Below are 72,089 nucleotides of genomic sequence, written 5' to 3' on the forward strand. Positions count from 1 at the left end.
CTCCCTTGGGTCACAATGGTTCCCAGCTTCTCTTAACCTCTGTGGTGTCACAATGCATCCCATGCCCTTTAAGGCCACTTGGTGTTACAATGAATCATTTGAGTCTTGGCCTCTATGTTGTCATAATATTTCCATGATTAATTGTGCCCCATGCTTTCACAATTCATCCCTGGCCCTATTACAACCCCTGGTGTCACAGGGGATCGTTAGATTGTTAGCCTCCCTTGGGTCACAATGGGTCCTTGCTTCTCTTAACCTCTGTGGTGTCACAATGCATTCCAAGCCCTTTTAGGCCACTTGGTGTCACAATGAATCATTTGATTCTTGGCCTTCATGGTGTCATAATAGATCCTTGCTTCTATAGGTCCCCATGCTGTCACAGTTCATCCGTGGTCCTTTTGCACCCCCTGGTGTCAAAAGGGAATCTTAGATAGTTAGCCTGCATTGGGTCACAATGGTTCCTTGCTTCTCTTAACCTCTGTGGTGGCACAATGCATCCCATGCCCTTTTAGGCCACTTCGTGTTACAATGAATCATTTGAGTCTTGGCCTCTATGGTGTCAAAATGTTTCCATGTTTTTCTTGGGCCCCATGCTTTCACAATTCATCCCTGGCCCTATTACAACCCCTGGTGTCACAATGGATCATTAGATTGTTAGCCTCCCTTGGGTCACAATGGTTCCTTGCTTCTCTTAACCCCTGTGGTGTCACAATGCATCCCATGCCCTTTTAGGCCACTTGGTGTTACAATGAATCATTTGAGTCTTGGCCTCTATGGTGTCAAAAGGTTTCCATGTTTTTTTGGGCTCCATGCTTTCACAATTCATCCCTGGCCCTATTACAACCCCTGGTGTCACAATGGATCATTAGATTGTTAGCCTCCCTTGGGTCACAATGGTTCCTTGCTTCTCTTAACCTCTGTGGTGTCACAATGCATTCCAAGCCCTTTTAGGCCACTTGATGTCACGATGAATCATTTGATTCTTGGCCTTCATGGTGTCATAATAGATCCTTGCTTCTATAGGTCCCCATGCTGTCACAGTTCATCTGTGGTCCTTTTGCGTGCCCTGGTGTCAAAAGGGAATCTTAGATAGTTAGCCTGCATTGGGTCACAATGGTTCCTTGCTTCTCTTAACCTCTGTGGTGTCACAATGCATCCCATGCCCTTTTAGTCCACTTGGTGTTACAATGAATCATTTGAGTCTTGGCCTCTATGGTGTCATAATGTTTCCATGTTTTTCTTGGTCCCCATGCTTTCACAATTCATCCCTGGCCCTATTACAACCCCTGGTGTCACAATGGATCATTAGATTCTTAGCCTCCCTTGGGTCACAATGGTTCCTTGCTTCTCTTAACCTCTGTGGTGTCACAATGCATTCCAAGCCCTTTTAGGCCACTTGATGTCACAATGAATCATTTGATTCTTGGCCTTCATGGTGTCATAATAGATCCTTGCTTCTATAGGTCCCCATGCTGTCACAGTTCATCCGTGGTCCTTTTGCGCCCCCTGGTGTCAAAAGGGATTCTTAGATTGTTAGCCTGCATTGGGTCACAATGGTTCCTTGCTTCTCTTAACCTCTGTGGTGTCACAATGCATCCCATGCCCTTTTAGGCCACTTGATGTCACAATGAATCATTTGATTCTTGGCCTTCATGGTGTCATAATAGATCCTTGCTTCTATAGGTCCCCATGCTTTCACAGTTCATCCGTGGTCCTTTTGCGCCCCCTGGTGTCAAAAGGGATTCTTAGATTGTTAGCCTGCATTGGGTCACAATGGTTCCCAGCTTCTCTTAACCTCTGTGGTGTCACAATGCATCCCATGCCCTTTTAGGCCACTTGGTGTTACAATGAATCATTTGAGTCTTGGCCTCTATGGTGTCATAATGTTTCCATGTTTTTCTTGGTCCCCATGCTTTCACAATTCATCCCTGGCACTATTACAAACCCTGGTGTCACAATGGATCATTAGATTGTTAGCCTCCCTTGGGTCACAATGGTTCCTTGCTTCTCTTATCCTCTGTGGTGTCACAATGCATTCCAAGCCCTTTTAGGCCACTCCATGTCACAATGAATCATTTGATTCTTGGCCTTCATGGTGTCATAATAGATCCTTGCTTCTATAGGTCCCCATGCTGTCACAGTTCATCCGTGGTCCTTTTGCGCCCCCTGGTGTCAAAAGGGATTCTTAGATTGTTAGCCTGCATTGGGTCACAATGGTTCCTTGCTTCTCTTAACCTCTGTGGTGTCACAATGCATCCCATGCCCTTTTAGGCCACTTGATGTCACAATGAATCATTTGATTCTTGGCCTTCATGGTGTCATAATAGATCCTTGCTTCTATAGGCCCCCATGCTGTCACAGTTCATCCGTGGTCCTTTTGCGCCCCCTGGTGTCAAAAGGGATTCTTAGATTGTTAGCCTCCCTTGGGTCACAATGGTTCCTTGCTTCTCTTAACCTCTGTGGTGTCACAATGCATTCCAAGCCCTTTTAGGCCACTTGATGTCACAATGAATCATTTGATCCTTGGCCTTCATGGTGTCATAATAGATCCTTGCTTCTATAGGTCCCCATGCTGTCACAGTTCATCCGTGGTCCTTTTGAGCCCCCTGGTGTCAAAAGGGATTGTTAGATTGTTAGCCTGCATTGGGTCACAATTGTTCCTTGCTTCTCTTAACCTCTGTGGTGTCACAATGCATCCCATGCCCTTTTAGGCCACTTGGTGTTACAATGAATCATTTGAGTCTTGGCCTCTATGGTGTCATAATATTTCCATGATTTATTGTGCCCCATGCTTTCACAATTCATCCCTGGCCCTATTACAACCCCTGGTGTCACAATGGATCATTAGATTGTTAGCCTCCATTGGGTCACAATGGTTCCTTGCTTCTCTTAACCTCTGTGGTGTCACAATGCATTCCAAGCCCTTTTAGGCCACTTGATGTCACAATGAATCATTTGATTCTTGGCCTTCATGGTGTCATAATAGATCCTTGCTTCTATAGGTCCCCATGCTGTCACAGTTCATCCGTGGTCCTTTTGCGCCCCCTGGTGTCAAAAGGGATTCTTAGATTGTTAGCCTGCATTGGGTCACAATGGTTCCTTGCTTCTCTTAACCTCTGTGGTGTCACAATGCATCCCATGCCCTTTTAGGCCACTTGGTGTTACAATGAATCATTTGAGTCTTGGCCTCTATGGTGTCAAAATGTTTCCATGTTTTTCTTGGGCCCCATGCTTTCACAATTCATCCCTGGCCCTATTACAATCCCTGTTGTCACAATGGATCATTAAATTGTTAGCATCCCTTGGGTCACAATGGTTCCTTGCTTCTCTTATCCTGTGTGGTGTCACAATGCATCCCATGCCCTTTAAGGCCACTTGGTGTTACAATGAATCATTTGAGTCTTGGCCTCTATGGTGTCATAATATTTCCATGATTAATTGTGCCCCATTCTTTCACAATTCATCCCTGGCCCTATTACAACCCCTGGTGTCACAATGGATCATTAGATTGTTAGCCTCCCTTGGGTCACAATGGTTCCTTGCTTCTCTTAACCTCTGTGGTGTCACAATGCATTCCAAGCCCTTTTAGGCCACTTGATGTCACAATGAATCATTTGATTCTTGGCCTTCATGGTGTCATAATAGATCCTTGCTTCTATAGGTCCCCATGCTTTCACAGTTCATCCGTGGTCCTTTTGCGCCCCCTGGTGTCAAAAGGGATTCTTAGATTGTTAGCCTCCCTTGGGTCACAATGGTTCCCAGCTTCTCTTAACCTCTGTGGTGTCACAATGCATCCCATGCCCTTTAAGGCCACTTGGTGTTACAATGAATCATTTGAGTCTTGGCCTCTATGTTGTCATAATATTTCCATGATTAATTGTGCCCCATGCTTTCACAATTCATCCCTGGCCCTATTACAACCCCTGGTGTCACAATGGATCATTAGATTGTTAGCCTCCCTTGGGTCACAATGGTTCCTTGCTTCTCTTAACCTCTGTGGTGTCACAATGCATTCCAAGCCCTTTTAGGCCACTTGATGTCACAATGAATCATTTGATTCTTGGCCTTCATGGTGTCATAATAGATCCTTGCTTCTATAGGTCCCCATGCTGTCACAGTTCATCTGTGGTCCTTTTGCGTGCCCTGGTGTCAAAAGGGAATCTTAGATAGTTAGCCTGCATTGGGTCACAATGGTTCCTTGCTTCTCTTAACCTCTGTGGTGTCACAATGCATCCCAGGCCCTTTTAGTCCACTTGGTGTTACAATGAATCTTTTGAGTCTTGGCCTCTATGGTGTCATAATGTTTCCATGTTTTTCTTGGTCCCCATGCTTTCACAATTCATCCCTGGCCCTATTACAACCCCTGGTGTCACAATGGATCATTAGATTGTTAGCCTCCCTTGGGTCACAATGGTTCCTTGCTTCTCTTAACCTCTGTGGTGTCACAATGCATTCCAAGCCCTTTTAGGCCACTTGATGTCACAATGAATCATTTGATTCTTGGCCTTCATGGTGTCATAATAGATCCTTGCTTCTATAGGTCCCCATGCTGTCACAGTTCATCCGTGGTCCTTTTGCGCCCCCTGGTGTCAAAAGGGATTCTTCGATTGTTAGCCTGCATTGGGTCACAATGGTTCCTTGCTTCTCTTAACCTCTGTGGTGTCACAATGCATCCCATGCCCTTTTAGGCCACTTGATGTCACAATGAATCATTTGATCCTTGGCCTTCATGGTGTCATAATAGATCCTTGCTTCTATAGGTCCCCATGCTTTCACAGTTCATCCGTGGTCCTTTTGCGCCCCCTGGTGTCAAAAGGGATTCTTAGATTGTTAGCCTGCATTGGGTCACAATGGTTCCCAGCTTCTCTTAACCTCTGTGGTGTCACAATGCATCCCATGCCCTTTTAGGGCACTTGGTGTTACAATGAATCATTTGAGTCTTGGCCTCTATGGTGTCATAATGTTTCCATGTTTTTCTTGGGCCCCATGCTTTCACAATTCATCCCTGGCACTATTACAAACCCTGGTGTCACAATGGATCATTAGATTGTTAGCCTCCCTTGGGTCACAATGGTTCCTTGCTTCTCTTATCCTCTGTGGTGTCACAATGCATTCCAAGCCCTTTTAGGCCACTTCATGTCACAATGAATCATTTGATTCTTGGCCTTCATGGTGTCATAATAGATCCTTGCTTCTATAGGTCCCCATGCTGTCACAGTTCATCCGTGGTCCTTTTGCGCCCCCTGGTGTCAAAAGGGATTCTTAGATTGTTAGCCTGCATTGGGTCACAATGGTTCCTTGCTTCTCTTAACCTCTGTGGTGTCACAATGCATCCCATGCCCTTTTAGGCCACTTGATGTCACAATGAATCATTTGATTCTTGGCCTTCATGGTGTCATAATAGATCCTTGCTTCTATAGGTCCCCATGCTGTCACAGTTCATCCGTGGTCCTTTTGCGCCCCCTGGTGTCAAAAGGGATTCTTAGATTGTTAGCCTCCCTTGGGTCACAATGGTTCCTTGCTTCTCTTAACCTCTGTGGTGTCACAATGCATTCCAAGCCCTTTTAGGCCACTTGATGTCACAATGAATCATTTGATTCTTGGCCTTCATGGTGTCATAATAGATCCTTGCTTCTATAGGTCCCCATGCTGTCACAGTTCATCCGTGGTCCTTTTGCGCCCCCTGGTGTCAAAAGGGATTCTTAGATTGTTAGCCTGCATTGGGTCACAATGGTTCCTTGCTTCTCTTAACCTCTGTGGTGTCACAATGCATCCCATGCCCTTTTAGGCCACTTGGTGTTACAATGAATCATTTGAGTCTTGGCCTCTATGGTGTCAAAATGTTTCCATGTTTTTCTTGGGCCCCATGCTTTCACAATTCATCCCTGGCCCTATTACAATCCCTGTTGTCACAATGGATCATTAAATTGTTAGCATCCCTTGGGTCACAATGGTTCCTTGCTTCTCTTAACCTGTGTGGTGTCACAATGCATCCCATGCCCTTTAAGGCCACTTGGTGTTACAATGAATCATTTGAGTCTTGGCCTCTATGTTGTCATAATATTTCCATGATTAATTGTGCCCCATGCTTTCACAATTCATCCCTGGCCCTATTACAACCCCTGGTGTCACAGGGGATCGTTAGATTGTTAGCCTCCCTTGGGTCACAATGGGTCCTTGCTTCTCTTAACCTCTGTGGTGTCACAATGCATTCCAAGCCCTTTTAGGCCACTTGGTGTCACAATGAATCATTTGATTCTTGGCCTTCATGGTGTCATAATAGATCCTTGCTTCTATAGGTCCCCATGCTGTCACAGTTCATCGGTGGTCCTTTTGCGCCCCCTGGTGTCAAAAGGGATTCTTAGATTGTTAGCCTGCATTGGGTCACAATGGTTCCTTGCTTCTCTTAACCCCTATGGTGTCACAATGCATCCCATGCCCTTTTAGGCCACTTGGTGTTACAATGAATCATTTGAGTCTTGGCCTCTATGGTGTCAAAATGTTTCCATGTTTTATGTGGTCTCCATGCTTTCACAATTCATCCCTGGCCCTATTACAACCCCTGGTGACACAGGGGATCATTAGATTGTTAGCCTCCCTTGGGTCACAATGGTTCCTTGCTTCTCTTAACCTCTGTGGTGTCACAATGCATTCCAAGCCCTTTTAGGCCACTTGATGTCACAATGAATCATTTGATTCTTGGCCTTCATGGTGTCATAATAGATCCTTGCTTCTATAGGTCCCCATGCTGTCACAGTTCATCCGTGGTCCTTTTGCACCCCCTGGTGTCAAAAGGGAATCTTAGATAGTTAGCCTGCATTGGGTCACAATGGTTCCTTGCTTCTCTTAACCTCTGTGGTGTCACAATGCATCCCATGCCCTTTTAGGCCACTTGATGTCACAATGAATCATTTGATTCTTGGCCTTCATGGTGTCATAATAGATCCTTGCTTCTATAGGTCCCCATGCTGTCACAGTTCATCCGTGGTCCTTTTGCGTGCCCTGGTGTCAAAAGGGAATCTTAGATAGTTAGCCTGCATTGGGTCACAATGGTTCCTTGCTTCTCTTAACCTCTGTGGTGGCACAATGCATCCCATGCCCTTTTAGGCCACTTGGTGTTACAATGAATCATTTGAGTCTTGGCCTCTATGGTGTCAAAATGTTTCCATGTTTTTCTGGGGCCCCATGCTTTCACAATTCATCCCTGGCCCTATTACAACCCCTGGTGTCACAATGGATCATTAGATTGTTAGCCTCCCTTGGGTCACAATGGTTCCTTGCTTCTCTTAACCTCTGTGGTGTCACAATGCATCCCATGCCCTTTTAGGCCACTTGGTGTTACAATGAATCATTTGAGTCTTGGCCTCTATGGTGTCATAATAGATCCTTGCTTCTATAGGTCCCCATGCTGTCACAGTTCATCCGTGGTCCTTTTGCGCCCCCTGGTGTCAAAAGGGATTGTTAGATTGTTAGCCTGCATTGGGTCACAATTGTTCCTTGCTTCTCTTAACCTCTGTGGTGTCACAATGCATCCCATGCCCTTTTAGGCCACTTGGTGTTACAATGAATCATTTGAGTCTTGGCCTCTATGGTGTCAAAATGTTTCCATGTTTTTTTGGGCTCCATGCTTTCACAATTCATCCCTGGCCCTATTACAACCCCTGGTGTCACAATGGATCATTAGATTGTTAGCCTCCCTTGGATCACAATGGTTCCTTGTTTCTCTTAACCTCTGTGGTGTCACAATGCATTCCAAGCCCTTTTAGGCCACTTGATGTCACAATGAATCATTTGATTCTTGGCCTTCATGGTGTCATAATAGATCCTTGCTTCTATAGGTCCCCATGCTGTCACAGTTCATCTGTGGTCCTTTTGCATGCCCTGGTGTCAAAAGGGAATCTTAGATAGTTAGCCTGCATTGGGTCACAATGGTTCCTAGCTTGTCTTAACCTCTGTGGTGTCACAATGCATCCCATGCCCTTTTAGTCCACTTGGTGTTACAATGAATCATTTGAGTCTTGGCCTCTATGTTGTCATAATGTTTCCATGTTTTTCTTGGTCCCCATGCTTTCACAATTCATCCCTGGCCCTATTACAACCCCTGGTGTCACAATGGATCATTAGATTGTTAGCCTCCCTTGGGTCACAATGGTTCCTTGCTTCTCTTAACCTCTGTGGTGTCACAATGCATCCCATGCCCTTTTAGGCCACTTGATGTCACAATGAATCATTTGATTCTTGGCCTTCATGGTGTCATAATAGATCCTTGCTTCTATAGGTCCCCATGCTGTCACAGTTCATCCGTGGTCCTTTTGCACCCCCTGGTGTCAAAAGGGAATCTTAGATAGTTAGCCTGCATTGGGTCACAATGGTTCCTTGCTTCTCTTAACCTCTGTGGTGGCACAATGCATCCCATGCCCTTTTAGGCCACTTCGTGTTACAATGAATCATTTGAGTCTTGGCCTCTATGGTGTCAAAATGTTTCAATGTTTTTCTTGGGCCCCATGCTTTCACAATTCATCCCTGGCCCTATTACAACCCCTGGTGTCACAATGGATCATTAGATTGTTAGCCTCCCTTGGGTCACAATGGTTCCTTGCTTCTCTTAACCCCTGTGGTGTCACAATGCATCCCATGCCCTTTTAGGCCACTTGGTGTTACAATGAATCATTTGAGTCTTGGCCTCTATGGTGTCAAAAGGTTTCCATGTTTTTTTGGGCTCCATGCTTTCACAATTCATCCCTGGCCCTATTACAACCCCTGGTGTCACAATGGATCATTAGATTGTTAGCCTCCCTTGGGTCACAATGGTTCCTTGCTTCTCTTAACCTCTGTGGTGTCACAATGCATTCCAAGCCCTTTTAGGCCACTTGATGTCACGATGAATCATTTGATTCTTGGCCTTCATGGTGTCATAATAGATCCTTGCTTCTATAGGTCCCCATGCTGTCACAGTTCATCTGTGGTCCTTTTGCGTGCCCTGGTGTCAAAAGGGAATCTTAGATAGTTAGCCTGCATTGGGTCACAATGGTTCCTTGCTTCTCTTAACCTCTGTGGTGTCACAATGCATCCCATGCCCTTTTAGTCCACTTGGTGTTACAATGAATCATTTGAGTCTTGGCCTCTATGGTGTCATAATGTTTCCATGTTTTTCTTGGTCCCCATGCTTTCACAATTCATCCCTGGCCCTATTACAACCCCTGGTGTCACAATGGATCATTAGATTGTTAGCCTCCCTTGGGTCACAATGGTTCCTTGCTTCTCTTAACCTCTGTGGTGTCACAATGCATTCCAAGCCCTTTTAGGCCACTTGATGTCACAATGAATCATTTGATTCTTGGCCTTCATGGTGTCATAATAGATCCTTGCTTCTATAGGTCCCCATGCTGTCACAGTTCATCCGTGGTCCTTTTGCGCCCCCTGGTGTCAAAAGGGATTCTTAGATTGTTAGCCTGCATTGGGTCACAATGGTTCCTTGCTTCTCTTAACCTCTGTGGTGTCACAATGCATTCCAAGCCCTTTTAGGCCACTTGATGTCACAATGAATCATTTGATTCTTGGCCTTCATGGTGTCATAATAGATCCTTGCTTCTATAGGTCCCCATGCTGTCACAGTTCATCCGTGGTCCTTTTGCGCCCCCTGGTGTCAAAAGGGATTCTTAGATTGTTAGCCTGCATTGGGTCACAATGGTTCCTTGCTTCTCTTAACCTCTGTGGTGTCACAATGCATCCCATGCCCTTTTAGGCCACTTGGTGTTACAATGAATCATTTGAGTCTTGGCCTCTATGGTGTCAAAATGTTTCCATGTTTTTCTTGGGCCCCATGCTTTCACAATTCATCCCTGGCCCTATTACAATCCCTGTTGTCACAATGGATCATTAAATTGTTAGCATCCCTTGGGTCACAATGGTTCCTTGCTTCTCTTAACCTGTGTGGTGTCACAATGCATCCCATGCCCTTTAAGGCCACTTGGTGTTACAATGAATCATTTGAGTCTTGGCCTCTATGTTGTCATAATATTTCCATGATTAATTGTGCCCCATGCTTTCACAATTCATCCCTGGCCCTATTACAACCCCTGGTGTCACAGGGGATCGTTAGATTGTTAGCCTCCCTTGGGTCACAATGGGTCCTTGCTTCTCTTAACCTCTGTGGTGTCACAATGCATTCCAAGCCCTTTTAGGCCACTTGGTGTCACAATGAATCATTTGATTCTTGGCCTTCATGGTGTCATAATAGATCCTTGCTTCTATAGGTCCCCATGCTGTCACAGTTCATCGGTGGTCCTTTTGCGCCCCCTGGTGTCAAAAGGGATTCTTAGATTGTTAGCCTCCCTTGGGTCACAATGGTTCCTTGCTTCTCTTAACCCCTATGGTGTCACAATGCATCCCATGCCCTTTTAGGCCACTTGGTGTTACAATGAATCATTTGAGTCTTGGCCTCTATGGTGTCAAAATGTTTCCATGTTTTATGTGGTCTCCATGCTTTCACAATTCATCCCTGGCCCTATTACAACCCCTGGTGACACAGGGGATCATTAGATTGTTAGCCTCCCTTGGGTCACAATGGTTCCTTGCTTCTCTTAACCTCTGTGGTGTCACAATGCATTCCAAGCCCTTTTAGGCCACTTGATGTCACAATGAATCATTTGATTCTTGGCCTTCATGGTGTCATAATAGATCCTTGCTTCTATAGGTCCCCATGCTGTCTCAGTTCATCCGTGGTCCTTTTGCACCCCCTGGTGTCAAAACGGAATCTTAGATAGTTAGCCTGCATTGGGTCACAATGGTTCCTTGCTTCTCTTAACCTCTGTGGTGTCACAATGCATCCCATGCCCTTTTAGGCCACTTGATGTCACAATGAATCATTTGATTCTTGGCCTTCATGGTGTCATAATAGATCCTTGCTTCTATAGGTCCCCATGCTGTCACAGTTCATCCGTGGTCCTTTTGCGTGCCCTGGTGTCAAAAGGGAATCTTAGATAGTTAGCCTGCATTGGGTCACAATGGTTCCTTGCTTCTCTTAACCTCTGTGGTGGCACAATGCATCCCATGCCCTTTTAGGCCACTTGGTGTTACAATGAATCATTTGAGTCTTGGCCTCTATGGTGTCAAAATGTTTCCATGTTTTTCTTGGTCCCCATGCTTTCACAATTCATCCCTGGCCCTATTACAACCCCTGGTGTCACAATGGATCATTAGATTGTTAGCCTCCCTTGGGTCACAATGGTTCCTTGCTTCTCTTAACCCCTGTGGTGTCACAATGCATCCCATGCCCTTTTAGGCCACTTGGTGTTACAATGAATCATTTGAGTCTTGGCCTCTATGGTGTCAAAATGTTTCCATGTTTTTCTGGGGCCCCATGCTTTCACAATTCATCCCTGGCCCTATTACAACCCCTGGTGTCACAATGGATCATTAGATTGTTAGCCTCCCTTGGGTCACAATGGTTCCTTGCTTCTCTTAACCTCTGTGGTGTCACAATGCATCCCATGCCCTTTTAGGCCACTTGGTGTTACAATGAATCATTTGAGTCTTGGCCTCTATGGTGTCATAATAGATCCTTGCTTCTATAGGTCCCCATGCTGTCACAGTTCATCCGTGGTCCTTTTGCGCCCCCTGGTGTCAAAAGGGATTGTTAGATTGTTAGCCTGCATTGGGTCACAATTGTTCCTTGCTTCTCTTAACCTCTGTGGTGTCACAATGCATCCCATGCCCTTTTAGGCCACTTGGTGTTACAATGAATCATTTGAGTCTTGGCCTCTATGGTGTCAAAATGTTTCCATGTTTTTTTGGGCTCCATGCTTTCACAATTCATCCCTGGCCCTATTACAACCCCTGGTGTCACAATGGATCATTAGATTGTTAGCCTCCCTTGGGTCACAATGGTTCCTTGTTTCTCTTAACCTCTGTGGTGTCACAATGCATTCCAAGCCCTTTTAGGCCACTTGATGTCACAATGAATCATTTGATTCTTGGCCTTCATGGTGTCATAATAGATCCTTGCTTCTATAGGTCCCCATGCTGTCACAGTTCATCTGTGGTCCTTTTGCGTGCCCTGGTGTCAAAAGGGAATCTTAGATAGTTAGCCTGCATTGGGTCACAATGGTTCCTAGCTTGTCTTAACCTCTGTGGTGTCACAATGCATCCCATGCCCTTTTAGTCCACTTGGTGTTACAATGAATCATTTGAGTCTTGGCCTCTATGTTGTCATAATGTTTCCATGTTTTTCTTGGTCCCCATGCTTTCACAATTCATCCCTGGCCCTATTACAACCCCTGGTGTCACAATGGATCATTAGATTGTTAGCCTCCCTTGGGTCACAATGGTTCCTTGCTTCTCTTAACCTCTGTGGTGTCACAATGCATCCCATGCCCTTTTAGGCCACTTGATGTCACAATGAATCATTTGATTCTTGGCCTTCATGGTGTCATAATAGATCCTTGCTTCTATAGGTCCCCATGCTGTCACAGTTCATCCGTGGTCCTTTTGCACCCCCTGGTGTCAAAAGGGAATCTTAGATAGTTAGCCTGCATTGGGTCACAATGGTTCCTTGCTTCTCTTAACCTCTGTGGTGGCACAATGCATCCCATGCCCTTTTAGGCCACTTCGTGTTACAATGAATCATTTGAGTCTTGGCCTCTATGGTGTCAAAATGTTTCAATGTTTTTCTTGGGCCCCATGCTTTCACAATTCATCCCTGGCCCTATTACAACCCCTGGTGTCACAATGGATCATTAGATTGTTAGCCTCCCTTGGGTCACAATGGTTCCTTGCTTCTCTTAACCCCTGTGGTGTCACAATGCATCCCATGCCCTTTTAGGCCACTTGGTGTTACAATGAATCATTTGAGTCTTGGCCTCTATGGTGTCAAAAGGTTTCCATGTTTTTTTGGGCTCCATGCTTTCACAATTCATCCCTGGCCCTATTACAACCCCTGGTGTCACAATGGATCATTAGATTGTTAGCCTGCATTGGGTCACAATGGTTCCTTGCTTCTCTTAACCTCTGTGGTGTCACAATGCATCCCATGCCCTTTTAGGCCACTTGGTGTTACAATGAATCATTTGATTCTTGGCCTTCATGGTGTCATAATAGATCCTTGCTTCTATAGGTCCCCATGCTGTCACAGTTCATCCGTGGTCCTTTTGCGTGCCCTGGTGTCAAAAGGGAATCTTAGATAGTTAGCCTGCATTGGGTCACAATGGTTCCTTGCTTCTCTTAACCTCTGTGGTGGCACAATGCATCCCATGCCCTTTTAGGCCACTTGGTGTTACAATGAATCATTTGAGTCTTGGCCTCTATGGTGTCAAAATGTTTCCATGTTTTTCTTGGTCCCCATGCTTTCACAATTCATCCCTGGCCCTATTACAACCCCTGGTGTCACAATGGATCATTAGATTGTTAGCCTCCCTTGGGTCACAATGGTTCCTTGCTTCTCTTAACCCCTGTGGTGTCACAATGCATCCCATGCCCTTTTAGGCCACTTGGTGTTACAATGAATCATTTGAGTCTTGGCCTCTATGGTGTCAAAATGTTTCCATGTTTTTCTGGGGCCCCATGCTTTCACAATTCATCCCTGGCCCTATTACAACCCCTGGTGTCACAATGGATCATTAGATTGTTAGCCTCCCTTGGGTCACAATGGTTCCTTGCTTCTCTTAACCTCTGTGGTGTCACAATGCATCCCATGCCCTTTTAGGCCACTTGGTGTTACAATGAATCATTTGAGTCTTGGCCTCTATGGTGTCATAATAGATCCTTGCTTCTATAGGTCCCCATGCTGTCACAGTTCATCCGTGGTCCTTTTGCGCCCCCTGGTGTCAAAAGGGATTGTTAGATTGTTAGCCTGCATTGGGTCACAATTGTTCCTTGCTTCTCTTAACCTCTGTGGTGTCACAATGCATCCCATGCCCTTTTAGGCCACTTGGTGTTACAATGAATCATTTGAGTCTTGGCCTCTATGGTGTCAAAATGTTTCCATGTTTTTTTGGGCTCCATGCTTTCACAATTCATCCCTGGCCCTATTACAACCCCTGGTGTCACAATGGATCATTAGATTGTTAGCCTCCCTTGGGTCACAATGGTTCCTTGTTTCTCTTAACCTCTGTGGTGTCACAATGCATTCCAAGCCCTTTTAGGCCACTTGATGTCACAATGAATCATTTGATTCTTGGCCTTCATGGTGTCATAATAGATCCTTGCTTCTATAGGTCCCCATGCTGTCACAGTTCATCTGTGGTCCTTTTGCGTGCCCTGGTGTCAAAAGGGAATCTTAGATAGTTAGCCTGCATTGGGTCACAATGGTTCCTAGCTTGTCTTAACCTCTGTGGTGTCACAATGCATCCCATGCCCTTTTAGTCCACTTGGTGTTACAATGAATCATTTGAGTCTTGGCCTCTATGTTGTCATAATGTTTCCATGTTTTTCTTGGTCCCCATGCTTTCACAATTCATCCCTGGCCCTATTACAACCCCTGGTGTCACAATGGATCATTAGATTGTTAGCCTCCCTTGGGTCACAATGGTTCCTTGCTTCTCTTAACCTCTGTGGTGTCACAATGCATCCCATGCCCTTTTAGGCCACTTGATGTCACAATGAATCATTTGATTCTTGGCCTTCATGGTGTCATAATAGATCCTTGCTTCTATAGGTCCCCATGCTGTCACAGTTCATCCGTGGTCCTTTTGCACCCCCTGGTGTCAAAAGGGAATCTTAGATAGTTAGCCTGCATTGGGTCACAATGGTTCCTTGCTTCTCTTAACCTCTGTGGTGGCACAATGCATCCCATGCCCTTTTAGGCCACTTCGTGTTACAATGAATCATTTGAGTCTTGGCCTCTATGGTGTCAAAATGTTTCAATGTTTTTCTTGGGCCCCATGCTTTCACAATTCATCCCTGGCCCTATTACAACCCCTGGTGTCACAATGGATCATTAGATTGTTAGCCTCCCTTGGGTCACAATGGTTCCTTGCTTCTCTTAACCCCTGTGGTGTCACAATGCATCCCATGCCCTTTTAGGCCACTTGGTGTTACAATGAATCATTTGAGTCTTGGCCTCTATGGTGTCAAAAGGTTTCCATGTTTTTTTGGGCTCCATGCTTTCACAATTCATCCCTGGCCCTATTACAACCCCTGGTGTCACAATGGATCATTAGATTGTTAGCCTCCCTTGGGTCACAATGGTTCCTTGCTTCTCTTAACCTCTGTGGTGTCACAATGCATTCCAAGCCCTTTTAGGCCACTTGATGTCACGATGAATCATTTGATTCTTGGCCTTCATGGTGTCATAATAGATCCTTGCTTCTATAGGTCCCCATGCTGTCACAGTTCATCTGTGGTCCTTTTGCGTGCCCTGGTGTCAAAAGGGAATCTTAGATAGTTAGCCTGCATTGGGTCACAATGGTTCCTTGCTTCTCTTAACCTCTGTGGTGTCACAATGCATCCCATGCCCTTTTAGTCCACTTGGTGTTACAATGAATCATTTGAGTCTTGGCCTCTATGGTGTCATAATGTTTCCATGTTTTTCTTGGTCCCCATGCTTTCACAATTCATCCCTGGCCCTATTACAACCCCTGGTGTCACAATGGATCATTAGATTCTTAGCCTCCCTTGGGTCACAATGGTTCCTTGCTTCTCTTAACCTCTGTGGTGTCACAATGCATTCCAAGCCCTTTTAGGCCACTTGATGTCACAATGAATCATTTGATTCTTGGCCTTCATGGTGTCATAATAGATCCTTGCTTCTATAGGTCCCCATGCTGTCACAGTTCATCCGTGGTCCTTTTGCGCCCCCTGGTGTCAAAAGGGATTCTTAGATTGTTAGCCTGCATTGGGTCACAATGGTTCCTTGCTTCTCTTAACCTCTGTGGTGTCACAATGCATCCCATGCCCTTTTAGGCCACTTGATGTCACAATGAATCATTTGATTCTTGGCCTTCATGGTGTCATAATAGATCCTTGCTTCTATAGGTCCCCATGCTTTCACAGTTCATCCGTGGTCCTTTTGCGCCCCCTGGTGTCAAAAGGGATTCTTAGATTGTTAGCCTGCATTGGGTCACAATGGTTCCCAGCTTCTCTTAACCTCTGTGGTGTCACAATGCATCCCATGCCCTTTTAGGCCACTTGGTGTTACAATGAATCATTTGAGTCTTGGCCTCTATGGTGTCATAATGTTTCCATGTTTTTCTTGGTCCCCATGCTTTCACAATTCATCCCTGGCACTATTACAAACCCTGGTGTCACAATGGATCATTAGATTGTTAGCCTCCCTTGGGTCACAATGGTTCCTTGCTTCTCTTATCCTCTGTGGTGTCACAATGCATTCCAAGCCCTTTTAGGCCACTTGATGTCACAATGAATCATTTGATTCTTGGCCTTCATGGTGTCATAATAGATCCTTGCTTCTATAGGTCCCCATGCTGTCACAGTTCATCCGTGGTACTTTTGCGCCCCCTGGTGTCAAAAGGGATTCTTAGATTGTTAGCCTGCATTGGGTCACAATGGTTCCTTGCTTCTCTTAACCTCTGTGGTGTCACAATGCATCCCATGCCCTTTTAGGCCACTTGATGTCACAATGAATCATTTGATTCTTGGCCTTCATGGTGTCATAATAGATCCTTGCTTCTATAGGCCCCCATGCTTTCACAGTTCATCCGTGGTCCTTTTGCGCCCCCTGGTGTCAAAAGGGATTCTTAGATTGTTAGCCTCCCTTGGGTCACAATGGTTCCTTGCTTCTCTTAACCTCTGTGGTGTCACAATGCATTCCAAGCCCTTTTAGGCCACTTGATGTCACAATGAATCATTTGATCCTTGGCCTTCATGGTGTCATAATAGATCCTTGCTTCTATAGGTCCCCATGCTGTCACAGTTCATCCGTGGTCCTTTTGAGCCCCCTGGTGTCAAAAGGGATTGTTAGATTGTTAGGCTGCATTGGGTCACAATTGTTCCTTGCTTCTCTTAACCTCTGTGGTGTCACAATGCATCCCATGCCCTTTTAGGCCACTTGGTGTTACAATGAATCATTTGAGTCTTGGCCTCTATGGTGTCATAATATTTCCATGATTTATTGTGCCCCATGCTTTCACAATTCATCCCTGGCCCTATTACAACCCCTGGTGTCACAATGGATCATTAGATTGTTAGCCTCCATTGGGTCACAATGGTTCCTTGCTTCTCTTAACCTCTGTGGTGTCACAATGCATTCCAAGCCCTTTTAGGCCACTTGATGTCACAATGAATCATTTGATTCTTGGCCTTCATGGTGTCATAATAGATCCTTGCTTCTATAGGTCCCCATGCTGTCACAGTTCATCCGTGGTCCTTTTGCACCCCCTGGTGTCAAAAGGGAATCTTAGATTGTTAGCCTGCATTGGGTCACAATGGTTCCTTGCTTCTCTTAACCTCTGTGGTGTCACAATGCATCCCATGCCCTTTTAGGCCACTTGGTGTTACAATGAATCATTTGAGTCTTGGCCTCTATGGTGTCAAAATGTTTCCATGTTTTTCTTGGGCCCCATGCTTTCACAATTCATCCCTGGCCCTATTACAATCCCTGTTGTCACAATGGATCATTAAATTGTTAGCATCCCTTGGGTCACAATGGTTCCTTGCTTCTCTTATCCTGTGTGGTGTCACAATGCATCCCATGCCCTTTAAGGCCACTTGGTGTTACAATGAATCATTTGAGTCTTGGCCTCTATGGTGTCATAATATTTCCATGATTAATTGTGCCCCATTCTTTCACAATTCATCCCTGGCCCTATTACAACCCCTGGTGTCACAATGGATCATTAGATTGTTAGCCTCCCTTGGGTCACAATGGTTCCTTGCTTCTCTTAACCTCTGTGGTGTCACAATGCATTCCAAGCCCTTTTAGGCCACTTGATGTCACAATGAATCATTTGATTCTTGGCCTTCATGGTGTCATAATAGATCCTTGCTTCTATAGGTCCCCATGCTTTCACAGTTCATCCGTGGTCCTTTTGCGCCCCCTGGTGTCAAAAGGGATTCTTAGATTGTTAGCCTCCCTTGGGTCACAATGGTTCCCAGCTTCTCTTAACCTCTGTGGTGTCACAATGCATCCCATGCCCTTTAAGGCCACTTGGTGTTACAATGAATCATTTGAGTCTTGGCCTCTATGTTGTCATAATATTTCCATGATTAATTGTGCCCCATGCTTTCACAATTCATCCCTGGCCCTATTACAACCCCTGGTGTCACAATGGATCATTAGATTGTTAGCCTCCCTTGGGTCACAATGGTTCCTTGCTTCTCTTAACCTCTGTGGTGTCACAATGCATTCCAAGCCCTTTTAGGCCACTTGATGTCACAATGAATCATTTGATTCTTGGCCTTCATGGTGTCATAATAGATCCTTGCTTCTATAGGTCCCCATGCTGTCACAGTTCATCTGTGGTCCTTTTGCGTGCCCTGGTGTCAAAAGGGAATCTTAGATAGTTAGCCTGCATTGGGTCACAATGGTTCCTTGCTTCTCTTAACCTCTGTGGTGTCACAATGCATCCCAGGCCCTTTTAGTCCACTTGGTGTTACAATGAATCTTTTGAGTCTTGGCCTCTATGGTGTCATAATGTTTCCATGTTTTTCTTGGTCCCCATGCTTTCACAATTCATCCCTGGCCCTATTACAACCCCTGGTGTCACAATGGATCATTAGATTCTTAGCCTCCCTTGGGTCACAATGGTTCCTTGCTTCTCTTAACCTCTGTGGTGTCACAATGCATTCCAAGCCCTTTTAGGCCACTTGATGTCACAATGAATCATTTGATTCTTGGCCTTCATGGTGTCATAATAGATCCTTGCTTCTATAGGTCCCCATGCTGTCACAGTTCATCCGTGGTCCTTTTGCGCCCCCTGGTGTCAAAAGGGATTCTTAGATTGTTAGCCTGCATTGGGTCACAATGGTTCCTTGCTTCTCTTAACCTCTGTGGTGTCACAATGCATCCCATGCCCTTTTAGGCCACTTGATGTCACAATGAATCATTTGATCCTTGGCCTTCATGGTGTCATAATAGATCCTTGCTTCTATAGGTCCCCATGCTTTCACAGTTCATCCGTGGTCCTTTTGCGCCCCCTGGTGTCAAAAGGGATTCTTAGATTGTTAGCCTGCATTGGGTCACAATGGTTCCTTGCTTCTCTTAACCTCTGTGGTGTCACAATGCATCCCATGCCCTTTTAGGCCACTTGATGTCACAATGAATCATTTGATTCTTGGCCTTCATGGTGTCATAATAGATCCTTGCTTCTATAGGTCCCCATGCTGTCACAGTTCATCCGTGGTCCTTTTGCGCCCCCTGGTGTCAAAAGGGATTCTTAGATTGTTAGCCTCCCTTGGGTCACAATGGTTCCTTGCTTCTCTTAACCTCTGTGGTGTCACAATGCATTCCAAGCCCTTTTAGGCCACTTGATGTCACAATGAATCATTTGATTCTTGGCCTTCATGGTGTCATAATAGATCCTTGCTTCTATAGGTCCCCATGCTGTCACAGTTCATCCGTGGTCCTTTTGCGCCCCCTGGTGTCAAAAGGGATTCTTAGATTGTTAGCCTGCATTGGGTCACAATGGTTCCTTGCTTCTCTTAACCTCTGTGGTGTCACAATGCATCCCATGCCCTTTTAGGCCACTTGGTGTTACAATGAATCATTTGAGTCTTGGCCTCTATGGTGTCAAAATGTTTCCATGTTTTTCTTGGGCCCCATGCTTTCACAATTCATCCCTGGCCCTATTACAATCCCTGTTGTCACAATGGATCATTAAATTGTTAGCATCCCTTGGGTCACAATGGTTCCTTGCTTCTCTTAACCTGTGTGGTGTCACAATGCATCCCATGCCCTTTAAGGCCACTTGGTGTTACAATGAATCATTTGAGTCTTGGCCTCTATGTTGTCATAATATTTCCATGATTAATTGTGCCCCATGCTTTCACAATTCATCCCTGGCCCTATTACAACCCCTGGTGTCACAGGGGATCGTTAGATTGTTAGCCTCCCTTGGGTCACAATGGGTCCTTGCTTCTCTTAACCTCTGTGGTGTCACAATGCATTCCAAGCCCTTTTAGGCCACTTGGTGTCACAATGAATCATTTGATTCTTGGCCTTCATGGTGTCATAATAGATCCTTGCTTCTATAGGTCCCCATGCTGTCACAGTTCATCGGTGGTCCTTTTGCGCCCCCTGGTGTCAAAAGGGATTCTTAGATTGTTAGCCTGCATTGGGTCACAATGGTTCCTCGCTTCTCTTAACCCCTATGGTGTCACAATGCATCCCATGCCCTTTTAGGCCACTTGGTGTTACAATGAATCATTTGAGTCTTGGCCTCTATGGTGTCAAAATGTTTCCATGTTTTATGTGGTCTCCATGCTTTCACAATTCATCCCTGGCCCTATTACAACCCCTGGTGACACAGGGGATCATTAGATTGTTAGCCTCCCTTGGGTCACAATGGTTCCTTGCTTCTCTTAACCTCTGTGGTGTCACAATGCATTCCAAGCCCTTTTAGGCCACTTGATGTCACAATGAATCATTTGATTCTTGGCCTTCATGGTGTCATAATAGATCCTTGCTTCTATAGGTCCCCATGCTGTCACAGTTCATCCGTGGTCCTTTTGCACCCCCTGGTGTCAAAAGGGAATCTTAGATAGTTAGCCTGCATTGGGTCACAATGGTTCCTTGCTTCTCTTAACCTCTGTGGTGTCACAATGCATCCCATGCCCTTTTAGGCCACTTGATGTCACAATGAATCATTTGATTCTTGGCCTTCATGGTGTCATAATAGATCCTTGCTTCTATAGGGCCCCATGCTGTCACAGTTCATCCGTGGTCCTTTTGCGTGCCCTGGTGTCAAAAGGGAATCTTAGATAGTTAGCCTGCATTGGGTCACAATGGTTCCTTGCTTCTCTTAACCTCTGTGGTGGCACAATGCATCCCATGCCCTTTTAGGCCACTTGGTGTTACAATGAATCATTTGAGTCTTGGCCTCTATGGTGTCAAAATGTTTCCATGTTTTTCTTGGTCCCCATGCTTTCACAATTCATCCCTGGCCCTATTACAACCCCTGGTGTCACAATGGATCATTAGATTGTTAGCCTCCCTTGGGTCACAATGGTTCCTTGCTTCTCTTAACCCCTGTGGTGTCACAATGCATCCCATGCCCTTTTAGGCCACTTGGTGTTACAATGAATCATTTGAGTCTTGGCCTCTATGGTGTCAAAATGTTTCCATGTTTTTCTGGGGCCCCATGCTTTCACAATTCATCCCTGGCCCTATTACAACCCCTGGTGTCACAATGGATCATTAGATTGTTAGCCTCCCTTGGGTCACAATGGTTCCTTGCTTCTCTTAACCTCTGTGGTGTCACAATGCATTCCAAGCCCTTTTAGGCCACTTGATGTCACAATGAATCATTTGATTCTTGGCCTTCATGGTGTCATAATAGATCCTTGCTTCTATAGGTCCCCATGCTGTCACAGTTCATCCGTGGTCCTTTTGCGCCCCCTGGTGTCAAAAGGGATTCTTAGATTGTTAGCCTGCATTGGGTCACAATGGTTCCTTGCTTCTCTTAACCTCTGTGGTGTCACAATGCATCCCATGCCCTTTTAGGCCACTTGATGTCACAATGAATCATTTGATTCTTGGCCTTCATGGTGTCATAATAGATCCTTGCTTCTATAGGTCCCCATGCTGTCACAGTTCATCCGTGGTCCTTTTGCGCCCCCTGGTGTCAAAAGGGATTCTTAGATTGTTAGCCTCCCTTGGGTCACAATGGTTCCTTGCTTCTCTTAACCTCTGTGGTGTCACAATGCATCCCATGCCCTTTTAGGCCACTTGGTGTTACAATGAATCATTTGAGTCTTGGCCTCTATGGTGTCATAATAGATCCTTGCTTCTATAGGTCCCCATGCTGTCACAGTTCATCCGTGGTCCTTTTGCGCCCCCTGGTGTCAAAAGGGATTGTTAGATTGTTAGCCTGCATTGGGTCACAATTGTTCCTTGCTTCTCTTAACCTCTGTGGTGTCACAATGCATCCCATGCCCTTTTAGGCCACTTGGTGTTACAATGAATCATTTGAGTCTTGGCCTCTATGGTGTCAAAATGTTTCCATGTTTTTTTGGGCTCCATGCTTTCACAATTCATCCCTGGCCCTATTACAACCCCTGGTGTCACAATGGATCATTAGATTGTTAGCCTCCCTTGGGTCACAATGGTTCCTTGTTTCTCTTAACCTCTGTGGTGTCACAATGCATTCCAAGCCCTTTTAGGCCACTTGATGTCACAATGAATCATTTGATTCTTGGCCTTCATGGTGTCATAATGTTTCCATGTTTTTCTTGGTCCCCATGCTTTCACAATTCATCCCTGGCCCTATTACAACCCCTGGTGTCACAATGGATCATTAGATTGTTAGCCTCCCTTGGGTCACAATGGTTCCTTGCTTCTCTTAACCTCTGTGGTGTCACAATGCATTCCAAGCCCTTTTAGGCCACTTGGTGTTACAATGAATCATTTGATTCTTGGCCTTCATGGTGTCATAATAGACCCTTGCTTCTATAGGTCCCCATGCTGTCACAGTTCATCCGTGGTCCTTTTGCGCCCCCTGGTGTCAAAAGGGATTCTTAGATTGTTAGCCTGCATTGGGTCACAATGGTTCCTTGCTTCTCTTAACCTCTGTGGTGTCACAATGCATTCCAAGCCCTTTTAGGCCACTTGATGTCACAATGAATCATTTGATTCTTGGCCTTCATGGTGTCATAATAGATCCTTGCTTCTATAGGTCCCCATGCTGTCACAGTTCATCCGTGGTCCTTTTGCGCCCCCTGGTGTCAAAAGGGATTCTTAGATTGTTAGCCTGCATTGGGTCACAATGGTTCCTTGCTTCTCTTAACCTCTGTGGTGTCACAATGCATCCCATGCCCTTTTAGGCCACTTGATGTCACAATGAATCATTTGATTCTTGGCCTTCATGGTGTCATAATAGATCCTTGCTTCTATAGGTCCCCATGCTGTCACAGTTAATCCGTGGTCCTTTTGCGCCCCCTGGTGTCAAAAGGGATTCTTAGATTGTTAGCCTGCATTGGGTCAGAATGGTTCCTTGCTTCTCTTAACCCCTGTGGTGTCACAATGCATCCCATGCCCTTTTAGGCCACTTGGTGTTACAATGAATCATTTGAGTCTTGGCCTCTATGGTGTTAAAATGTTTCCATGTTTTTCTTGGGCTCCATGCTTTCACAATTCATCCCTGGCCCTATTACAATCCCTGGTGTCACAATGGATCATTAGATTGTTAGCCTCCCTTGAGTAACAATGGTTCCTTGCTTCTCTTAACCTCTGTGATGTCACAAGGCATTCCAAGCCCTTTTAGGCCACTTGATGTCACAATGAATCATTTGATTCTTGGCCTTCATGGTGTCATAATAGATCCTTGCTTCTATAGGTCCCCATGCTGTCACAGTTCATGCGTGGTCCTTTTGCGCCCCCTGGTGTCAAAAGGGATTTTTAGATTGTTAGCCTGCATTGGGTCACAATGGTTCCTTGCTTCTCTTAACCTCTGTGGTGTCACAATGCATCCCATGCCCTTTTAGGCCACTTGGTGTTACAATGAATCATTTGAGTCTTGGCCTCTATGGTGTCAAAATGTTTCCATGTTTTTCTTGTGCTCCATGCTTTCACAATTCATCCCTAGCCCTATTACAACCCCTGGTGTCACAATGGATCATTAAATTGTTAGCATCCCTTGGGTCACAATGGTTCCTTGCTTCTCTTAACCTCTGTGGTGTCACAATGCATCCCATGCGCTTTAAGGCCACTTGGTGTTACAATGAATCATTTGAGTCTTGGCCTCTATGTTGTCATAATGTTTCCATGATTAATTGTGCCCCATGCTTTCACAATTCATCCCTGGCCCTATTACAACCCCTGGTGTCACAGGGGATCATTAGATTGTTAGCCTCCCTTGGGTCACAATGTTTCCCTGCTTCTCTTAACCTCTGTGGTGTCACAATGCATTCCAAGCCCTTTTAGGCCACTTGATGTCACAATGAATCATTTGATTCTTGGCCTTCATGGTGTCATAATAGATCCTTGCTTCTATAGGTCCCCATGCTGTCACAGTTCATCCGTGGTCCTTTTGCGCCCCCTGGTGTCAAAAGGGAATCTTGGATAGCTAGCCTGCATTGGGTCACAATGGTTCCTTGCTTCTCTTAACCTCTCTGGTGTCACAATGCAACCCATGCCCTTTTAGGCCACTTGATGTCACAATGAATCATTTGATTCTTGGCCTTCATGGTGTCATAATAGATCCTTGCTTCTATAGGTCCCCATGCTTTCACAGTTCATCCGTGGTCCTTTTGCGCCCCCTGGTGTCAAAAGGGATTCTTAGATTGTTAGCCTGCATTGGGTCACAATGGTTCCCAGCTTCTCTTAACCTCTGTGGTGGCACAATGCATCCCATGCCCTTTTAGGCCACTTGGTGTTACAATGAATCATTTGAGTCTTGGCCTCTATGGTGTCAAAATGTTTCCATGTTTTTTTGGGCTCCATGCTTTCACAATTCATCCCTGGCCCTATTACAACCCCTGGTGTCACAATGGATCATTAGATTGTTAGCCTCCCTTGGGTCACAATGGTTCCTTGCTTCTCTTAACCTCTGTGGTGTCACAATGCAACCCATGCCCTTTTAGGCCACTTGATGTCACAATGAATCATTTGATTCTTGGCCTTCATGGTGTCATAATAGATCCTTGCTTCTATAGGTCCCCATGCTGTCACAGTTCATCTGTGGTCCTTTTGCGTGCCCTGGTGTCAAAAGGGAATCTTAGATAGTTAGCATGCATTGGGTCACAATGGTTCCTTGCTTCTCTTAACCTCTGTGGTGTCACAATGCATCCCATGCCCTTTTAGTCCACTTGGTGTTACAATGAATCTTTTGAGTCTTGGCCTCTATGGTGTCATAATGTTTCCATGTTTTTCTTGGTCCCCATGCTTTCACAATTCATCCCTGGCCCTATTACAACCCCTGGTGTCACAATGGATCATTAGATTGTTAGCCTCCCTTGGGTCACAATGGTTCCTTGCTTCTCTTAACCTCTGTGGTGTTCACAATGCATTCCAAGCCCTTTTAGGCCACTTGACGTCACAATGAATCATTTGATTCTTGGCCTTCATGGTGTCATAATAGATCCTTGCTTCTATAGGTCCCCATGCTGTCACAGTTCATGCGTGGTCCTTTTGCGCCCCCTGGTGTCAAAAGGGATTTTTAGATTGTTAGCCTGCATTGGGTCACAATGGTTCCTTGCTTCTCTTAACCTCTGTGTTGTCACAATGCATCCCATGCCCTTTTAGGCCACTTGGTGTTACAATGAATCATTTGATTCTTGGCCTTCATGGTGTCATAATAGATCCTTGCTTCTATAGGTCCCCATGCTGTCACAGTTCATCGGTGGTCCTTTTGCGCCCCCTGGTGTCAAAAGGGATTCTTAGATTGCTAGCCTGCATTGGGTCACAATGGTTCCTTGCTTCTCTTAACCTCTGTGGTGTCACAACGCATCCCATTCCCTTTTAGGCCACTTGGTGTTACAATGAATCATTTGAGTCTTGGCCTCTATGTTGTCATAATATTTCCATGATTTATTGTGCCCCATGCTTTCACAATTCATCCCTGGCCCTATTAAAACCCCTGGTGTCCCAGGGGATCATTAGATTGTTAGCCTCCCTTGGGTCACAATGGTTCCCTGCTTCTCTTAACCTCTGTGGTGTCACAATGCATTCCAAGCCCTTTTAGGCCACTTGATGTCACAATGAATCATTTGATTCTTGGCCTTCATGGTGTCATAATAGATCCTTGCTTCTATAGGTCCCCATGCTGTCACAGTTCATCCGTGGTCCTTTTGAGCCCCCTGGTGTCAAAAGGGATTCTTAGATTGTTAGCCTACATTGGGTCACAATGGTTCCTTGCTTCTCTTAACCCCTGTGGTGTCACAATGCGTCCCATGCCCTTTTAGGCCACTTGGTGTTACAATGAATCATTTGAGTCTTGGCCTCTATGGTGTCATAATGTTTCCATGTTTTTCTTGGGCTCCATGCTTTCACAATTCATCCCTGGCCCTATTACAACCCCTGGTGTCACAATGGATCATTAGATTGTTAGCCTCCCTTGGGTCACAATGGTTCCTTGTTTCTCTTAACCTCTGTGGTGTCACAATGCATTCCAAGCCCTTTTAGGCCACTTGATGTCACAATGAATCATTTGATTCTTGGCCTTCATGGTGTCATAATAGATCCTTGCTTCTATAGGTCCCCATGCTGTCACAGTTCATCCGTGGTCCTTTTGAGCCCCCTGGTGTCAAAAGGGATTCTTAGATTGTTAGCCTGCATTGGGTCACAATGGTTCCTTGCTTCTCTTAACCCCTGTGGTGTCACAATGCGTCCCATGCCCTTTTAGGCCACTTGGTGTTACAATGAATCATTTGAGTCTTGACCTCTATGGTGTCATAATGTTTCCATGTTTTACTTGGGCCCCAAGCTTTCACAATTCATTCCTGGCCCTCTTACAACCCCTGGTGTCACAATGGATCATTAGATTGTTAGCCTCCCTTGGGTCACAATGGTTCCTTGCTTCTCTTAACCTCTGTGGTGTCACAATGCATTCCAAGCCCTTTTAGGCCACTTGATGTCACAATGAATCATTTGATCCTTGGCCTTCATGGTGTCATAATAGATCCTTGCTTCTATAGGTCCCCATGCTTTCACAGTTCTTCCATGGTCCTTTTGCGCCCCCTGGTGTCAAAAGGGATTCTTAGATTGTTAGCCTGCATTGGGTCACAAGGGTTCCCAGCTTCTCTTAACCTCTGTGGTGTCACAATGCATCCCATGCCCTTTTAGGCCACTTGGTGTTACAATGAATCATTTGAGTCTTGGCCTCTATGGTGTCATAATGTTTCCATGTTTTTCTTGGGCTCCATGCTTTCACAATTCATCCCTGGCACTATTACAAACCCTGGTGTCACAATGGATCATTAGATTGTTAGCCTCCCTTGGGTCACAATGGTTCCTTGCTTCTCTTATCCTCTGTGGTGTCACAATGCATTCCAAGCCCTTTTAGGCCACTTCGTGTCACAATGAATCATTTGATTCTTGGCCTTCATGGTGTCATAATAGATCCTTGCTTCTATAGGTCCCCATGCTGTCACAGTTCATCCGTGGTCCTTTTGCGCCCCCTGGTGTCAAAAGGGATTCTTAGATTGTTAGCCTGCATTGGGTCACAATGGTTCCTTGCTTCTCTTAACCTCTGTGGTGTCACAATGCATCCCATGCCCTTTTAGGCCACTTGATGTCACAATGAATCATTTGATCCTTGGCCTTCATGGTGTCATAATAGATCCTTGCTTCTATAGGTCCCCATGCTGTCACAGTTCATCCGTGGTCCTTTTGCGCCCCCTGGTGTTCAAAAGGGATTCTTAGATTGTTAGCCTCCCTTGGGTCACAATGGTTCCTTGCTTCTCTTAACCTCTGTGGTGTCACAATGCATTCCAAGCCCTTTTAGGCCACTTGATGTCACAATGAATCATTTGATCCTTGGCCTTCATGGTGTCATAATAGATCCTTGCTTCTATAGGTCCCCATGCTGTCACAGTTCATCGGTGGTCCTTTTGCGCCCCCTGGTGTCAAAAGGGATTCTTAGATTGTTAGCCTGCATTGGGTCACAATGGTTCCTTGCTTCTCTTAACCCCTATGGTGTCACAATGCATCTCATGCCCTTTTAGGCCACTTGGTGTTACAATGAATCATTTGAGTCTTGGCCTCTATGGTGTCAAAATGTTTCCATGTTTTTCTTGGGCTCCATGCTTTCACAATTCATCCCTGGCCCTATTACAACCCCTGGTGTCACAATGGATCATTAGATTGTTAGCCTCCCTTGGGTCGCAATGGTTCCTTGCTTCTCTTAACCTCTGTGGTGTCACAATGCATTCCAAGCCCTTTTAGGCCACTTGATGTCACAATGAATCATTTGATTCTTGGCCTTCATGGTGTCATAATAGATCCTTGCTTCTATAGGTCCCCATGCTGTCACAGTTCATCGGTGGTCCTTTTGCGCCCCCTGGTGTCAAAAGGGATTCTTAGATTGTTAGCCTGCATTGGGTCACAATGGTTCCTTGCTTCTCTTAACCTCTGTGGTGTCACAATGCATCCCATGCCCTTTTAGGCCACTTGGTGTTACAATGAATCATTTGAGTCTTGGCCTCTATGGTGTCAAAATGTTTCCATGTTTTTCTTGGGCCCCATGCTTTCACAATTCATCCCTGGCCCTATTACAATCCCTGTTGTCACAATGGATCATTAAATTGTTAGCATCCCTTGGGTCACAATGGTTCCTTGCTTCTCTTAACCTGTGTGGTGTCACAATGCATCCCATGCCCTTTAAGGCCACTTGGTGTTACAATGAATCATTTGAGTCTTGGCCTCTATGTTGTCATAATATTTCCATGATTAATTGTGCCCCATGCTTTCACAATTCATCCCTGGCCCTATTACAACCCCTGGTGTCACAGGGGATCATTAGATTGTTAGCCTCCCTTGGGTCACAATGGTTCCTTGCTTCTCTTAACCTCTCTGGTGTCACAATGCAACCCATGCCCTTTTAGGCCACTTGATGTCACAATGAATCATTTGATTCTTGGCCTTCATGGTGTCATAATAGATCCTTGCTTCTATAGGTCCCCATGCTTTCACAGTTCATCCGTGGTCCTTTTGCGCCCCCTGGTGTCAAAAGGGATTCTTAGATTGTTAGCCTGCATTGGGTCACAATGGTTCCCAGCTTCTCTTAACCTCTGTGGTGTCACAATGCATCCCATGCCCTTTAAGGCCACTTGGTGTTACAATGAATCATTTGAGTCTTGGCCTCTATGTTGTCATAATATTTCCATGATTAATTGTGCCCCATGCTTTCACAATTCATCCCTGGCCCTATTACAACCCCTGGTGTCACAGGGGATCGTTAGATTGTTAGCCTCCCTTGGGTCACAATGGGTCCTTGCTTCTCTTAACCTCTGTGGTGTCACAATGCATTCCAAGCCCTTTTAGGCCACTTGGTGTCACAATGAATCATTTGATTCTTGGCCTTCATGGTGTCATAATAGATCCTTGATTCTATAGGTCCCCATGCTGTCACAGTTCATCCGTGGTCCTTTTGCGCCCCCTGGTGTCAAAAGGGATTCTTAGATTGTTAGCCTGCATTGGGTCACAATGGTTCCTTGCTTCTCTTAACCCCTATGGTGTCACAATGCATCCCATGCCCTTTTAGGCCACTTGGTGTTACAATGAATCATTTGAGTCTTGGCCTCTATGGTGTCAAAATGTTTCCATGTTTTATGTGGTCTCCATGCTTTCACAATTCATCCCTGGCCCTATTACAACCCCTGGTGACACAGGGGATCATTAGATTGTTAGCCTCCCTTGAGTAACAATGGTTCCTTGCTTCTCTTAACCTCTGTGGTGTCACAATGCATTCCAAGCCCTTTTAGGCCACTTGATGTCACAATGAATCATTTGATTCTTGGCCTTCATGGTGTCATAATAGATCCTTGCTTCTATAGGTCCCCATGCTGTCACAGTTCATCCGTGGTCCTTTTGCGTGCCCTGGTGTCAAAAGGGAATGTTAGATAGCTAGCCTGCATTGGGTCACAATGGTTCCTTGCTTCTCTTAACCTCTGTGGTGTCACAATGCATCCCATGCCCTTTTAGGCCACTTGATGTCACAATGAATCATTTGATTCTTGGCCTTCATGGTGTCATAATAGATCCTTGCTTCTATAGGTCCCCATGCTGTCACAGTTCATCCGTGGTCCTTTTGCACCCCCTGGTGTCAAAAGGGAATCTTAGATAGTTAGCCTGCATTGGGTCACAATGGTTCCTTGCTTCTTTTAACCTCTGTGGTGGCACAATGCATCCCATGCCCTTTTAGGCCACTTGGTGTTACAATGAATCATTTGAGTCTTGGCCTCTATGGTGTCAAAATGTTTCCATGTTTTTCTTGGGCCCCATTCTTTCACAATTCATCCCTGGCCCTATTACAACCCCTGGTGTCACAATGGATCATTAGATTGTTAGCCTCCCTTGGGTCACAATGGTTCCTTGCTTCTCTTAACCCCTGTGGTGTCACAATGCATCCCATGCCCTTTTAGGCCACTTGGTGTTACAATGAATCATTTGAGTCTTGGCCTCTATGGTGTCAAAATGTTTCCATGTTTTTCTGGGGCCCCATGCTTTCACAATTCATCCCTGGCCCTATTACAACCCCTGGTGTCACAATGGATCATTAGATTGTTAGCCTCCCTTGGGTCACAATGGTTCCTTGCTTCTCTTAACCTCTGTGGTGTCACAATGCATTCCAAGCCCTTTTAGGCCACTTGATGTCACAATGAATCATTTGATTCTTGGCCTTCATGGTGTCATAATAGATCCTTGCTTCTATAGGTCCCCATGCTGTCACAGTTCATCCGTGGTCCTTTTGCGCCCCCTGGTGTCAAAAGGGATTCTCAGATTGTTAGCCTGCATTGGGTCACAATGGTTCCTTGCTTCTCTTAACCTCTGTGGTGTCACAATGCATCCCATGCCCTTTTAGGCCACTTGATGTCACAATGAATCATTTGATTCTTGGCCTTCATGGTGTCATAATAGATCCTTGCTTCTATAGGTCCCCATGCTGTCACAGTTCATCCGTGGTCCTTTTGCGCCCCCTGGTGTCAAAAGGGATTCTTAGATTGTTAGCCTCCCTTGGGTCACAATGGTTCCTTGCTTCTCTTAACCTCTGTGGTGTCACAATGCATTCCAAGCTCTTTTAGGCCACTTGGTGTTACAATGAATCATTTGAGTCTTGGCCTCTATGGTGTCATAATAGATCCTTGCTTCTATAGGTCCCCATGCTGTCACAGTTCATCCGTGGTCCTTTTGCGCCCCCTGGTGTCAAAAGGGATTGTTAGATTGTTAGCCTGCATTGGGTCACAATTGTTCCTTGCTTCTCTTAACCTCTGTGGTGTCACAATGCATCCCATGCCCTTTTAGGCCACTTGGTGTTAGAACGAATCATTTGAGTCTTGGCCTCTATGGTGTCAAAATGTTTCCATGTTTTTTTGGGCTCCATGCTTTCACAATTCATCCCTGGCCCTATTACAACCCCTGGTGTCACAATGGATCATTAGATTGTTAGCCTCCCTTGGGTCACAATGGTTCCTTGCTTCTCTTAACCTCTGTGGTGTCACAATGCATTCCAAGCCCTTTTAGGCCACTTGATGTCACAATGAATCATTTGATTCTTGGCCTTCATGGTGTCATAATAGATCCTTGCTTCTATAGGTCCCCATGCTTTCACAGTTCATCTGTGGTCCTTTTGCGCCCCCTGGTGTCAAAAGGGATTCTTAGATTATTAGCCTGCATTGGGTCACAATGGTTCCCAGCTTCTCTTAACCTCTGTGGTGTCACAATGCATCCCATGCCCTTTTAGGCCACTTGGTGTTACAATGAATCATTTGAGTCTTGGCCTCTATGGAGTCAAAATGTTTCCATGTTTTTTTGGGCTCCATGCTTTCACAATTCATCCCTGGCCCTATTACAACCCCTGGTGTCACAATGGATCATTAGATTGTTAGCCTCCCTTGGGTCACAATGGTTCCTTGCTTCTCTTAACCTCTGTGGTGTCACAATGCAACCCATGCCCTTTTAGGCCACTTGATGTCACAATGAATCATTTGATTCTTGGCCTTCATGGTGTCATAATAGATCCTTGCTTCTATAGGTCCCCATGCTGTCACAGTTCATCTGTGGTCCTTTTGCGTGCCCTGGTGTCAAAAGGGAATCTTAGATAGTTAGCCTGCATTGGGTCACAATGGTTCCTTGCTTCTCTTAACCTCTGTGGTGTCACAATGCATCCCATGCCCTTTTAGTCCACTTGGTGTTACAATGAATCTTTTGAGTCTTGGCCTCTATGGTGTCATAATGTTTCCATGTTTTTCTTGGTCCCCATGCTTTCACAATTCATCCCTGGCCCTATTACAACCCCTGGTGTCACAATGGATCATTAGATTGTTAGCCTCCCTTGGGACACAATGGTTCCTTGCTTCTCTTAACCTCTGTGGTGTCACAATGCATTCCAAGCCCTTTTAGGCCACTTGACGTCACAATGAATCATTTGATTCTTGGCCTTCATGGTGTCATAATAGATCCTTGCTTCTATAGGTCCCCATGCTGTCACAGTTCATGCGTGGTCCTTTTGCGCCCCCTGGTGTCAAAAGGGATTTTTAGATTGTTAGCCTGCATTGGGTCACAATGGTTCCTTGCTTCTCTTAACCTCTGTGTTGTCACAATGCATCCCATGCCCTTTTAGGCCACTTGGTGTTACAATGAATCATTTGATTCTTGGCCTTCATGGTGTCATAATAGATCCTTGCTTCTATAGGTCCCCATGCTGTCACAGTTCATCGGTGGTCCTTTTGCGCCCCCTGGTGTCAAAAGGGATTCTTAGATTGCTAGCCTGCATTGGGTCACAATGGTTCCTTGCTTCTCTTAACCTCTGTGGTGTCACAACGCATCCCATGCCCTTTTAGGCCACTTGGTGTTACAATGAATCATTTGAGTCTTGGCCTCTATGTTGTCATAATATTTCCATGATTTATTGTGCCCCATGCTTTCACAATTCATCCCTGGCCCTATTAAAACCCCTGGTGTCCCAGGGGATCATTAGATTGTTAGCCTCCCTTGGGTCACAATGGTTCCCTGCTTCTCTTAACCTCTGTGGTGTCACAATGCATTCCAAGCCCTTTTAGGCCACTTGATGTCACAATGAATCATTTGATTCTTGGCCTTCATGGTGTCATAATAGATCCTTGCTTCTATAGGTCCCCATGCTGTCACAGTTAATCCGTGGTCCTTTTGAGCCCCCTGGTGTCAAAAGGGATTCTTAGATTGTTAGCCTACATTGGGTCACAATGGTTCCTTGCTTCTCTTAACCCCTGTGGTGTCACAATGCGTCCCATGCCCTTTTAGGCCACTTGGTGTTACAATGAATCATTTGAGTCTTGGCCTCTATGGTGTCATAATGTTTCCATGTTTTTCTTGGGCTCCATGCTTTCACAATTCATCCCTGGCCCTATTACAACCCCTGGTGTCACAATGGATCATTAGATTGTTAGCCTCCCTTGGGTCACAATGGTTCCTTGTTTCTCTTAACCTCTGTGGTGTCACAATGCATTCCAAGCCCTTTTAGGCCACTTGATGTCACAATGAATCATTTGATTCTTGGCCTTCATGGTGTCATAATAGATCCTTGCTTCTATAGGTCCCCATGCTGTCACAGTTCATCCGTGGTCCTTTTGAGCCCCCTGGTGTCAAAAGGGATTCTTAGATTGTTAGCCTGCATTGGGTCACAATGGTTCCTTGCTTCTCTTAACCCCTATGGTGTCACAATGCATCTCATGCCCTTTTAGGCCACTTGGTGTTACAATGAATCATTTGAGTCTTGGCCTCTATGTTGTCATAATATTTCCATGATTAATTGTGCCCCATGCTTTCACAATTCATCCCTGGCCCTATTACAACCCCTGGTGACACAGGGATCATTAGATTGTTAGCCTCCCTTGGGTCACAATGGTTCCTTGCTTCTCTTAACCTCTGTGGTGTCACAATGCATTCCAAGCCCTTTTAGGCCACTTGATGTCACAATGAATCATTTGATTCTTGGCCTTCATGGTGTCATAATAGATCCTTGCTTCTATAGGTCCCCATGCTGTCACAGTTCATCCGTGGTCCTTTTGCGCCCCCTGGTGTCAAAAGGGATTCTTAGATTGTTAGCCTGCATTGGGTCACAATGGTTCCTTGCTTCTCTTAACCTCTGTGGTGTCACAATGCATCCCATGCCCTTTTAGGCCACTTGATGTCACAATGAATCATTTGATTCTTGGCCTTCATGGTGTCATAATAGATCCTTGCTTCTATAGGTCCCCATGCTGTCACAGTTCATCCGTGGTCCTTTTGCGCCCCCTGGTGTCAAAAGGGAATCTTAGATAGTTAGCCTGCATTGGGTCACAATGGTTCCTTGCTTCTCTTAACCTCTGTGGTGGCACAATGCATCCCATGCCCTTTTAGGCCACTTCGTGTTACAATGAATCATTTGAGTCTTGGCCTCTATGGTGTCCTAGTATTTCCATGATTTATTGTGCCCCATGCTTTCACAATTCATCCCTGGCCCTATTACAACCCCTGGTGTCCCAGGGGATCATTAGATTGTTAGCCTCCATTGGGTCACAATGGTTCCTTGCTTCTCTTAACCTCTGTGGTGTCACAATGCAACCCATGCCCTTTTAGGCCACTTGATGTCACAATGAATCATTTGATTCTTGGCCTTCATGGTGTCATAATAGATCCTTGCTTCTATAGGTCCCCATGCTGTCACAGTTCATCCGTGGTCCTTTTGCGCCCCCTGGTGTCAAAAGGGATTCTTTGATTGTTAGCCTGCATTGGGTCACAATGGTTCCCTGCTTCTCTTAACCTCTGTGGTGTCACAATGCATCCCATGCCCTTATAAGGCCACTTGGTGTTACAATGAATCATTTGAGTCTTGGCCTCTATGGTGTCATAATATTTCCATGATTAATTGCCCCCCATGCTTTCACAATTCATCCCTGGCCCTATTACAACCCCTGGTGTCACAGGGGATCATTAGATTGTTAGCCTCCCTTGGGTCACAATGGTTCCTTGCTTCTCTTAAACTCTGTGGGGTCACAATGCATTCCAAGCCCTTTTAGGCCACTTGATGTCACAATGAATCATTTGATTCTTGGCCTTCATGGTGTCATAATAAATCCTTGCTTCTATAGGTCCCCATGCTGTCACAGTTCATCGGTGGTCCTTTTGCGCCCCCTGGTGTCAAAAGGGATTCTTAGATTGTTAGCCTCCCTTGGGTCACAATGGTTCCTTGCTTCTCTTAACCTCTGTGGTGTCACAATGCAACCCATGCCCTTTTAGGCCACTTGATGTCAAAATGAATCATTTGATTCTTGGCCTTCATGGTGTCATAATAGATCCTTGCTTCTATAGGTCCCCATGCTGTCACAGTTCATCCGTGGTCCTTTTGCGCCCCCTGGTTTCAAAAGGGACTCTTAGATTGTTAGCCTGCATTGGGTCACAATGGTTCCCTGCTTCTCTTAACCTCTGTGGTGTCACAATGCATCCCATGCCCTTTAAGGCCACTTGGTGTTACAATGAATCATTTGATTCTTGGCCTCTATGGTGTCATAATATTTCCATGATTAATTGCGCCCCATGCTTTCACAATTCATCCCTGGCCCTATTACAACCCCTGGTGTCACAGGGGATCATTAGATTGTTAGCCTCCCTTGGGTCACAATGGTTCCTTGCTTCTCTTAAACTCTGTGGGGTCACAATGCATTCCAAGCCCTTTTAGGCCACTTGATGTCACAATGAATCATTTGATTCTTGGCCTTCATGGTGTCATAATAGATCCTTGCTTCTATAGGTCCCCATGCTGTCACAGTTCATCCGTGGTCCTTTTGAGCCCCCTGGTGTCAAAAGGGATTCTTAGATTGTTAGCCTGCATTGGGTCACAATGGTTCCTTGCTTCTCTTAACCCCTGTGGTGTCACAATGCGTCCCAGGCCCTTTTAGGCCACTTGGTGTTACAATGAATCATTTGAATCTTGGCCTCTATGGTGTCATAATGTTTCCATGTTTTTCTTGGGCTCCATGCTTTCACAATTCATTCCTGGCCCTATTACAACCCCTGGTGTCACAATGGATCATTAGATTGTTAGCCTCCCTTGGGTCACAATGGTTCCTTGCTTCTCTTAACCTCTGTGGTGTCACAATGCATTCCAAGCCCTTTTAGGCCACTTGATGTCACAATGAATCATTTGATCCTTGGCCTTCATGGTGTCATAATAGATCCTTGCTTCTATAGGTCCCCATGCTTTCACAGTTCTTCCATGGTCCTTTTGCGCCCCCTGGTGTCAAAAGGGATTCTTAGATTGTTAGCCTGCATTGGGTCACAAGGGTTCCCAGCTTCTCTTAACCTCTGTGGTGTCACAATGCATCCCATGCCCTTTTAGGCCACTTGGTGTTACAATGAATCATTTGAGTCTTGGCCTCTATGGTGTCAAAATGTTTCCATGTTTTTCTTGGGCTCCATGCTTTCACAATTCATCCCTGGCCCTATTACAACCCCTGGTGACACAGGGATCATTAGATTGTTAGCCTCCGTTGGGTCACAATGGTTCCTTGCTTCTCTTAACCTCTGTGGTGTCACAATGCATTCCAAGCCCTTTTAGGCCACTTGATGTCACAATGAATCATTTGATTCTTGGCCTTCATGGTGTCATAATAGATCCTTGCTTCTATAGGTCCCCATGCTGTCACAGTTCATCCGTGGTCCTTTTGCGCCCCCTGGTGTCAAAAGGGATTCTTAGATTGTTAGCCTGCATTGGGTCACAATGGTTCCTTGCTTCTCTTAACCTCTGTGGTGTCACAATGCATCCCATGCCCTTTTAGGCCACTTGATGTCACAATGAATCATTTGATTCTTGGCCTTCATGGTGTCATAATAGATCCTTGCTTCTATAGGTCCCCATGCTGTCACAGTTCATCCGTGGTCCTTTTGCACCCCCTGGTGTCAAAAGGGAATCTTAGATAGTTAGCCTGCATTGGGTCACAATGGTTCCTTGCTTCTCTTAACCTCTGTGGTGGCACAATGCATCCCATGCCCTTTTAGGCCACTTCGTGTTACAATGAATCATTTGAGTCTTGGCCTCTATGGTGTCAAAATGTTTCCATGTTTTTCTTGGGCCCCATGCTTTCACAATTCATCCCTGGCCCTATTACAACCCCTGGTGTCACAATGGATCATTAGATTGTCAGCCTCCCTTGGGTCACGATGGTTCCTTGCTTCTCTTAACCCCTGTGGTGTCACAATGCATCCCATGCCCTTTTAGGCCATTTGGTGTTGCAATGAATCATTTGAGTCTTGGCCTCTATGGTGTCAAAATGTTTCCATATTTTTTTGGGCTCCATGCTTTCACAATTCATCCCTGGCCCTATTACAACCCCTGGTGTCACAATGGATCATTAGATTGTTAGCCTCCCTTGGGTCACAATGGTTCCTTGCTTCTCTTAACCTCTGTGGTGTCACAATGCATTCCAAGCCCTTTTAGGCCACTTGATGTCACAATGAATCATTTGATTCTTGGCCTTCATGGTGTCATAATAGATCCTTGCTTCTATAGGTCCCCATGCTGTCACAGTTCATCTGTGGTCCTTTTGCGTGCCCTGGTGTCAAAAGGGAATCTTAGATAGTTAGCCTGCATTGGGTCACAATGGTTCCTTGCTTGTCTTAACCTCTGTGGTGTCACAATGCATCCCATGCCCTTTTAGTCCACTTGGTGTTACAATGAATCATTTGAGTCTTGGCCTCTATGGTGTCATAATGTTTCCATGTTTTTCTTGGTCCCCATGCTTTCACAATTCATGCCTGGCCCTATTACAACCCCTGGTGTCACAATGGATCATTAGATTGTTAGCCTCCATTGGGTCACAATGGTTCCTTGCTTCTCTTATCCTCTGTGGTGTCACAATGCATTCCAAGCCCTTTTAGGCCACTTCGTGTCACAATGAATCATTTGATTCTTGGCCTTCATGGTGTCATAATAGATCCTTGCTTCTATAGGTCCCCATGCTGTCACAGTTCATCCGTGGTCCTTTTGCGCCCCCTGGTGTCAAAAGGGATTCTTAGATTGTTAGCCTGCATTGGGTCACAATGGTTCCTTGCTTCTCTTAACCTCTGTGGTGTCACAATGCATCCCATGCCCTTTTAGGCCACTTGATGTCACAATGAATCATTTGAGTCTTGGCCTCTATGGTGTCATAATATTTCCATGATTTATTGTGCCCCATGCTTTCACAATTCATCCCTGGCCCTATTACAACCGCTGGTGTCCCAGGGGATCATTAGATTGTTAGCCTCCCTTGGGTCACAATGGTTCCCTGCTTCTCTTAACCTCTGTGGTGTCACAATGTATTCCAAGCCCTTTTAGGCCACTTGATGTCACAATGAATCATTTGATTCTTGGCCTTCATGGTGTCATAATAGATCCTTGCTTCTATAGGTCCCCATGCTGTCACAGTTCATCCGTGGTCCTTTTGAGCCCCCTGGTGTCAAAAGGGATTCTTAGATTGTTAGCCTACATTGGGTCACAATGGTTCCTTGCTTCTCTTAACCCCTGTGGTGTCACAATGCATCCCATGCCCTTTTAGGCCACTTGGTGTTACAATGAATCATTTGAGTCTTGGCCTCTATGGTGTCATAATGTTTCCATGTTTTTCTTGAGCTCCATGCTTTCACAATTCATCCCTGGCCCTATTACAACCCCTGGTGTCACAATGGATCATTAGATTGTTAGCCTCCCTTGGGTCACAATGGTTCCTTGTTTCTCTTAACCTCTGTGGTGTCACAATGCATTCCAAGCCCTTTTAGGCCACTTGATGTCACAGTGAATCATTTGATTCTTGGCCTTCATGGTGTCATAATAGATCCTTGCTTCTATAGGTCGCCATGCTGTCACAGTTCATGCGTGGTCCTTTTGCGCCCCCTGGTGTCAAAAGGGATTCTTAGACTGTTAGCCTGCATTGGGTCACAATGGTTCCTTGCTTCTCTTAACCTCTGTGGTGTCACAATGCATCCCATGCCCTTTTAGGCCACTTGATGTCACAATGAATCATTTGATTCTTGGCCTTCATGGTGTCATAATAGATCCTTGCTTCTATAGGTCCCCATGCTGTCACAGTTCATCCATGGTCCTTTTGCGACCCCTTGTGTCAAAAGGGATTCTTAGATGGTTAGCCTGCATTGGGTCACAATGGTTCCTTGCTTCTCTTAACCTCTGTGGTGTCACAATGCATCCCATGCCCTTTTAGGCCACTTGGTGTAACAATGAATCATTTGAGTTTTGGCCTCTATGGTGTCCTAGTATTTCCATGATTTATTGTGCCCCATGCTTTCACAATTCATCCCTGGCCCTATTACAACCCCTGGTGTCCCAGGGGATCATTAGATTGTTAGCCTCCATTGGGTCACAATGGTTCCTTGCTTCTCTTAACCTCTGTGGTGTCACAATGCAACCCATGCCCTTTTAGGCCACTTGATGTCACAATGAATCATTTGATTCTTGGCCTTCATGGTGTCATAATAGATCCTTGCTTCTATAGGTCCCCATGCTGTCACAGTTCATCCGTGGTCCTTTTGCGCCCCCTGGTGTCAAAAGGGATTCTTAGATTGTTAGCCTGCATTGGGTCACAATGGTTCCCTGCTTCTCTTAACCTCTGTGGTGTCACAATGCATCCCATGCCCTTTTAGGCCACTTGGTGTTACAATGAATCATTTGAGTCTTGGCCTCTATGGTGTCATAATATTTCCATGATTAATTGCCCCCCATGCTTTCACAATTCATCCCTGGCCCTATTACAACCCCTGGTGTCACAGGGGATCATTAGATTGTTAGCCTCCCTTGGGTCACAATGGTTCCTTGCTTCTCTTAAACTCTGTGGTGTCACAATGCATTCCAAGCCCTTTTAGGCCACTTGATGTCACAATGAATCATTTGATTCTTGGCCTTCATGGTGTCATAATAAATCCTTGCTTCTATAGGTCCCCATGCTGTCACAGTTCATCGGTGGTCCTTTTGCGCCCCCTGGTGTCAAAAGGGATTCTTAGATTGTTAGCCTCCCTTGGGTCACAATGGTTCCTTGCTTCTCTTAACCTCTGTGGTGTCACAATGCATTCCAAGCCCTTTTAGGCCACTTGATGTCACAATGAATCATTTGATTCTTGGCCTTCATGGTGTCATAATAGATCCTTGCTTCTATAGGTCCCCATGCTGTCACAGTTCATCCGTGGTCCTTTTGCGCCCCCTGGTGTCAAAAGGGATTCTTAGATTGTTAGCCTCCCTTGGGTCACAATGGTTCCCTGCTTCTCTTAACCTCTGTGGTGTCACAATGCATCCCATGCCCTTTAAGGCCACTTGGTGTTACAATGAATCATTTGATTCTTGGCCTCTATGGTGTCATAATATTTCCATGATTTATTGCGCCCCATGCTTTCACAATTCATCCCTGGCCCTATTACAACCCCTGGTGTCACAGGGGATCATTAGATTGTTAGCCTCCCTTGGGTCACAATGGTTCCTTGCTTCTCTTAAACTCTGTGGGGTCACAATGCATTCCAAGCCCTTTTAGGCCACTTGATGTCACAATGAATCATTTGATTCTTGGCCTTCATGGTGTCATAATAGATCCTTGCTTCTATAGGTCCCCATGTTGTCACAGTTCATCCGTGGTCCTTTTGCGCCCCCTGGTGTCATAAGGGATTCTTAGATTGTTAGCCTCCCTTGGGTCACAATGGTTCCTTGCTTCTCTTAACCCCTGTGGTGTCACAATGCATCCCATGCCCTTTTAGGCCACTTGGTGTTACAATGAATCATTTGAGTCTTGGCCTCTATGGTGGCATAATGTTTCCATGTTTTTCTTGGGCTCCATGCTTTCACAATTCATCCCTGGCCCTATTACAACACCTGGTGTCACAATGGATCATTAGATTGTTTGCCTCCCTTGGGTCACAATGGTTCCTTGCTTCTCTTAACCTCTGTGGTGTCACAATGCATTCCAAGCCCTTTTAGGCCACTTGATGTCACAATGAATCATTTGATTCTTGGCCTTCATGGTGTCATAATAGATCCTTGCTTCTATAGGTCCCCATGCTGTCACAGTTCATCCGTGGTCCTTTTGCGCCCCCTGGTGTCAAAAGGGATTCTTAGATTGTTAGCCTCCCTTGGGTCACAATGGTTCCCTGCTTCTCTTAACCTCTGTGGTGTCACAATGCATCCCATGCCCTTTAAGGCCACTTGGTGTTACAATGAATCATTTGATTCTTGGCCTCTATGGTGTCATAATATTTCCATGATTTATTGCGCCCCATGCTTTCACAATTCATCCCTGGCCCTATTACAACCCCTGGTGTCACAGGGGATCATTAGATTGTTAGCCTCCCTTGGGTCACAATGGTTCCTTGCTTCTCTTAACCTCTGTGGGGTCACAATGCATTCCAAGCCCTTTTAGGCCACTTGATGTCACAATGAATCATTTGATTCTTGGCCTTCATGGTGTCATAATAGATCCTTGCTTCTATAGGTCCCCATGTTGTCACAGTTCATCCGTGGTCCTTTTGCGCCCCCTGGTGTCATAAGGGATTCTTAGATTGTTAGCCTCCCTTGGGTCACAATGGTTCCTTGCTTCTCTTAACCCCTGTGGTGTCACAATGCATCCCATGCCCTTTTAGGCCACTTGGTGTTACAATGAATCATTTGAGTCTTGGCCTCTATGGTGGCATAATGTTTCCATGTTTTTCTTGGGCTCCATGCTTTCACAATTCATCCCTGGCCCTATTACAACACCTGGTGTCACAATGGATCATTAGATTGTTTGCCTCCCTTGGGTCACAATGGTTCCTTGCTTCTCTTAACCTCTGTGGTGTCACAATGCATTCCAAGCCCTTTTAGGCCACTTGATGTCACAATGAATCATTTGATTCTTGGCCTTCATGGTGTCATAATAGATCCTTGCTTCTATAGGTCCCCATGCTGTCACAGTTCATCCGTGGTCCTTTTGCGCCCCCTGGTGTCAAAAGGGATTCTTAGATTGTTAGCCTGCATTGGGTCACAATGGTTCCTTGCTTCTCTTAACCTCTGTGGTGTCACAATGCATTCCAAGCCCTTTTAGGCCACTTGATGTCACAATGAATCATTTGATTCTTGGCCTTCATGGTGTCATAATAGATCCTTGCTTCTATAGGTCCCCATGCTGTCACAGTTCATCCGTGGTCCTTTTGCGCCCCCTGGTGTCAAAAGGGATTCTTAGATTGTTAGCCTCCCTTGGGTCACAATGGTTCCTTGCTTCTCTTAACCTCTGTGGTGTCACAATGCATCCCATGCCCTTTTAGGCCACTTGGTGTTACAATGAATCATTTGAATCTTGGCCTCTATGGTGTCATAATATTTCCATGATTTATTGTGCCCCATGCTTTCACAATTCATCCCTGGCCCTATTACAACCCCTGGTGTCACTGGGGATCATCAGATTGTTAGCCTCCCTTGGGCCACAATGGTTCCCGGCTTCTCTTAACCTCTGTGGTGTCACAATGCATTCCAAGCCCTTTTAGGCCACTTGATGTCACAATGAATCATTTGATTCTTGGCCTTCATGGTGTCATAATAGATCCTTGCTTCTATAGGTCCCCATGCTTTCACAGTTCATCCGTGGTCCTTTTGCGCCCCCTGGTGTCAAAAGGGATTCTTAGATTGTTAGCCTGCATTGGGTCACAATGGTTCCCAGCTTCTCTTAACCTCTGTGGTGTCACAATGCATCCCATGCCCTTTTAGGCCACTTGGTATTACAATGAATCATTTGAGTCTTGGCCTCTATGGTGTCAAAATGTTTCCATGTTTTTCTTGGGCTCCATGCTTTCACAATTCATCCCTGGCCCTATTACAACCCCTGGTGTCACAATGGATCATTAGATTGTGAGCCTCCCTTGGGTCACAATGGTTCCTTGTTTCTCTTAACCTCTGTGGTGTCACAATGCATTCCAAGCCCTTTTAGGCCACTTGATGTCACAATGAATCATTTGATTCTTGGCCTTCATGGTGTCATAATAGATCCTTGCTTCTATAGGTCCCCATGCTGTCACAGTTCATCCGTGGTCCTTTTGAGCCCCCTGGTGTCAAAAGGGATTCTTAGATTGTTAGCCTGCATTGGGTCACAATGGTTCCTTGCTTCTCTTAACCCCTGTGGTGTCACAATGCGTCCCAGGCCCTTTTAGGCCACTTGGTGTTACAATGAATCATTTGAGTCTTGACCTCTATGGTGTCATAATGTTTCCATGTTTTTCTTGGGCTCCATGCTTTCACAATTCATTCCTGGCCCTATTACAACCCCTGGTGTCACAATGGATCATTAGATTGTTAGCCTCCCTTGGGTCACAATGGTTCCTTGCTTCTCTTAACCTCTGTGGTGTCACAATGCATTCCAAGCCCTTTTAGGCCACTTGATGTCACAATGAATCATTTGATCCTTGGCCTTCATGGTTTCATAATAGATCCTTGCTTCTATAGGTCCCCATGCTTTCACAGTTCTTCCATGGTCCTTTTGCGCCCCCTGGTGTCAAAAGGGATTCTTAGATTGTTAGCCTGCATTGGGTCACAAGGGTTCCCAGCTTCTCTTAACCTCTGTGGTGTCACAATGCATCCCATGCCCTTTTAGGCCACTTGGTAATACAATGAATCATTTGAGTCTTGGCCTCTATGGTGTCATAATGTTTCCATGTTTTTCTTGGGCTCCATGCTTTCACAATTCATCCCTCGCACTATTACAACACCTGGTGTCACAATGGATCATTAGATTGTTAGCCTCCCTTGGGTCACAATGGTTCCTTGCTTCTCTTATCCTCTGTGGTGTCACAATGCATTCCAAGCCCTTTTAGGCCACTTCGTGTCACAATGAATCATTTGATTCTTGGCCTTCATGGTGTCATAATAGATCCTTGCTTCTATAGGTCCCCATGCTGTCACAGTTCATCCGTGGTCCTTTTGCGCCCCCTGGTGTCAAAAGGGATTCTTAGATTGTTAGCCTGCATTGGGTCACAATGGTTCCTTGCTTCTCTTAACCTCTGTGGTGTCACAATGCATCCCATGCCCTTTTAGGCCACTTGATGTCACAATGAATCATTTGATTCTTGGCCTTCATGGTGTCATAATAGATCCTTGCTTCTATAGGTCCCCATGCTGTCACAGTTCATCCGTGGTCCTTTTGCGCCCCCTGGTGTTCAAAAGGGATTCTTAGATTGTTAGCCTCCCTTGGGTCACAATGGTTCCTTGCTTCTCTTAACCTCTGTGGTGTCACAATGCATTCCAAGCCCTTTTAGGCCACTTGATGTCACAATGAATCATTTGATCCTTGGCCTTCATGGTGTCATAATAGATCCTTGCTTCTATAGGTCCCCATGCTGTCACAGTTCATCGGTGGTCCTTTTGCGCCCCCTGGTGTCAAAAGGGATTCTTAGATTGTTAGCCTGCATTGGGTCACAATGGTTCCTTGCTTCTCTTAACCCCTATGGTGTCACAATGCATCTCATGCCCTTTTAGGCCACTTGGTGTTACAATGAATCATTTGAGTCTTGGCCTCTATGGTGTCAAAATGTTTCCATGTTTTTCTTGGGCTCCATGCTTTCACAATTCATCCCTGGCCCTATTACAACCCCTGGTGACACAGGGATCATTAGATTGTTAGCCTCCCTTGGGTCACAATGGTTCCTTGCTTCTCTTAACCTCTGTGGTGTCACAATGCATTCCAAGCCCTTTTAGGCCACTTGATGTCACAATGAATCATTTGATTCTTGGCCTTCATGGTGTCATAATAGATCCTTGCTTCTATAGGTCCCCATGCTGTCACAGTTCATCCGTGGTCCTTTTGCGCCCCCTGGTGTCAAAAGGGATTCTTAGATTGTTAGCCTGCATTGGGTCACAATGGTTCCTTGCTTCTCTTAACCTCTGTGGTGTCACAATGCATCCCATGCCCTTTTAGGCCACTTGATGTCACAATGAATCATTTGATTCTTGGCCTTCATGGTGTCATAATAGATCCTTGCTTCTATAGGTCCCCATGCTGTCACAGTTCATCCGTGGTCCTTTTGCACCCCCTGGTGTCAAAAGGGAATCTTAGATAGTTAGCCTGCATTGGGTCACAATGGTTCCTTGCTTCTCTTAACCTCTGTGGTGGCACAATGCATCCCATGCCCTTTTAGGCCACTTCGTGTTACAATGAATCATTTGAGTCTTGGCCTCTATGGTGTCAAAATGTTTCCATGTTTTTCTTGGGCCCCATGCTTTCACAATTCATCCCTGGCCCTATTACAACCCCTGGTGTCACAATGGATCATTAGATTGTTAGCCTCCCTTGGGTCACGATGGTTCCTTGCTTCTCTTAACCCCTGTGGTGTCACAATGCATCCCATGCCCTTTTAGGCCACTTGGTGTTGCAATGAATCATTTGAGTCTTGGCCTCTATGGTGTCAAAATGTTTCCATATTTTTTTGGGCTCCATGCTTTCACAATTCATCCCTGGCCCTATTACAACCCCTGGTGTCACAATGGATCATTAGATTGTTAGCCTCCCTTGGGTCACAATGGTTCCTTGCTTCTCTTAACCTCTGTGGTGTCACAATGCATTCCAAGCCCTTTTAGGCCACTTGATGTCACAATGAATCATTTGATTCTTGGCCTTCATGGTGTCATAATAGATCCTTGCTTCTATAGGTCCCCATGCTGTCACAGTTCATGCGTGGTCCTTTTGCGTGCCCTGGTGTCAAAAGGGAATCTTAGATAGTTAGCCTGCATTGGGTCACAATGGTTCCTTGCTTGTCTTAACCTCTGTGGTGTCACAATGCATCCCATGCCCTTTTAGTCCACTTGGTGTTACAATGAATCATTTGAGTCTTGGCCTCTATGGTGTCATAATGTTTCCATGTTTTTCTTGGTCCCCATGCTTTCACAATTCATGCCTGGCCCTATTACAACCCCTGGTGTCACAATGGATCATTAGATTGTTAGCCTCCCTTGGGTCACAATGGTTCCTTGCTTCTCTTATCCTCTGTGGTGTCACAATGCATTCCAAGCCCTTTTAGGCCACTTCGTGTCACAATGAATCATTTGATTCTTGGCCTTCATGGTGTCATAATAGATCCTTGCTTCTATAGGTCCCCATGCTGTCACAGTTCATCCGTGGTCCTTTTGCGCCCCCTGGTGTCAAAAGGGATTCTTAGATTGTTAGCCTGCATTGGGTCACAATGGTTCCTTGCTTCTCTTAACCTCTGTGGTGTCACAATGCATCCCATGCCCTTTTAGGCCACTTGATGTCGCAATGAATCATTTTAGTCTTGGCCTCTATGGTGTCATAATATTTCCATGATTTATTGTGCCCCATGCTTTCACAATTCATCCCTGGCCCTATTACAACCGCTGGTGTCCCAGGGGATCATTAGATTGTTAGCCTCCCTTGGGTCACAATGGTTCCCTGCTTCTCTTAACCTCTGTGGTGTCACAATGCATTCCAAGCCCTTTTAGGCCACTTGATGTCACAATGAATCATTTGATTCTTGGCCTTCATGGTGTCATAATAGATCCTTGCTTCTATAGGTCCCCATGCTGTCACAGTTCATCCGTGGTCCTTTTGAGCCCCCTGGTGTCAAAAGGGATTCTTAGATTGTTAGCCTACATTGGGTCACAATGGTTCCTTGCTTCTCTTAACCTCTGTGGTGTCACAATGCATCCCATGCCCTTTTAGGCCACTTGGTGTTACAATGAATCATTTGAGTCTTGGCCTCTATGGTGTCATAATATTTCCATGATTAATTGCCCCCCATGCTTTCACAATTCATCCCTGGCCCTATTACAACCCCTGGTGTCACAGGGGATCATTAGATTGTTAGCCTCCCTTGGGTCACAATGGTTCCTTGCTTCTCTTAACCTCTGTGGTGTCACAATGCATTCCAAGCCCTTTTAGGCCACTTGATGTCACAATGAATCATTTGATTCTTGGCCTTCATGGTGTCATAATAGATCCTTGCTTCTATAGGTCGCCATGCTGTCACAGTTCATGCGTGGTCCTTTTGCGCCCCCTGGTGTCAAAAGGGATTCTTAGATTGTTAGCCTGCATTGGGTCACAATGGTTCCTTGCTTCTCTTAACCTCTGTGGTGTCACAATGCATCCCATGCCCTTTTAGGCCACTTGATGTCACAATGAATCATTTGATTCTTGGCCTTCATGGTGTCATAATAGATCCTTGCTTCTATAGGTCCCCATGCTGTCACAGTTCATCCGTGGTCCTTTTGCCACCCCTTGTGTCAAAAGGGATTCTTAGATGGTTAGCCTGCATTGGGTCACAATGGTTCCTTGCTTCTCTTAACCTCTGTGGTGTCACAATGCATCCCATGCCCTTTTAGGCCACTTGGTGTAACAATGAATCATTTGAGTTTTGGCCTCTATGGTGTCCTAGTATTTCCATGATTTATTGTTCCCCATGCTTTCACAATTCATCCCTGGCCCTATTACAACCCCTGGTGTCCCAGGGGATCATTAGATTGTTAGCCTCCATTGGGTCACAATGGTTCCTTGCTTCTCTTAACCTCTGTGGTGTCACAATGCAACCCATGCCCTTTTAGGCCACTTGATGTCACAATGAATCATTTGATTCTTGGCCTTCATGGTGTCATAATAGATCCTTGCTTCTATAGGTCCCCATGCTGTCACAGTTCATCCGTGGTCCTTTTGCGCCCCCTGGTGTCAAAAGGGATTCTTTGATTGTTAGCCTGCATTGGGTCACAATGGTTCCCTGCTTCTCTTAACCTCTGTGGTGTCACAATGCATCCCATGCCCTTTTAGGCCACTTGGTGTTACAATGAATCATTTGAGTCTTGGCCTCTATGGTGTCATAATATTTCCATGATTAATTGCCCCCCATGCTTTCACAATTCATCCCTGGCCCTATTACAACCCCTGGTGTCACAGGGGATCATTAGATTGTTAGCCTCCCTTGGGTCACAATGGTTCCTTGCTTCTCTTAAACTCTGTGGGGTCACAATGCATTCCAAGCCCTTTTAGGCCACTTGATGTCACAATGAATCATTTGATTCTTGGCCTTCATGGTGTCATAATAAATCCTTGCTTCTATAGGTCCCCATGCTGTCACAGTTCATCGGTGGTCCTTTTGCGCCCCCTGGTGTCAAAAGGGATTCTTAGATTGTTAGCCTCCCTTGGGTCACAATGGTTCCTTGCTTCTCTTAACCTCTGTGGTGTCACAATGCAACCCATGCCCTTTTAGGCCACTTGATGTCACAATGAATCATTTGATTCTTGGCCTTCATGGTGTCATAATAGATCCTTGCTTCTATAGGTCCCCATGCTGTCACAGTTCATCCGTGGTCCTTTTGCGCCCCCTGGTGTCAAAAGGGATTCTTAGATTGTTAGCCTGCATTGGGTCACAATGGTTCCCTGCTTCTCTTAACCTCTGTGGTGTCACAATGCATCCCATGCCCTTTAAGGCCACTTGGTGTTACAATCAATCATTTGATTCTTGGCCTCTATGGTGTCATAATATTTCCATGATTAATTGCGCCCCATGCTTTCACAATTCATCCCTGGCCCTATTACAACCCCTGGTGTCACAGGGGATCATTAGATTGTTAGCCTCCCTTGGGTCACAATGGTTCCTTGCTTCTCTTAAACTCTGTGGGGTCACAATGCATTCCAAGCCCTTTTAGGCCACTTGATGTCACAATGAATCATTTGATTCTTGGCCTTCATGGTGTCATAATAGATCCTTGCTTCTATAGGTCCCCATGTTGTCACAGTTCATCCGTGGTCCTTTTGCGCCCCCTGGTGTCATAAGGGATTCTTAGATTGTTAGCCTCCCTTGGGTCACAATGGTTCCTTGCTTCTCTTAACCCCTGTGGTGTCACAATGCATCCCATGCCCTTTTAGGCCACTTGGTGTTACAATGAATCATTTGAGTCTTGGCCTCTATGGTGGCATAATGTTTCCATGTTTTTCTTGGGCTCCATGCTTTCACAATTCATCCCTGGCCCTATTACAACCCCTGGTGTCACAATGGATCATTAGATTGTTTGCCTCCCTTGGGTCACAATGGTTCCTTGCTTCTCTTAACCTCTGTGGTGTCACAATGCATTCCAAGCCCTTTTAGGCCACTTGATGTCACAATGAATCATTTGATTCTTGGCCTTCATGGTGTCATAATAGATCCTTGCTTCTATAGGTCCCCATGCTGTCACAGTTCATCCGTGGTCCTTTTGCGCCCCCTGGTGTCAAAAGGGATTCTTAGATTGTTAGCCTGCATTGGGTCACAATGGTTCCTTGCTTCTCTTAACCTCTGTGGTGTCACAATGCATTCCAAGCCCTTTTAGGCCACTTGATGTCACAATGAATCATTTGATTCTTGGCCTTCATGGTGTCATAATAGATCCTTGCTTCTATAGGTCCCCATGCTGTCACAGTTCATCCGTGGTCCTTTTGCGCCCCCTGGTGTCAAAAGGGATTCTTAGATTGTTAGCCTGCATTGGGTCACAATGGTTCCTTGCTTCTCTTAACCTCTGTGGTGTCACAATGCATCCCATGCCCTTTTAGGCCACTTGGTGTTACAATGAATCATTTGAATCTTGGCCTCTATGGTGTCATAATATTTCCATGATTTATTGTGCCCCATGCTTTCACAATTCATCCCTGGCCCTATTACAACCCCTGGTGTCACTGGGGATCATCAGATTGTTAGCCTCCCTTGGGCCACAATGGTTCCCGGCTTCTCTTAACCTCTGTGGTGTCACAATGCATTCCAAGCCCTTTTAGGCCACTTGATGTCACAATGAATCATTTGATTCTTGGCCTTCATGGTGTCATAATAGATCCTTGCTTCTATAGGTCCCCATGCTTTCACAGTTCATCCGTGGTCCTTTTGCGCCCCCTGGTGTCAAAAGGGATTCTTAGATTGTTAGCCTGCATTGGGCCACAATGGTTCCCAGCTTCTCTTAACCTCTGTGGTGTCACAATGCATCCCATGCCCTTTTAGGCCACTTGGTATTACAATGAATCATTTGAGTCTTGGCCTTCATGGTGTCATAATAGATCCTTGCTTCTATAGGTCCCCATGCTGTCACAGTTCATCCGTGGTCCTTTTGAGCCCCCTGGTGTCAAAAGGGATTCTTAGATTGTTAGCCTACATTGGGTCACAATGGTTCCTTGCTTCTCTTAACCCCTGTGGTGTCACAATGCATCCCATGCCCTTTTAGGCCACTTGGTGTTACAATGAATCATTTGAGTCTTGGCCTCTATGGTGTCATAATGTTTCCATGTTTTTCTTGAGCTCCATGCTTTCACAATTCATCCCTGGCCCTATTACAACCCCTGGTGTCACAATGGATCATTAGATTGTTAGCCTCCCTTGGGTCACAATTGTTCCTTGTTTCTCTTAACCTCTGTGGTGTCACAATGCATTCCAAGCCCTTTTAGGCCACTTGATGTCACAATGAATCATTTGATTCTTGGCCTTCATGGTGTTATAATAGATCCTTGCTTCTATAGGTCGCCATGCTGTCACAGTTCATGCGTGGTCCTTTTGCGCCCCCTGGTGTCAAAAGGGATTCTTAGATTGTTAGCCTGCATTGGGTCACAATGGTTCCTTGCTTCTCTTAACCTCTGTGGTGTCACAATGCATCCCATGCCCTTTTAGGCCACTTGATGTCACAATGAATCATTTGATTCTTGGCCTTCATGGTGTCATAATAGATCCTTGCTTCTATAGGTCCCCATGCTGTCACAGTTCATCCGTGGTCCTTTTGCCACCCCTTGTGTCAAAAGGGATTCTTAGATGGTTAGCCTGCATTGGGTCACAATGGTTCCTTGCTTCTCTTAACCTCTGTGGTGTCACAATGCATCCCATGCCCTTTTAGGCCACTTGGTGTAACAATGAATCATTTGAGTTTTGGCCTCTATGGTGTCCTAGTATTTCCATGATTTATTGTTCCCCATGCTTTCACAATTCATCCCTGGCCCTATTACAACCCCTGGTGTCCCAGGGGATCATTAGATTGTTAGCCTCCATTGGGTCACAATGGTTCCTTGCTTCTCTTAACCTCTGTGGTGTCACAATGCAACCCATGCCCTTTTAGGCCACTTGATGTCACAATGAATCATTTGATTCTTGGCCTTCATGGTGTCATAATAGATCCTTGCTTCTATAGGTCCCCATGCTGTCACAGTTCATCCGTGGTCCTTTTGCGCCCCCTGGTGTCAAAAGGGATTCTTTGATTGTTAGCCTGCATTGGGTCACAATGGTTCCCTGCTTCTCTTAACCTCTGTGGTGTCACAATGCATCCCATGCCCTTTTAGGCCACTTGGTGTTACAATGAATCATTTGAGTCTTGGCCTCTATGGTGTCATAATATTTCCATGATTAATTGCCCCCCATGCTTTCACAATTCATCCCTGGCCCTATTACAACCCCTGGTGTCACAGGGTATCATTAGATTGTTAGCCTCCCTTGGGTCACAATGGTTCCTTGCTTCTCTTAAACTCTGTGGTGTCACAATGCATTCCAAGCCCTTTTAGGCCACTTGGTGTCACAATGAATCATTTGATTCTTGGCCTTCATGGTGTCATAATAGATCCTTGCTTCTATAGGTCCCCATGCTGACACAGTTCATCCGTGGTCCTTTTGAGCCCCCTGGTGTCAAAAGGGAATCTTGGATAGTTAGCCTGCATTGGGTCACCATGGTCCCTTGCTTCTCTTAACCTCTGTGGTGTCACAATGCATCCCATGCCCTTTTAGGCCACTTGGTGTTACAATGAATCATTTGAGTCTTGGCCTCTATGGTGTCATAATGTTTCCATGTTTTTCTTGGGCCCCATGCTTTCACAATTCATCCCTGGCCCTATTACAACCCCTGGTGTCACAATGGATCATTAGATTGTTAGCCTCCCTTGGGTCACAATGGTTCCTTGCTTCTCTTAACCTCTGTGGTGTCACAATGCATTCCAAGCCCTTTTAGGCCACTTGATGTCACAATGAATCATTTGATTCTTGGCCTTCATGGTGTCATAATAAATCCTTGCTTCTATAGGTCCCCATGCTGTCCCAGTTCATCGGTGGTCCTTTTGCGCCCCCTGGTGTCAAAAGGGATTCTTAGATTGTTAGCCTGCATTGGGTCACAATGGTTCCCTGCTTCTCTTAACCTCTGTGATGTCACAATGCATCCCATGCCCTTTTAGGCCACTTGGTGTTACAATGAATCATTTGAGTCTTGGCCTCTATGTTGTCATAATGTTTCCATGATTAATTGCGCCCCATTCTTTCACAATTCATCCCTGGCCCTATTACAACCCCTGGTGTCACAGGGGATCATTAGATTGTTAGCCTCCCTTGGGTCACAATGGTTCCTTGCTTCTCTTAAACTCTGTGGGGTCACAATGCATTCCAAGCCCTTTTAGGCCACTTGATGTCACAATGAATCATTTGATTCTTGGCCTTCATGGTGTCATAATAGATCCTTGCTTCTATAGGTCCCCATGTTGTCACAGTTCATCCGTGGTCCTTTTGCGCCCCCTGGTGTCATAAGGGATTCTTAGATTGTTAGCCTCCCTTGGGTCACAATGGTTCCTTGCTTCTCTTAACCCCTGTGGTGTCACAATGCATCCCATGCCCTTTTAGGCCACTTGGTGTTACAATGAATCATTTGAGTCTTGGCCTCTATGGTGGCATAATGTTTCCATGTTTTTCTTGGGCTCCATGCTTTCACAATTCATCCCTGGCCCTATTACAACCCCTGGTGTCACAATGGATCATTAGATTGTTTGCCTCCCTTGGGTCACAATGGTTCCTTGCTTCTCTTAACCTCTGTGGTGTCACAATGCATTCCAAGCCCTTTTAGGCCACTTGATGTCACAAGGAATCATTTGATTCTTGGCCTTCATGGTGTCATAATAGATCCTTGCTTCTATAGGTCCCCATGCTGTCACAGTTCATCCGTGGTCCTTTTGCGCCCCCTGGTGTCAAAAGGGATTCTTAGATTGTTAGCCTGCATTGGGTCACAATGGTTCCTTGCTTCTCTTAACCTCTGTGGTGTCACAATGCATTCCAAGCCCTTTTAGGCCACTTGATGTCACAATGAATCATTTGATTCTTGGCCTTCATGGTGTCATAATAGATCCTTGCTTCTATAGGTCCCCATGCTGTCACAGTTCATCCGTGGTCCTTTTGCGCCCCCTGGTGTCAAAAGGGATTCTTAGATTGTTAGCCTGCATTGGGTCACAATGGTTCCTTGCTTCTATTAACCTCTGTGGTGTCACAATGCATCCCATGCCCTTTTAGGCCACTTGGTGTTACAATGAATCATTTGAATCTTGGCCTCTATGGTGTCATAATATTTCCATGATTTATTGTGCCCCATGCTTTCACAATTCATCCCTGGCCCTATTACAACCCCTGGTGTCACAATGGATCATTAGATTGTTAGCCTCCCTTGGGTCACAATGGTTCCTTGCTTCTCTTAACCTCTGTGGTGTCACAATGCATTCCAAGCCCTTTTAGGCCACTTGATGTCACAATGAATCATTTGATTCTTGGCCTTCATGGTGTCATAATAAATCCTTGCTTCTATAGGTCCCCATGCTGTCCCAGTTCATCCGTGGTCCTTTTGCGCCCCCTGGTGTCAAAAGGGATTCTTAGATTGTTAGCCTGCATTGGGTCACAATGGTTCCCTGCTTCTCTTAACCTCTGTGATGTCACAATGCATCCCATGCCCTTTTAGGCCACTTGGTGTTACAATGAATCATTTGAGTCTTGGCCTCTATGGTGTCATAATGTTTCCATGTTTTACTTGGGCCCCAAGCTTTCACAATTCATCCCTGGCCCTATTACAACCCCTGGTGTCACAATGGATCATTAGATTGTTAGCCTCCCTTGGGTCACAATGGTTCCTTGCTTCTCTTAACCTCTGTGGTGTCACAATGCATCCCAAGCCCTTTTAGGCCACTTGATGTCACAATGAATCATTTGATTCATGGCCTTCATGGTGTCATAATAGATCCTTGCTTCTATAGGTCCCCATGCTGTCACAGTTCATCCGTGGTCCTTTTGCGCCCCCTGGTGTCAAAAGGGATTCTTAGATTGTTAGCCTGCATTGGGTCAGAATGCTTCCTTCCTTCTCTTAACCCCTGTGGTGTCACAATGCATCCCATGCCCTTTTAGGCCACTTGGTGTTACAATGAATCATTTGAGTCTTGGCCTCTATGGTGGCATAATGTTTCCATGTTTTTCTTGGGCTCCATGCTTTCACAATTCATCCCTGGCCCTATTACAACCCCTGGTGTCACAATGGATCATTAGATTGTTTGCCTCCCTTGGGTCACAATGGTTCCTTGCTTCTCTTAACCTCTGTGGTGTCACAATGCATTCCAAGCCCTTTTAGTCCACTTGATGTCACAATGAATCATTTGATTCTTGGCCTTCATGGTGTCATAATAGATCCTTGCTTCTATAGGTCCCCATGCTGTCACAGTTCATCCGTGGTCCTTTTGCGCCCCCTGGTGTCAAAAGGGATTCTTAGATTGTTAGCCTGCATTGGGTCACAATGGTTCCTTGCTTCTCTTAACCTCTGTGGTGTCACAATGCATTCCAAGCCCTTTTAGGCCACTTGATGTCACAATGAATCATTTGATTCTTGGCCTTCATGGTGTCATAATAGATCCTTGCTTCTATAGGTCCCCATGCTGTCACAGTTCATCCGTGGTCCTTTTGCGCCCCCTGGTGTCAAAAGGGATTCTTAGATTGTTAGCCTGCATTGGGTCACAATGGTTCCTTGCTTCTATTAACCTCTGTGGTGTCACAATGCATCCCATGCCCTTTTAGGCCACTTGGTGTTACAATGAATCATTTGAATCTTGGCCTCTATGGTGTCATAATATTTCCATGATTTATTGTGCCCCATGCTTTCACAATTCATCCCTGGCCCTATTACAACCCCTGGTGTCACAATGGATCATTAGATTGTTAGCCTCCCTTGGGTCACAATGGTTCCTTGCTTCTCTTAACCTCTGTGGTGTCACAATGCATTCCAAGCCCTTTTAGGCCACTTGATGTCACAATGAATCATTTGACTCTTGGCCTTCATGGTGTCATAATAAATCCTTGCTTCTATAGGTCCCCATGCTGTCCCAGTTCATCCGTGGTCCTTTTGCGCCCCCTGGTGTCAAAAGGGATTCTTAGATTGTTAGCCTGCATTGGGTCAGAATGCTTCCTTCCTTCTCTTAACCCCTGTGGTGTCACAATGCATCCCATGCCCTTTTAGGCCACTTGGTGTAACAATGAATCATTTGAGTCTTGGCCTCTATGGTGTTAAAATGTTTCCATGTTTTTCTTGGTCCCCATGCTTTCACAATTCATCCCTGGCCCTATTACAACCCCTGGTGTCACAATGGATCATTAGATTGTTAGCCTCCCTTGAGTAACAATCGTTCCTTGCTTCTCTTAACCTCTGTGGTGTCACAATGCATTCCAAGCCCTTTTAGGCCACTTGACGTCACAATGAATCATTTGATTCTTGCCCTTCATGGTGTCATAATAGATCCTTGCTTCTATAGGTCCCCATGCTGTCACAGTTCATCTGTGGTCCTTTTGCGTGCCCTGGTGTCAAAAGGGAATCTTAGATAGTTAGCCTGCATTGGGTCACAATGGTTCCTTGCTTCTCTTAACCTCTGTGGTGTCACAATGCATCCCATGCCCTTTTAGGCCACTTGGTGTTACAATGAATCATTTGAGTCTTGGCCTCTATGGTGTCATAATGTTTCCATGTTTTTCTTGGTCCCCATGCTTTCACAATTCATCCCTGGCCCTATTACAACCCCTGGTGTCACAATGGATCATTAGATTGTTAGCCTCCCTTGGGTCACAATGGTTCCTTGCTTCTCTTAACCCCTGTGGTGTCACAATGCATCCCATGCCCTTTTAGGCCACTTGGTGTTACAATGAATCATTTGAGTCTTGGCCTCTATGGTGTTAAAATGTTTCCATGTTTTTCTTGGGCTCCATGCATTCACAATTCATCCCTGGCCCTATTACAACCCCTGGTGTCACAATGGATAATTAGATTGTTAGCCTCCCTTGAGTAACAATGGTTCCTTGCATCTCTTAACCTCTGTGATGTCACAATGCATTCCAAGCCCTTTTAGGCCACTTGGTGTCACAATGAATCATTTGATTCTTGGCCTTCATGGTGTCATAATAGATCCTTGCTTCTATAGGTCCCCATGCTGTCACAGTTCATCCGTGGTCCTTTTGCGCCCCCTGGTGTCAAAAGGGATTCTTAGATTGTTAGCCTGCATTGGGTCACAATGGTTCCTTGCTTCTCTTAACCCCTGTGGTGTCACAATGCATCCCATGCCCTTTTAGGCCACTTGGTGTTACAATGAATCATTTGAGTCTTGGCCTCTATGGTGTCAAAATGTTTCCATGTTTTTCTTGGGCTCCATGCTTTCACAATTCATCCCTAGCCCTATTACAACCCCTGGTGTCACAATGGATCATTAAATTGTTAGCATCCCTTGGGTCACAATGGTTCCTTGCTTCTCTTAACCTCTGTGGTGTCACAATGCATCCCATGCCCTTTAAGGCCACTTGGTGTTACAATGAATCATTTGAGTCTTGGCCTCTATGTTGTCATAATATTTCCATGATTAATTGTGCCCCATGCTTTCACAATTCATCCCTGGCCCTATTACAACCCCTGGTGTCACAGGGGATCATTAGATTGTTAGCCTCCCTTGGGTCACAATGTTTCCCTGCTTCTCTTAACCTCTGTGGTGTCACAATGCATTCCAAGCCCTTTTAGGCCACTTGATGTCACAATGAATCATTTGATTCTTGGCCTTCATGGTGTCATAATAGATCCTTGCTTCTATAGGTCCCCATGCTGTCACAGTTCATCCGTGGTCCTTTTGCGCCCCCTGGTGTCAAAAGGGAATCTTGGATAGCTAGCCTGCATTGGGTCACAACGGTTCCTTGCTTCTCTTAACCTCTCTGGTGTCACAATGCAACCCATGCCCTTTTAGGCCACTTGATGTCACAATGAATCATTTGATTCTTGGCCTTCATGGTGTCATAATAGATCCTTGCTTCTATAGGTCCCCATGGTTTCACAGTTCATCCGTGGTCCTTTTGCGCCCCCTGGTGTCAAAAGGGATTCTTAGATTGTTAGCCTGCATTGGGTCACAATGGTTCCTTGCTTCTCTTAACCTCTGTGGTGTCACAATGCATCCCATGCCCTTTAAGGCCACTTGGTGTTACAATGAATCATTTGAGTCTTGGCCTCTATGTTGTCATAATATTTCCATGATTAATTGTGCCCCATGCTTTCACAATTCATCCCTGGCCCTATTACAACCCCTGGTGTCACAGGGGATCGTTAGATTGTTAGCCTCCCTTGGGTCACAATGGGTCCTTGCTTCTCTTAACCTCTGTGGTGTCACAATGCATTCCAAGCCCTTTTAGGCCACTTGGTGTCACAATGAATCATTTGATTCTTGGCCTTCATGGTGTCATAATAGATCCTTGCTTCTATAGGTCCCCATGCTGTCACAGTTCATCGGTGGTCCTTTTGCGCCCCCTGGTGTCAAAAGGGATTCTTAGATTGTTAGCCTGCATTGGGTCACAATGGTTCCTTGCTTCTCTTAACCCCTATGGTGTCACAATGCATCCCATGCCCTTTTAGGCCACTTGGTGTTACAATGAATCATTTGAGTCTTGGCCTCTATGGTGTCAAAATGTTTCCATGTTTTTCTTGGGCTCCATGCTTTCACAATTCATCCCTGGCCCTATTACAACCCCTGGTGACACAGGGGATCATTAGATTGTTAGCCTCCCTTGGGTCACAATGGTTCCTTGCTTCTCTTAACCTCTGTGGTGTCACAATGCATTCCAAGCCCTTTTAGGCCACTTGATGTCACAATGAATCATTTGAGTCTTGGCCTTCATGGTGTCATAATAGATCCTTGCTTCTATAGGTCCCCATGCTGTCACAGTTCATCCGTGGTCCTTTTGCGCCCCCTGGTGTCAAAAGGGATTCTTAGATTGTTAGCCTGCATTGGGTCACAATGGTTCCTTGCTTCTCTTAACCTCTGTGGTGTCACAATGCATCCCATGCCCTTTTAGGCCACTTGGTGTCACAATGAATCATTTGATTCTTGGCCTTCATGGTGTCATAATAGATCCTTGCTTCTATAGGTCCCCATGCTGTCACAGTTCATCCGTGGTCCTTTTGCACACCCTGGTGTCAAAAGGGAATCTTAGATAGTTAGCCTGCATTGGGTCACAGTGGTTCCTTGCTTCTCTTAACCTCTGTGGTGGCACAATGCATCCCATGCCCTTTTAGGCCACTTGGTGTTACAATGAATCATTTGAGTCTTGGCCTCTATGGTGTCAAAATGTTTCCATGTTTTTCTTGGGCCCCATGCTTTCACAATTCATCCCTGGCCCTATTACAACCCCTGGTGTCACAATGGATCATTAGATTGTTAGCCTCCCTTGGGTCACAATGGTTCCTTGCTTCTCTTAACCCCTGTGGTGTCACAATGCATCCCATGCCCTTTTAGGCCACTTGGTGTTACAATGAATCATTTGAGTCTTGGCCTCTATGGTGTCAAAATGTTTCCATGTTTTTCTTGGTCCCCAAGCTTTCACAATTCATCCCTGGCCCTATTACAACCCCTGGTGTCACAATGGATCATTAGATTGTTAGCCTGCATTGGGTCACAATGGTTCCTTGCTTCTCTTAACCTCTGTGGTGTCACAATGCATTCCAAGCCCTTTTAGGCCACTTGACGTCACAATGAATCATTTGATTCTTGGCCTTCATGGTGTCATAATAGATCCTTGCTTCTATAGGTCCCCATGCTGTCACAGTTCATCTGTGGTCCTTTTGCGTGCCCTGGTGTCAAAAGGGAATCTTAGATAGTTAGCCTGCATTGGGTCACAATGGTTCCTTGCTTCTCTTAACCTCTGTGGTGTCACAATGCATCCCATGCCCTTTTAGGCCACTTGGTGTTACAATGAATCATTTGAGTCTTGGCCTCTATGGTGTCATAATGTTTCCATGTTTTTCTTGGTCCCCATGCTTTCACAATTCATCCCTGGCCCTATTACAACCCCTGGTGTCACAATGGATCATTAGATTGTTAGCCTGCATTGGGTCACAATGGTTCCTTGCTTCTCTTAACCTCTGTGGTGTCACAATGCATTCCAAGCCCTTTTAGGCCACTTGATGTCACAATGAATCATTTGATTCTTGGCCTTCATGGTGTCATAATAGATCCTTGCTTCTATAGGTCCCCATGCTGTCACAGTTCATCCGTGGTCCTTTTGCGCCCCCTGGTGTCAAAAGGGATTCTTAGATTGTTAGCCTGCATTGGGTCACAATGGTTCCTTGCTTCTCTTAACCTCTGTGGTGTCACAATGAATCCCATGCCCTTTTAGGCCACTTGATGTTACAATGAATCATTTGATTCTTGGCCTTCATGGTGTCATAATAGATCCTTGCTTCTATAGGTGCCCATGCTGTCACAGTTCATCCGTGGTCCTTTTGCGCCCCCTGGTGTCAAAAGGGATTCTTAGATTGTTAGCCTGCATTGGGTCACAATGGTTCCTTGCTTCTCTTAACCTCTGTGGTGTCACAATGCGTCCCATGCCCTTTTAGGCCACTTGGTGTTACAATGAATCATTTGAGTCTTGGCCTCTATGGTGTCAAAATGTTTCCATGTTTTTCTTGGGCTCCATGCTTTCACAATTCATCCCTAGCCCTATTACAACCCCTGGCGTCACAATGGATCATTAAATTGTTAGCATCCCTTGGGTCACAATGGTTCCTTGCTTCTCTTAACCCCTGTGGTGTCACAATGCATCCCATGCCCTTTAAGGCCACTTGGTGTTACAATGAATCATTTGAGTCTTGGCCTCTATGTTGTCATAATATTTCCATGATTAATTGTGCCCCATGATTTCACAATTCATCCCTGGCCCTATTACAAACCCTGGTGTCACAGGGGATCATTAGATTGTTAGCCTCCCTTGGGTCACAATGTTTCCCTGCTTCTCTTAACCTCTGTGGTGTCACAATGCATTCCAAGCCCTTTTAGGCCACTTGATGTCACAATGAATCATTTGATTCTTGGCCTTCATGGTGTCATAATAGATCCTTGCTTCTATAGGTCCCCATGCTGTCACAGTTCATCCGTGGTCCTTTTGCGCCCCCTGGTGTCAAAAGGGAATCTTGGATAGCTAGCCTCCATTGGGTCACAATGGTTCCTTGCTTCTCTTAACCTCTCTGGTGTCACAATGCAACCCATGCCCTTTTAGGCCACTTGATGTCACAATGAATCATTTGATTCTTGGCCTTCATGGTGTCATAATAGATCCTTGCTTCTATAGGTCCCCATGCTTTCACAGTTCATCCGTGGTCCTTTTGCGCCCCCTGGTGTCAAAAGGGATTCTTAGATTGTTAGCCTGCATTGGGTCACAATGGTTCCCAGCTTCTCTTAACCTCTGTGGTGTCACAATGCATCCCATGCCCTTTAAGGCCACTTGGTGTTACAATGAATCATTTGAGTCTTGGCCTCTATGTTGTCATAATATTTCCATGATTAATTGTGCCCCATGCTTTCACAATTCATCCCTGGCCCTATTACAACCCCTGGTGACACAGGGATCATTAGATTGTTAGCCTCCCTTGGGTCACAATGGTTCCTTGCTTCTCTTAACCTCTGTGGTGTCACAATGCATTCCAAGCCCTTTTAGGCCACTTGATGTCACAATGAATCATTTGATTCTTGGCCTTCATGGTGTCATAATAGATCCTTGCTTCGATAGGTCCCCATGCTGTCACAGTTCATCCGTGGTCCTTTTGCGCCCCCCGGTGTCAAAAGGGATTCTTAGATTGTTAGCCTGCATTGGGTCACAATGGTTCCTTGCTTCTCTTAACCTCTGTGGTGTCACAATGCATCCCATGCCCTTTTAGGCCACTTGATGTCACAATGAATCATTTGATTCTTGGCCTTCATGGTGTCATAATAGATCCTTGCTTCTATAGGTCCCCATGCTGTCACAGTTCATCCGTGGTCCTTTTGCACCCCCTGGTGTCAAAAGGGAATCTTAGATAGTTAGCCTGCATTGGGTCACAATGGTTCCTTGCTTCTCTTAACCTCTGTGGTGGCACAATGCATCCCATGCCCTTTTAGGCCACTTCGTGTTACAATGAATCATTTGAGTCTTGGCCTCTATGGTGTCAAAATGTTTCCATGTTTTCCTTGGGCCCCATGCTTTCACAATTCATCCCTGGCCCTATTACAACCCCTGGTGTCACAATGGATCATTAGATTGTTAGCCTCCCTTGGGTCACAATGGTTCCTTGCTTCTCTTAACCCCTGTGGTGTCACAATGCATCCCATGCCCTTTTAGGCCACTTGGTGTTGCAATGAATCATTTGAGTCTTGGCCTCTATGGTGTCAAAATGTTTCCATGTTTTTTTGGGCTCCATGCTTTCACAATTCATCCCTGGCCCTATTACAACCCCTGGTGTCACAATGGATCATTAGATTGTTAGCCTCCCTTGGGTCACAATGGTTCCTTGCTTCTCTTAACCTCTGTGGTGTCACAATGCATTCCAAGCCCTTTTAGGCCACTTGATGTCACAATGAATCATTTGATTCTTGGCCTTCATGGTGTCATAATAGATCCTTGCTTCTATAGGTCCCCATGCTGTCACAGTTCATCGGTGGTCCTTTTGCGTGCCCTGGTGTCAAAAGGGAATCTTAGATAGTTAGCCTGCATTGGGTCACAATGGTTCCTTGCTTCTCTTAACCTCTGTGGTGTCACAATGCATCCCATGCCCTTTTAGTCCACTTGGTGTTGCAATGAATCATTTGAGTCTTGGCCTCTATGGTGTCATAATGTTTCCATGTTTTTCTTGGTCGCCATGCTTTCACAATTCATGCCTGGCCCTATTACAACCCCTGGTGTCACAATGGATCATTAGATTGTTAGCTTCCCTTGGGTCACAATGGTTCCTTGCTTCTCTTAACCTCTGTGGTGTCACAATGCATTCCAAGCCCTTTTAGGCCACTTGACGTCACAATGAATCATTTGATTCTTGGCCTTCATGGTGTCATAATAGATCCTTGCTTCTATAGGTCCCCATGCTGTCACAGTTCATGCGTGGTCCTTTTGCGCCCCCTGGTGTCAAAAGGGATTTTTAGATTGTTAGCGTGCATTGGGTCACAATGGTTCCTTGCTTCTCTTAACCTCTGTGTTGTCACAATGCATCCCATGCCCTTTTAGGCCACTTGGTGTTACAATGAATCATTTCATTCTTGGCCTTCATGGTGTCATAATAGATCCTTGCTTCTATAGGTCCCCATGCTGTCACAGTTCATCCGTGGTCCTTTTGCACCCCCTGGTGTCAAAAGGGAATCCTAGATAGTTAGCCTGCATTGGGTCACAATGGTTCCTTGCTTCTCTTTACCTCTGTGGTGTCACAATGCATCCCATGCCCTTTTAGTCCACTTGGTGTTACAATGAATCATTTGAGTCTTGGCCTCTATGGTGTCATAATGTTTCCATGTTTTTCTTGGTCCCCATGCTTTCACAATTCATCCCTGGCCCTATTGCAACCAATGGTGTCACAATGGATCATTAGATTGTTAGCCTCCCTTGGGTCACAATGGTTCCTTGCTTCTCTTAACCTCTGTGGTGTCACAATGCATTCCAAGCCCTTTTAGGCCACTTGACGTCACAATGAATCATTTGATTCTTGGCCTTCATGGTGTCATAATAGATCCTTGCTTCTATAGGTCCCCATGCTGTCACAGTTCATCCGTGGTCCTTTTGCGCCCCCTGGTGTCAAAAGGGATTCTTAGATTGTTAGCCTGCATTGGGTCACAATGGTTCCTTGCTTCTCTTAACCTCTGTGTTGTCACAATGCATCCCATGCCCTTTTAGGCCACTTCGTGTTACAATGAATCATTTGAGTCTTGGCCTCTATGGTGTCAAATTGTTTCCATGTTTTTCTTGGGCCCCATGCTTTCACAATTCATCCCTGGCCCTATTACAACCCCTGGTGTCACAATGGATCATTAGATTGTTAGCCTCCCTTGGGTCACAATGGTTCCTTGCTTCTCTTAACCCCTGTGGTGTCACAATGCATCCCATGCCCTTTTAGGCCACTTGGTGTTACAATGAATCATTTGAGTCTTGGCCTCTATGGTGTCAAAAGGTTTCCATGTTTTTCTTGGGCCCCATGCTTTCACAATTCATCCCTGGCCCTATTACAACCCCTGGTGTCACAATGGATCATTAGATTGTTAGCCTCCCTTGGGTCACAATGGTTCCTTGCTTCTCTTAACCTCTGTGGTGTCACAATGCAACCCATGCCCTTTTAGGCCACTTGATGTCACAATGAATCATTTGATTCTTGGCCTTCATGGTGTCATAATAGATCCTTGCTTCTATAGGTCCCCATGCTGTCACAGTTCATCTGTGGTCCTTTTGCGTGCCCTGGTGTCAAAAGGGAATCTTAGATAGTTAGCCTGCATTGGGTCACAATGGTTCCTTGCTTCTCTTAACCTCTGTGGTGTCACAATGCATCCCATGCCCTTTTAGTCCACTTGGTGTTACAATGAATCATTTGAGTCTTGGCCTCTATGGTGTCATAATGTTTCCATGTTTTTCTTGGTCCCCATGCTTTCACAATTCATCCCTGGCCCTATTACAACCCCTGGTGGCACAATGGATCACTAGATTGTTAGCCTCCCTTGGGTCACAATGGTTCCTTGCTTCTCTTAACCTCTGTGGTGTCACAATGCATTCCAAGCCCTTTTAGGCCACTTGATGTCACAATGAATCATTTGATTCTTGGCCTTCATGGTGTCATAATAGATCCTTGCTTCTACAGGTCCCCATGCTGTCACAGTTCATCGGTGGTCCTTTTGCGCCCCCTGGTGTCAAAAGGGATTCTTAGATTGTTAGCCTGCATTGGGTCACAATGGTTCCTTGCTTCTCTTAACCCCTATGGTGTCACAATGCATCCCATGCCCTTTTAGGCCACTTGGTGTTGCAATGAATCATTTGAGTCTTGGCCTCTATGGTGTCAAAATGTTTCCATGTTTTTCTTGGGCCCCATGCTTTCACAATTCATCCCTGGCCCTATTACAACCCCTGGTGTCACAATGGATCATTAGATTGTTAGCCTCCCTTGGGTCACAATGGTTCCTTGCTTCTCTTAACCCCTGTGGTGTCACAATGCATCCCATGCCCTTTTAGGCCACTTGGTGTTACAATGAATCATTTGAGTCTTGGCCTCTATGGTGTCAAAAGGTTTCCATGTTTTTTTGGGCTCCATGCTTTCACAGTTCATCCGTGGTCCTTTTGCGCCCCCTGGTGTCAAAAGGGATTCTTAGATTGTTAGCCTCCCTTGGGTCACAATGGTTCCTTGCTTCTCTTAACCTCTGTGGTGTCAAAATGCAACCCATGCCCTTTTAGGCCACTTGATGTCACAATGAATCATTTGATTCTTGGCCTTCATGGTGTCATAATAGATCCTTGCTTCTATAGGTCCCCATGCTGTCACAGTTCATCTGTGGTCCTTTTGCGTGCCCTGGTGTCAAAAGGGAATCTTAGATAGTTAGCCTGCATTGGGTCACAATGGTTCCTTGCTTCTCTTAACCCCTATGGTGTCACAATGCATCCCATGCCCTTTTAGGCCACTTGGTGTTACAATGAATCATTTGAGTCTTGGCCTCTATGGTGTCATAATGTTTCCATGTTTTTCTTGGGCTCCATGCTTTCACAATTCATCCCTAGCCCTATTACAACCCCTGGTGTCACAATGGATCATTAGATTGTTAGCCTCCCTTGGGTCACAATGGTTCCTTGCTTCTCTTAACCTCTGTGGTGTCACAATGCATTCCAAGCCCTTTTAGGCCACTTGATGTCACAATGAATCATTTGATTCTTGGCCTTCATGGTGTCATAATAGATCCTTGCTTCTATAGGTCCCCATGCTGTCACAGTTCATCCGTGGTCCTTTTGCGCCCCCTGGTGTCAAAAGGGATTCTTAGATTGTTAGCCTGCATTGGGTCACAATGGTTCCTTGCTTCTCTTAACCTCTGTGGTGTCACAATGCATCCCATGCCCTTTTAGGCCACTTGGTGTTACAATGAATCATTTGAGTCTTGGCCTCTATGGTGTCAAAATGTTTCCATGTTTTTCTTGGGCTCCATGCTTTCACAATTCATTCCTAGCCCTATTACAACCCCTGTTGTCACAATGGATCATTAAATTGTTAGCATCCCTTGGGTCACAATGGTTCCTTGCTTCTCTTAACCTGTGTGGTGTCACAATGCATCCCATGCCCTTTAAGGCCACTTGGTGTTACAATGAATCATTTGAGTCTTGGCCTCTATGTTGTCATAATATTTCCATGATTAATTGTGCCCCATGCTTTCACAATTCATCCCTGGCCCTATTACAACCCCTGGTGTCACAATGGATCATTAGATTGTTAGCCTCCCTTGGGTCACAATGGTTCCCTGCTTCTCTTAACCTCTGTGGTGTCACAATGCATTCCAAGCCCTTTTAGGCCACTTGATGTCACAGTGAATCATTTGATTCTTGGCCTTCATGGTGTCATAATAGATCCTTGCTTCTATAGGTCCCCATGCTGTCACAGTTCATCCGTTGTCCTTTTGCGCCCCCTGGTGTCAAAAGGGAATCTTGGATAGCTAGCCTGCATTGGGTCACAATGGTTCCTTGCTTCTCTTAACCTCTCTGGTGTCACAATGCAACCCATGCCCTTTTAGGCCACTTGATGTCACAATGAATCATTTGATTCTTGGCCTTCATGGTGTCATAATAGATCCTTGCTTCTATAGGTCCCCATGCTTTCACAGTTCATCCGTGGTCCTTTTGCGCCCCCTGGTGTCAAAAGGGATTCTTAGATTGTTAGCCTCCCTTGGGTCACAATGGTTCCTTGCTTCTCTTAACCTCTGTGGTGTCACAATGCATTCCAAGCCCTTTTAGGCCACTTGATGTCACAATGAATCATTTGATCCTTGGCCTTCATGGTGTCATTATAGATCCTTGCTTCTATAGGTCCCCATGCTGTCACAGTTCATCCGTGGTCCTTTTGAGCCCCCTGGTGTCAAAAGGGATTCTTAGATTGTTAGCCTGCATTGGGTCACAATGGTTCCTTGCTTCTCTTAACCTCTGTGGTGTCACAATGCATCCCATGCCCTTTTAGGCCACTTGGTGTTACAATGAATCATTTGAGTCTTGGCCTCTATGGTGTCATAATGTTTCCATGTTTTTCTTGGGCTCCATGCTTTCACAATTCATCCCTAGCCCTATTACAACCAATGGTGTCACAATGGATCATTAGATTGTTAGCCTCCCTTGGGTCACAATGGTTCCTTGCTTCTCTTAACCTCTGTGGTGTCACAATGCATTCCAAGCCCTTTTAGGCCACTTGATGTCACAATGAATCATTTGATTCTTGGCCTTCATGGTGTCATAATAGATCCTTGCTTCTATAGGTCCCCATGCTGTCACAGTTCATCCGTGGTCCTTTTGCGCCCCCTGGTGTCAAAAGGGATTCTTAGATTGTTAGCCTGCATTGGGTCACAATGGTTCCTTGCTTCTCTTAACCTCTGTGGTGTCACAATGCATCCCATGCCCTTTTAGGCCACTTGGTGTTACAATGAATCATTTGAGTCTTGGCCTCTATGGTGTCAAAATGTTTCCATGTTTTTCTTGGGCTCCATGCTTTCACAATTCATTCCTAGCCCTATTACAACCCCTGTTGTCACAATGGATCATTAAATTGTTAGCATCCCTTGGGTCACAATGGTTCCTTGCTTCTCTTAACCTGTGTGGTGTCACAATGCATCCCATGCCCTTTAAGGCCACTTGGTGTTACAATGAATCATTTGAGTCTTGGCCTCTATGTTGTCATAATATTTCCATGATTAATTGTGCCCCATGCTTTCACAATTCATCCCTGGCCCTATTACAACCCCTGGTGTCACAATGGATCATTAGATTGTTAGCCTCCCTTGGGTCACAATGGTTCCCTGCTTCTCTTAACCTCTGTGGTGTCACAATGCATTCCAAGCCCTTTTAGGCCACTTGATGTCACAGTGAATCATTTGATTCTTGGCCTTCATGGTGTCATAATAGATCCTTGCTTCTATAGGTCCCCATGCTGTCACAGTTCATCCGTTGTCCTTTTGCGCCCCCTGGTGTCAAAAGGGAATCTTGGATAGCTAGCCTGCATTGGGTCACAATGGTTCCTTGCTTCTCTTAACCTCTCTGGTGTCACAATGCAACCCATGCCCTTTTAGGCCACTTGATGTCACAATGAATCATTTGATTCTTGGCCTTCATGGTGTCATAATAGATCCTTGCTTCTATAGGTCCCCATGCTTTCACAGTTCATCCGTGGTCCTTTTGCGCCCCCTGGTGTCAAAAGGGATTCTTAGATTGTTAGCCTCCCTTGGGTCACAATGGTTCCCACCTTCTCTTAACCTCTGTGGTGTCACAATGCATCCCATGCCCTTTAAGGCCACTTGGTGTTACAATGAATCATTTGAGTCTTGGCCTCTATGTTGTCATAATATTTCCATGATTAATTGTGCCCCATGCTTTCACAATTCATCCCTGGCCCTATTACAACCCCTGGTGTCACAGGGGATCGTTAGATTGTTAGCCTCCCTTGGGTCACAATGGTTCCTTGCTTCTCTTAACCTCTGTGGTGTCACAATGCATTCCAAGCCCTTTTAGGCCACTTGGTGTCACAATGAATCATTTGATTCTTGGCCTTCATGGTGTCATAATAGATCCTTGCTTCTATAGGTCCCCATGCTGTCACAGTTCATCGGTGGTCCTTTTGCGCCCCCTGGTGTCAAAAGGGATTCTTAGATTGTTAGCCTGCATTGGGTCACAATGGTTCCTTGCTTCTCTTAACCCCTATGGTGTCACAATGCATCCCATGCCCTTTTAGGCCACTTGGTGTTACAATGAATCATTTGAGTCTTGGCCTCTATGGTGTCAAAATGTTTCCATGTTTTTCTTGGGCTGCATGCTTTCACAATTCATCCCTGGCCCTATTACAACCCCTGGTGACACAGGGGATCATTAGATTGTTAGCCTCCCTTGGGTCACAATGGTTCCTTGCTTCTCTTAACCTCTGTGGTGTCACAATACATTCCAAGCCCTTTTAGGCCACTTGATGTCACAATGAATCATTTGATCCTTGGCCTTCATGGTGTCATAATAGATCCTTGCTTCTATAGGTCCCCATGCTGTCACAGTTCATCCGTGGTCCTTTTGCGCCCCCTGGTGTCAAAAGGGATTCTTAGATTGTTAGCCTGCATTGGGTCACAATGGTTCCTTGCTTCTCTTAACCTCTGTGGTGTCACAATGCATCCCATGCCCTTTTAGGCCACTTGATGTCACAATGAATCATTTGATTCTTGGCCTTCATGGTGTCATAATAGATCCTTGCTTCTATAGGTCCCCATGCTGTCACAGTTCATCCGTGGTCCTTTTGCACCCCCTGGTGTCAAAAGGGAATCTTAGATAGTTAGCCTGCATTGGGTCACAATGGTTCCTTGCTTCTCTTAACCTCTGTGGTGGCACAATGCATCCCATGCCCTTTTAGGCCACTTGGTGTTACAATGAATCATTTGAGTCTTGGCCTCTATGGTGTCAAAATGTTTCCATGTTTTTCTTGGGCCCCATGCTTTCACAATTCATCCCTGGCCCTATTACAACCCCTGGTGTCACAATGGATCATTAGATTGTTAGCCTCCCTTGGGTCACAATGGTTCCTTGCTTCTCTTAACCCCTGTGGTGTCACAATGCATCCCATGCCCTTTTAGGCCACTTGGTGTTACAATGAATCATTTGAGTCTTGGCCTCTATGTTGTCATAATATTTCCATGATTAATTGTGCCCCATGCTTTCACAATTCATCCCTGGCCCTATTACAACCCCTGGTGACACAGGGGATCGTTAGATTGTTAGCCTCCCTTGGGTCACAATGGTTCCTTGCTTCTCTTAACCTCTGTGGTGTCACAATGCATTCCAAGCCCTTTTAGGCCACTTGATGTCACAATGAATCATTTGATTCTTGGCCTTCATGGTGTCATAATAGATCCTTGCTTCTATAGGTCCCCATGCTTTCACAGTTCATCCGTGGTCCTTTTGCGCCCCCTGGTGTCAAAAGGGATTCTTAGATTGTTAGCCTCCCTTGGGTCACAATGGTTCCCACCTTCTCTTAACCTCTGTGGTGTCACAATGCATCCCATGCCCTTTAAGGCCACTTGGTGTTACAATGAATCATTTGAGTCTTGGCCTCTATGTTGTCATAATATTTCCATGATTAATTGTGCCCCATGCTTTCACAATTCATCCCTGGCCCTATTACAACCCCTGGTGTCACAGGGGATCGTTAGATTGTTAGCCTCCCTTGGGTCACAATGGGTCCTTGCTTCTCTTAACCTCTGTGGTGTCACAATGCATTCCAAGCCCTTTTAGGCCACTTGGTGTCACAATGAATCATTTGATTCTTGGCCTTCATGGTGTCATAATAGATCCTTGCTTCTATAGGTCCCCATGCTGTCACAGTTCATCGGTGGTCCTTTTGCGCCCCCTGGTGTCAAAAGGGATTCTTAGATTGTTAGCCTCCCTTGGGTCACAATGGTTCCTTGCTTCTCTTAACCCCTATGGTGTCACAATGCATCCCATGCCCTTTTAGGCCACTTGGTGTTACAATGAATCATTTGAGTCTTGGCCTCTATGGTGTCAAAATGTTTCCATGTTTTTCTTGGGCTCCATGCTTTCACAATTCATCCCTGGCCCTATTACAACCCCTGGTGACACAGGGGATCATTAGATTGTTAGCCTCCCTTGGGTCACAATGGTTCCTTGCTTCTCTTAACCTCTGTGGTGTCACAATGCATTCCAAGCCCTTTTAGGCCACTTGATGTCACAATGAATCATTTGATCCTTGGCCTTCATGGTGTCATAATAGATCCTTGCTTCTATAGGTCCCCATGCTGTCACAGTTCATCCGTGGTCCTTTTGCGCCCCCTGGTGTCAAAAGGGATTCTTAGATTGTTAGCCTCCCTTGGGTCACAATGGTTCCTTGCTTCTCTTAACCTCTGTGGTGTCACAATGCATCCCATGCCCTTTTAGGCCACTTGATGTCACAATGAATCATTTGATTCATGGCCTTCATGGTGTCATAATAGATCCTTGCTTCTATAGGTCCCCATGCTGTCACAGTTCATCCGTGGTCCTTTTGCACCCCCTGGTGTCAAAAGGGAATCTTAGATAGTTAGCCTGCATTGGGTCACAATGGTTCCTTGCTTCTCTTAACCTCTGTGGTGGCACAATGCATCCCATGCCCTTTTAGGCCACTTGGTGTTACAATGAATCATTTGAGTCTTGGCCTCTATGGTGTCAAAATGTTTCCATGTTTTTCTTGGGCCCCATGCTTTCACAATTCATCCCTGGCCCTATTACAACCCCTGGTGTCACAATGGATCATTAGATTGTTAGCCTCCCTTGGGTCACAATGGTTCCTTGCTTCTCTTAACCCCTGTGGTGTCACAATGCATCCCATGCCCTTTTAGGCCACTTGGTGTTACAATGAATCATTTGAGTCTTGGCCTCTATGGTGTCAAAATGTTTCCATGTTTTTTTGGGCTCCATGCTTTCACAATTCATCCCTGGCCCTATTACAACCCCTGGTGTCACAATGGATCATTAGATTGTTAGCCTCCCTTGGGTCACAATGGTTCCTTGCTTCTCTTAACCTCTGTGGTGTCATAATGCATTCCAAGCCCTTTTAGGCCACTTGATGTCACAATGAATCATTTGATTCTTGGCCTTCATGGTGTCATAATAGATCCTTGCTTCTATAGGTCCCCATGCTGTCACAGTTCATCTGTGGTCCTTTTGCGTGCCCTGGTGTCAAAAGGGAATCTTAGATAGTTAGCCTGCATTGGGTCACAATGGTTCCTTGCTTCTCTTAACCTCTGTGGTGTCACAATGCATCCCATGCCCTTTTAGTCCACTTGGTGTTACAATGAATCATTTGAGTCTTGGCCTCTATGGTGTCATAATGTTTCCATGTTTTTCTTGGTCCCCATGCTTTCACAATTCATCCCTGGCCCTATTACAACCCCTGGTGTCACAATGGATCATTAGATTGTTAGCCTCCCTTGGGTCACAATGGTTCCTTGCTTCTCTTAACCTCTGTGGTGTCACAATGCATTCCAAGCCCTTTTAGGCCACTTGATGTCACAATGAATCATTTGATTCTTGGCCTTCATGGTGTCATAATAGATCCTTGCTTCTATAGGTCCCCATGCTGTCACAGTTCAGGCGTGGTCCTTTTGCGCCCCCTGGTGTCAAAAGGGATTCTTAGATTGTTAGCCTGCATTGGGTCACAATGGTTCCTTGCTTCTCTTAACCTCTGTGGTGTCACAATGCATCCCATGCCCTTTTAGGCCACTTGATGTCACAATGAATCATTTGATCCTTGGCCTTCATGGTGTCATAATAGATCCTTGCTTCTATAGGTCCCCATGCTTTCACAGTTCATCCGTGGTCCTTTTGCGCCCCCTGGTGTCAAAAGGGATTCTTAGATTGTTAGCCTGCATTGGGTCACAAGGGTTCCCAGCTTCTCTTAACCTCTGTGGTGTCACAATGCATCCCATGCCCTTTTAGGCCACTTGGTGTTACAATGAATCATTTGAGTCTTGGCCTCTATGGTGTCATAATGTTTCCATGTTTTTCTTGGGCCCCATGCTTTCACAATTCATCCCTGGCACTATTACAAACCCTGGTGTCACAATGGATCATTAGATTGTTAGCCTCCCTTGGGTCACAATGGTTCCTTGCTTCTCTTATCCTCTGTGGTGTCGCAATGCATTCCAAGCCCTTTTAGGCCACTTCATGTCACAATGAATCATTTGATTCTTGGCCTTCATGGTGTCATAATAGATCCTTGCTTCTATAGGTCCCCATGCTGTCACAGTTCATCCGTGGTCCTTTTGCGCCCCCTGGTGTCAAAAGGGATTCTTAGATTGTTAGCCTGCATTGGGTCACAATGGTTCCTTGCTTCTCTTAACCTCTGTGGTGTCACAATGCATCCCATGCCCTTTTAGGCCACTTGATGTCACAATGAATCATTTGATTCTTGGCCTTCATGGTGTCATTATAGATCCTTGCTTCTATAGGTCCCCATGCTGTCACAGTTCATCGGTGGTCCTTTTGCGCCCCCTGGTGTCAAAAGGGATTCTTA

This window comes from Cinclus cinclus, chromosome 32 (assembly GCF_963662255.1).
Source record: "Cinclus cinclus chromosome 32, bCinCin1.1, whole genome shotgun sequence".
Lineage (NCBI taxonomy): Eukaryota > Metazoa > Chordata > Aves > Passeriformes > Cinclidae > Cinclus > Cinclus cinclus.